General features: G+C 42.0%; 1 protein-coding gene and 1 long non-coding RNA gene across 3 annotated transcripts; one reads left to right on the top strand and one right to left on the bottom strand.

The window, feature by feature from the left end:
* Nucleotides 1-2,696: 2,696 nt before the first annotated feature.
* Nucleotides 2,697-5,356, top strand: LOC136287659 (uncharacterized). Its single transcript, XR_010720239.1, has 3 exons — nucleotides 2,697-2,989; nucleotides 4,306-4,399; nucleotides 5,235-5,356. It is a non-coding gene; the product is annotated as an uncharacterized lncRNA (long non-coding RNA).
* A 34,861-nt stretch (nucleotides 5,357-40,217) lies between these two features.
* Nucleotides 40,218-71,667, bottom strand: EFCAB2 (EF-hand calcium binding domain 2). 2 transcript variants are annotated; one of them, XM_066180411.1, is made up of 8 exons: nucleotides 71,590-71,667; nucleotides 53,324-53,408; nucleotides 47,543-47,615; nucleotides 46,650-46,694; nucleotides 43,416-43,495; nucleotides 41,739-41,781; nucleotides 41,572-41,638; nucleotides 40,218-40,455 (listed from the first exon to the last, which is right to left on the bottom strand). In XM_066180411.1, the coding sequence occupies exons 1-8, from the start codon at nucleotides 71,615-71,617 to the stop codon at nucleotides 40,319-40,321; spliced, it is 558 nt and encodes a 185-aa protein (XP_066036508.1). In that variant the 5' UTR covers nucleotides 71,618-71,667; the 3' UTR covers nucleotides 40,218-40,318. The 2 variants fall into 2 exon arrangements, with proteins under 2 accessions (XP_066036508.1, XP_066036509.1); XM_066180412.1 differs by lacking the exon at nucleotides 46,650-46,694.
* Between the last annotated feature and the right edge of the window lie 422 nt (nucleotides 71,668-72,089).

Raw genomic sequence — 72,089 nt, 5'->3', positions numbered from 1 at the left:
GAGGAGCTTAATGGCTCACTGCCTGTGCTGACCAGAAACAGAGAACCTGGACAAGCCCCATGCAGCTGTTGTCACACTCCCTCCGAAAGGCAGGCACCTGCAGAAAGCTGTTTAGCCGCAGAAAAAGCAGATCAAGGTAAAGCTCTGTATGTTGTACAGCTGCAGAAAAGAAGCTTTCTGTGTTGTACTGCCTGGTAAGGAAACAGACACCAGTACAGTACAAACACCTTGGTCTCAGCAGGGTTAAATCCCATGTTTTCAGCATGTGCAGGGGGAACTCAGATGTGTCTGTAAGACCTATTTATGGATTTCAGGCACCTTTTTCCTTCTTTTAGACTTTCTTCGATTAGATGAAATATAATCCACTATTTGTCACTGCGAGTGGTCACCCATGACCACACATCAGTAGAGTACAAAACACTACATTTAAACTGCTCCTGTCAATACTGCACTTGTCCATCTACTTGCATTGCCACACAAATTCACTGCCTTCATACCAATTGTAAGGGTAGGCATTCTCATTTAAAAGGATAGTCTTTCTATCACCTTAAAAAAAATAACCCAAGAAAATACCGTGAGGAATGCTAACAGAAGTATAAAAATTAAGACTGCAGTTTGTGAAAAGGCTGGCTTTTTCCCATCTAGTTACAAGCATATCTTTTCACCATGCACTCATATGCTGTGGGGCAAAAGGAAAAAAAACCCGCTTGCCTATGGCTATAAGTAGAATCATAGTGTTTATGTATAGTGATGTAATATGAGCAGTTCGTGCCTTGATCAGTCAGCTGGGTGTAGGATTTGGCTCTAAAAACCACAAATAGCTCCAGACTGAAAGAGATCGTAGGTAAAATGAGGTCTGATTTACTGAGCAACATTTAACACATTAAGCTCCCTTTTTACCAGTACCATGAGTTTGGGGAAGGGTTTGATTTTGCCACGTTTGCTCCCTAAGTTCACCAAGAGATGAGGAAAGTAAATGCAGGCATAAGACAGGGTAAGAATGTGGACTTGAGAGGACACGACTGTAAAAGCAAGGGTAACAGGGGTACAAGAGGCTGTACAATATCTTGTGGATGCTCATCATTTCACTGCATGAGCCCCAGAACAAGTTGATTTAATACTGAAGTCCATCCTGCTTTGAAGTGGAGGCTGGACTAACTAACTGTGAGCTTGGTTTGAATTTTCTGTTTGGGCAAAAGAATGATTATGCGGGCTATGAAGGTACAAAAACCTGTTGTAGGTTTATTAGCCCTGTGATTGTTTGGGTGCAGATCTATCTCTCATGCAGCCAATTCAGCAGGCCGAGGTTAGCCCTACAAAGATTTAATTGTGCCATGCCACCCCAGTTCAGACAGCTTGTTCACATTATTGCCACTGCTATTAGTTGAGAGGTGCTCTTTGATAACACCTGGTGCACAGAGTGAGGCCAGCTTTCAGATACCTACACACACACTGCTCAATCCCAACATTCAGAACTCTTGCTTACACATCTGGTGTTAGTTACTCACGTATGAGCAAGCTTGCTAAAGACAACACTGTATTCCCAAGGCCCTAACATCACTTAAAACTGGATTTTCATTATTCTATACCACTAAGTGAAAGACAATACTAAGGCTTTGCTAAACACCTCTGTAGAATCAAGTCCAACATGCAGAAAAATAAATACTGTTTTGACAGTGTTTCCAGCTGTAGTTCTCAATTCCTTTAACCCTGTTAAGAAGCCCTGTTTACAGAACAACCAAACCCATTGTTTGCTGTAAGTTGTAAGAAATTCACAGCAACTCTGAAAAACTAGTCAAGTCAACAGATTTTGGAATAACCTAGCCAACCTGAAAATGGACAAAATCCTTCACAGTAAGCTGCTTTCCTTGAAAAATCAATAACAAGATTAAAATGAAAGTAAAGTGAAGTGTGATCTGTTCTTTTTTACCAGCTTCTGCAGACCCTGTCTGCCAGGCAACACAGCAAGCCATTTCCTTAGGGTTAGAGTTAATTGCTATAATCACAGAGCCAGCAGCAATTCTGTCCAGGTGAGCCATTAGTTAGGGAAAATAAAATTATCAAAAGAGAGCACAAAATGGGGTAGAGAGGTTAAAAAAGCACAGAAGTTTTTTTTTTAAAGGGAAGAGGTATACAGTATGTTTCCTGGTTACAGGAAGAGAAACAGCAGAATGTAGAGAAAGGACAGGGCTGTAAGCCAATTAGCAACTCTATGTTCTGGGTGCTCTAACAAGTCCCAGACTGCCTGAATGGATCCCTCAAGGGACAATGATAAAAGGAAGCACAAAGTCCAATACTGCTTCACCCAAGAGAAGAGTGGCCTTTAACAAACACTGGAACAACTACAGATGCGTTTCACCCTTGTTTTACACCCTGCCATTTCAGAGTCACTACAGCTGACAGGATAAAAACAGCGATGGGGTCTGGTGTGGGATGTACAGTCAACAATGAGCATAATTATTTTCCAGTTAATTGTACGTGCACTCCAATATGTTTCCTGTGGATTTTCTACCTTAATTCCCTTGCTGGTCTCCAGGTCTCTCACAGCATGTCACTGGAGGTCCGACATAAAAAATATTACGACAGAGCATGCAGGTTGCCACAGATGGTTCAAATTAAAGGCAGCCTAACGAGCCATTCCACAGACAAAGAGGCAGCACATCCAGCCCTGCCCGCACTGAGCACGGTGTCTCCAAACACCTCCCTCGGGGACACTGCAGCACTGGCAGCCGGCTCACCAGCACAGCCACCTGGCTGGCACCCATAGCCACAGCTGCAGGGCAGGACTGGAAAGGCCAAGCAAAGCCAGCACATACCTGCTAACCAACTGTCCAGCAACACTGGGGCTGGTTTTGGGGAAATTATTCCTCCGCATTCAAGGATTCATTATTCCTCCGCATTCAGCATCAGAAGCACCTTAAAAGACCCTCTGCTGCCTAAAGGGATATGCAACATTTTTATGAAGCCCAGCAACACGTAGTGGACTCAGGTAGGCATCACAAGACTACATAAAGACAAAAAGTTTTGAGGAACTCTGGAGAACTTGTGCAAAATAGCTACAAGAGTCAAGGCTGTTAGAGTGGCAACATATATTCCAACAGTCGTTAATTAAGGATGATAAATTTCAGTGTTACCCTAAAAAGTTACTATTAATGTAACAGCCAGCAGGAAAGCAGGCATTAAGCAATTTACTCATGATAGAAAGTGTTTTTATTTCTTGGTTTTGCATGGGTTTTTTTCTGAGAGATGAAACTCTGTCAGAAAGAGACAGTGAGAACACTCCATAGAACTGCAATAAAGCATTAAGCCGGTTTCCCCATCACCTAACAAAACTGCAGACCACAGTATCTCAGTCTGCTTTTTGCCTACTGTTCTCAGGGTCTCAACCCAAGGCTCATGAGGGTTACTGACAGGATCTAATAAATACCTCATAAATAGGCTTATGTTTGCATCAGAAGAATGGAAATGAAAAATTTATAGATGCCTCTTTTTTTTCCTTAACGAGTACCATGAAAACAGCAGTTAAAGCAATACAATCCTCAGTGAAGACAAAGAGAATTAAAATCTGAAAACCAATATTTTTGCAGTTTAAAACTTGTTAATAATGACAGTATAAAAGAATGTATAGGGGAAAAAAACAGATAGAACATATTTGAGATATCATGTAAGCCAATACAACTGTTACTTATAAATTCTAGACATGTTCTCAAGACAAACTTTACAAAAAGTAGAAAAACACTTTCACAAACATTTACTCCTCCACTGAAAAGGAAAACACTGAAGAATCTATTCCAATTAATGTTCTAACTAATTAAATGACAAAGGCCTCCTTTTCTGTTCTTTCAGATCCAGTTTAATAGCATTTATATGTTGTCAAGTCTTGCATCATCCATTTGATCTCTGGAAAGGCAGAGGCAGACAGAATACAAAACAAACATTAACAAATACTACATGAATACAGAATGCCTAAAAGCATGCTATTCACACCAGCAAACAGCCAAGGACAATTAAATTATTCAGAGATGTGAACTGTCCAAGGTGGGAAGAAAGAGAATTAATAAGCACACTCTTGAAAAAAATCACATTAAACACACCTAACACCATTAGCAATTTTGTTGTTGTCGTTGTTAAACTAACAGCCAATTTCTGGTACCAGACAAAGAATCAGAAGTCAAGGTCTTTCCAAATAATTTTTTGTTATACCTGGATAATTAGTCACCATATATTCAACTGCCCTATTCCAATTCCTTTAAGGCTGACAGCTTTGAAATGCAAACCACAAGTCCCTTCTCCCTTTCTGTACAGAGTCAGAAAAGCCAACACCCAGTCAGCATAGAACTGCTGGAGAATGGAACATTAACAAGAAAGGGAAAAGTCTATTAGTCAACATCACAAGCAGGTAAGAAACCTGGACACCATTTTATGCAACTAATAAGTTCACCAGATTGCTCTGTAGCTCTTCTCAGCTGTAAAAACAGAAGAGGCAAATATTTCACTCAGATGAGATCTATGTACCTACTTGAGATCTATGTACCTACTTTGGTAATGGGCACATTGATGTGAATATTCGCAATTGTGTGAAATCCTGTGACTTCTGTGAGCATCTTACTGTTACAAACCACCTAACTACTTCTAAAAGCATCTGTCCTCTTCCACCAAGTGATTAAAAAAGGTCTTCACCTATGAAAAATTGCGTGGGCAAATTCCCATTCTACATCGCCAGCAAATATCCAACATTTTAACTGAAAGCCAGCAAGACCTACAGAAACAGCCCGAGGGCAAAGGCTAAGGCAGCAAGAAGCTAAGGGCTCCAGTAATGAAGCAACAATTTAAGAGAGTTGCAGCAGCAGGGCAGAGCGGAGAGCTGGAGACAGCCATCAACACCCCAGCAGGGTGGTGGGACAGGACATCCATCCTCACCTCAGCTACATCCAAACTCCCTGTCAGATTTATGCACATCACGGTGAAGGCAAACTTCGGCTAAGGTGCTTGTTAGTGTAATCCAGTAGCTAACTTTTGTATTGGGGCTAAGTGCTTCTGGCCTGACACAGTGTTACCTTTCTGCTGCTGCATCAGAGGTTATCATTTGACATACTTGCAGGTAAATTCACAGCAGCTTAGAGCCCTGAAACTGGACTAATTGGCTGGAATTAAGAAGAGTGGGGAATTTATAGGGATCTTTATGTACTGGGAGTATATGCTAACTTCAAAAAATTGCCTAATTTTTTTTCTAGGTTGGCCAGAAATTCTACCCTGATCTCAAGAGACCTTTCCATCAAAACTTAAATTACCAAAGTTTCAATGATAAGTTATCCTAGAAAATCACCTCAAAGACCGAAAAAATAAAAAAACCAAATATGTTGAAGAAAAGTGAAAAGCAAGTCTGATTCTTGTCATGAATCAGTGATGTCCAGTGATAACAAGGAAAAGATGAGTCTTCAAATCCATTCTGCACTGAAGGAAAGCCTATCTCACTGCCTTTTGAAGACAGTAATTATGACTCTTTCATAAAGGAAAACAATCCAAGTTTTTCCCCTTTCCAGCCACAGCAACCTCTATTAAAACAGCCACAAACAAAATAAATCAACAAAGCCAAACCATGTTTATTATTTACCTTTAATTAAACACGTGTCTAGTCAAAAACCAGAACAAATAAAACATTTCATTTTATGTTTCTAGGAGTAAAAGACTCATCCTTTACCCTGAAAGCCATTTTAGCCCATTTCAGAAAGCTGTATGTCTAATCAGTGAGAGAACACTGGGAGTTCTGCAGCCATTGCTGTAGAAAGTGTAGGAAAATAAATATATAGGCACATATGAACATAAAGAGAGCAAACTCATATAAAGCTGCACTGAAGCAATGAATCCTATCCCCTCATTTCATATGGAGGTGAGTAAATAATGACACAACAGAGATTTCATTCATGCAGAGGTCTGGGGTATGCCGGGAAGTCTCAATGTGACAATTTGCTGCAGATGCCTGCTTAGAGGAGCCATTTATCAGTGTCACCCATGCGCATTACTACACACAGCTTCCTCAGCAGCATGATTCCACACCAGCTTTCCACACAGCGCACCCCAGTCCTTGGTATTTCAGGCACAGAAATAACCCTTATCTAGGCCTTAGCAGTGTGTGCTTATTGAAACAATTTGTATTACCCAGAGCACATGGGTTTGGAGTAGGAAAGCTACAAAATTTATTTCCTTTGCTGATAAAAAGAACAGCAAATTAAGAGAAGTCAGAACAGTTTCCCTCCTGCTCCCTCTCCTCTTTATAGCCCTGTTCAGCTCATTGCTTATAAACAGCTAACACAAGTACTCCCATCAGTAGTGCTGACTCCTGGAGGATACAGACATCTTGGATGTTTCATCTCTTGTTATACTTAAGTGGAATATTAAACAGGCAAGACAGTAGCAGACCAGGCTAGGAGGAACCAAGTAACTAGGACTGACAAAGAAGGATGGCAATTTAAAGCACTTCAGTCTGTAAAGTGCTTCATTTAGAGCCATCAGTGCCAGTGGATTCAGCCTTCATGTATACCCCCCCACCTTCCTTCAGCTGTCCTCTCACACCTTAAGTCTATTCTATTCTGCTTTTAAAGCATTAACAAGTACTGCTACTTAACAGCATGCCTTAGAGTGTCTAGTATAATAATACTACAGAATTAGTAAGCTTAACATTATAAGCATTCAAATTAATCTGGAAATCAAACATTTTTTCCCTTCACAGACAGGCACAGGGACAGGAAAATCGACACTGAATTCATTCCTATTGCTGATGCACTAAAATATACATCATTTATTTGCTGTGCTGGGTAAAATTGCTAGTGCAATGAACTGAATTCCTATTTCATACAAAATCTCAAATTGACATCATAGAACATAGATGTCTTTGTGACTGGTAAAAAGAGAAACAAATCAATTAGATGTAAGAAAGAAAACCCAGTCACATCTTTAGATCACAGGATACACTAGCACCTTAGCCTTTGGATAAAAAAAATAAATTTCAGAATGAAAAATACCGAAGTGCATTAAACCAAAGACATCTTTGAATTAATGCTTTCTACTCTTCTAGAGTAGCTGCTTGCTAGTTTCTGTTTTAAGAAAGAGAGACAGACTGAGTGACAATAAATTTTAGAGATAGCTTTTTTAAGGAAAAGCAAAACACAACCTTCATATGCATAATTTCTGCAGGACTTTAAAGTGAGCTCAAGCTTTTACAGAACCCTGGTTTATTACCCATTTCTGTTTGCTTCCCTAGGATGCCACCTGTGCCATGGAAGAACTGCTGCTTTGCTGCCTGGACCAACCCCACTTGACTTCTGTCCCCACACCTTGTATTCTTCCTCTCGTATTCCTCCTTGGGCCCTTTCTATGCTCACAGCTGCTCATGTCTTTTAGGACACCAAAATGTATTGGCCAACTTGCCTTCAGTGCCTACCCCATTCCTTGCATCTTTGAAAAATGTTAAAAATTATTGTGAAGACAAACACCGAACAGTTCAACAGTGGGGAAAAACAAAACAAAACAAAAACAAAAACCCCCCCCCAAAAAAAAAAAAAAAAAAAAAAAAAAAAAAGGACAAAGGAGAGACGTGATCAAATACCTGTAACAATTAAGCTCTTGTCAAGAGCTTACACGAAGCAGATCCCAACCATTCATTTAAAAAAAGAAAGCATTGCAATGAGTTGCCTGCCCCATCTCATATTCCTCACCAAACAGCCTCTTTGCCAGAGCACTGAAATCCTTCTCAAAGATCAACTCTATAGAATTTTGCAGAGCCTTGTTTTTAAGGTGATGGAGAAAGCTCCCAAAAGCCAGTTTCTTCTCTTACTCGCCATAACTTCTTTCACCCACCTCTAAATCTAATCTAAAATCCAGAGAATTTTTGTCAAATCCATTATTCAGACATGGATTTGACACACAGGGGAAAAAAAAAAGCCAGTCTTATTAGGCATACTGAAAGTACAGCTCTGGATTTAGGCTTACCACCCATGCTGCAGAGCTGCTTACAAAGCCATCATTAATGGCCTTCCAGCTACCCATCATTTCCCCATGTTCAGTCTGCCCAGACAGCTAGCTATTCCTTTCTAACAAATACCATTTTAATTGCATCTCCCACTCTGTTAGCCTTCTCGACCTCCAGTAAAAGCCATCTATGGTCTAACAATCTCTTAAATCTGACACTCACACCGACCACCACACTTGTATGCCTTCCTGCTAGGTTCACACATATGCAGGCTTACTGTCAAGAATTTCCATTAGAAATCTAACAGCAGATGAGATATCTGACAGCTTTAGGGCTAACGGGGAGAGAAAAGCAAGGAGGGAGTGCAAAGGGAGAGGTAAATACCAAAGAATATGTATGTGTATTGTAAGTGCCCCTGCCACCAAAGACTTGATTGTGCCTTCCTGGTGCCAGGGCTTCTCCAGTCCCAACACCTCCCTCCAAGCAACAAACACCAGCCACACAGCCTCAGCCACTGTTAACTCTTCCTGTGGGAACGTTGCCAGCAATCTCAGCATATTAACCCTGGGAATACTAACATGATTTAGAGGACTTGTTAAATTTTAATGATACCATTAGGAAAGAGGAAAACACAAGAGTCACACTCCCACCTCGGTGCATTTGGCTGCTGGATAGGATATTAATGTTTTTCTTTGCCCATCACTATTAAATGAGCAGTGAAACTAATAGAGAAATGAAGAGTAATGACTTCTATTCTCACAGTTCAGCACCTGCTTAAAGCCAAGGCTGCCTTATTGCCAACTAGGCTTTCTGCTGGAGTCCATCAGGTGGATGGAATAAACGCGTAATTCTTTCAGCATTTGGCACTTAACAGGTCAGAGGTTCATTTAGCCAAGAGGCACAGAAAAATAAAACTGTCCAACTGAAATAGTAGCATGTAATCATCCAGACAATCAGTTAGCCAGCAGAAGTCTGCTCTCCTGAATAACTTCAGCATAATAAAGTCTGAGTTTGGCTTTGGTAAGACGAGAGTTTGCCCAGGTGACTTACAGGAGGTCGAACAGGAACATGCTGAGGCCAGTTCTACCCCACTTTTAACAAAGGCTCCAAGCAACCACCTCCTTCAGCACTGCAGGACTCTCTCTTGTATCTTCTAGTACACCTTGATTAAAGGAGTGGGCAATTCCCACCAGAACAACACAGAGGCCCACAGGAAGTGAGGGTTTGTATTCCTGAATCCTTGTTCATCTTCAGTTGAGGGTAGTAGAGAAAGAGGGAATGAAACACGCACAACTTGGGGAAAATTAAGTCCATCCTGAGACAGTTCTCCTCAGACAGTTCTGAACAAAGTTGAAACCCCCAAACCACTGTGAAACTTCACTTTTTCTTCAGGAAAAGAAAACATTTTCTGTGGTAGATATCAAAGTCTCTTTTCATTTGCTTTTCCCCAAACACTCACATGAGTAGAATTTTGTTCCAGTGAAAATCCATGGAATAGAGAAGCTGTTGTGAATATCCATGTGCAAGTAAATGATCGTGTTGAAGTATATATGATTTAGAGAGCATAGGGAAATATAAGTTAGAGTAGAGGCTTGCTATTAATAGATCATAAGAAATCCACAGGTCAAAACACATTTGTAAGGAACAAATACATATAAAGCAAGTTCCACTTGAAGGTAATTTGGAAGCCAAAACACAGACTGTACTCCCAGCTTCAAATTTTCCTACAGAAAAGGAAGCTAGCTTTCCTAGAGTTAAATAGATGTTTTATATCAGTCATATTGCACTGGATACAGACATGCTACATTCAGCATACACAGTTCCTTTGATACATACCACCAGCAAGAAATTTAAAGTGTTTTCCAGATGCACACTCAATTTGTCTTGGAATAGTTTTTACTAGAATAAAGTAATTTTTCAAAGACATTTGGCACTTTTTTTCCTGAATCACCAAATCTAAAATCATTGAATAAGATCATTGACCGGACACTAACAAAACAGATACCATGTGGCCTGTAAGTTAAGTTCTCCTATTTGGAGGGCAACAAAGTGAGAAGACTCAGCCCTTCTTCCTTTAATAGGAAGGCTTATTATACCTCCCTATTAATTTTAAACATGCAGTACAAAAGCTTTATATTAACAAATGCTTTATCTAGAAGCATCCAGTTCCTTCTGAGAAAAGTCTTTTGTTTCCACGGTGAACTGCAAACCAAATCCAGTTTAACACCCCATTGGTTTCCTCAGGTCTCTTGAGCAGAATTTCCCTGGCAATTTTTTTATTTTTAAACCCAAAAACACTTACTACCAAACAGATTTTCAGACAAAAGCTGAGAAGAGGAAATCAGCCCGAAGTTTCTTCAGAATTAAGTCTTCTCCCTTTCCTCTCAGGAAACAGAAAATGTCTTACAATGTATAAGAAATTCAACCATATACTATGTGATTTAATAATACAGACCGAACAGAAGATCCTAATGATAGTATGCTGGTTTCAGCTGAAGTAGAGTTAATTTTCTTCCCAGTGGCTGCTATGGGGCTATGTGTTGGACAGCATTTTGTGCTGAAGACAAGTGGAGTGAAGGTGTTTGTCTTCCCAAGTCACTGTTAGGTGTGATGGGGCCCAGCTCTCCTGGAGATGGCTGAATACCTCCCTGCCCACAGGAAGTGGTGAATTAATTCCTTGTTTTGCCTTGCTTGTGTGCATGGCTTTTTCTTTCCTATTAAACTGTCTTCATCTCAACCCATGAGTTTTCTCATTTTTAACCTTCTCATTCCCTCCCCAATCCCACTGGTATGGGAGAGAGCGAGCGGCTGCCTGGGGTTAAACCATGAAAGACAATAAAAATAAACACAGTTGAAGACAAAAATAATTTTTAAGAAGTATACCAATGCTGAAACAGTAAGTAGTTTTTAACAGCCTTACTATGCTGTATTTTTTTTAAATAAAATAAATTGAATTCTGACACTAGCAATAAAATCAAGCTGCAATTGAACACACCAATTCCTCAAGACTGATTCTTTTGTATAGCTGGTACCATATTTTCTTTTACTGTCTCTTTTGTAAAGTAATTAAAAAGTAATCCCTGTATTCTGTACTCCAGTTACAATGGAGGCTACGGCTGGATGCATTGTGCTGCTCTCATCAGCGGCTTTCTCAGAGATCACTGGCTCCTTGCATCTGCTGTTGTAATAGCACATCTAGTCACTCCCTGATCAAAAGGATCTGAGTTTAGAAAGAAGCATTATTGAAAGTGTCTGAACTATCTATCATTTTTATAAGAGCTAAGGCAGGGAGCAATCACTGTGTGCTCACACAGGAGACCTGCACTGATGCCAACTTATGACCTTCATATCGCGAGGACACAGGAAAGCCACATAGGAAGCCCACAAGGGGCCAGAACATCTTAGACTCGCTCTGCCTGAGCAGCATACCTGTTGCTTTGAAGTCACACAAGTATCCCCTGGTTAGAGCCATATCATACACAGAGCTGTGGCCTGAATTAAATCCTCCTGATTTTCCTGAAGTCCAAATGCCCTCACTAAGGTCAATTTCATGTAAGTCAATAGACTGACAAGGTTCAGATCCAGACTGAAGCAATAGTCATGTTATACAAGGGAAAGAATTTTCAGATTCTTGTATGTCTTGCAGAGTATTTCAGCCTTCATGACAAGTTTAAAACAGTTCAGTCAACTCTCCTCTGCTTTATGAAGTGTCCTGTGTTGGTCTGATTTTACTTAAAGAAACTTCAAACACTCTCTCATCAAAATACTACTAAGCTATACTGTAAAATTTTCTAAACAGGAGAGTGGAGGGAAAAGAAGCATTAGCATATTCATATCCTGGTTGTAGATGATAAAAGATATTATAACTGTACTAAAAAGTCTGACCTGTACCAAGTCTGACTACATATTTCAAGTTTCAAAGACAAAGACAAACACAATTCTTAGCAGCTTCACTATGCTCATAGTTATGAAAAAGAAATCAAAACAGAAACAAACCTGGTTTAATGTAGGAAGATTGCATTAAAAAAAATTGAAAAGAAAACTGGGCAACACAAGTCATTGGGTTGCTCTAAATTTTCTGCTCTTAGGATACTACTTTATGTGTTTAATTTGAATTAAGCAAGCTGTAATTTGTAACAACACTCTGATACACAATCTGCTTTTCCACAGTTGGGATACTTCTTGAATTGCAGCTTCAACAACAGATACTGTGGGCTAGGGATTATTTATTCAGTGGCAGGAGGGGAAGGTGTGTGCCTGTGTTCCTCCATTTTAGCAACGTTAATGCCTCTCAAGCCACAGATGACACCAGTAAGATGTAAGCCAGCAATTTAACTTAGAACGTCTCTCGTGCTTTTGACACATGGACCTCATGTCACAAAATGCTGCAGTTCTGACTACATTATTATGTAGAGCATGACAGTCAAGTTTACTGTGGTGGCAGGCTGCAGGTTCAGTGCTTGGAAGCACCCCAATTACATGATGTCAAAGGCTATGTGCTGCTGATGTGGCAAAACCACTGTGTCTTTCAGCCCTGCAATGTTCTAATAATCTGCTGATGCCGGCGTGACTCCCATTACATGCCCATGGCCCACACTGGTAATGTGTGACATTTTTTCAAACACTGTCTGGGGAACTCAGATGGACAGTCTTTGTTCCTTTTCCCCTTCCAAAATTATACACCAAAGCCCTATGCTTATTATACAAGATTTCTGTGGGTATTGCAACATTTACTTCTAAGGAAATACAAGACTATCTGAAGATACAAGGTAATTTTGGATATATTTTTATGCAGAATTCATGGCATGCATAAAACACCTTGAAGACGCTTCATCACCCAGCATGAAGAGGCCAGTTAAATACTCAGCATTGACCCTGCATTTCTGAACGTTTGCAGATGCACAGCCAAGTCTTTGAAAAAAAATAAAAATAAAAAAATAATTTAAAAAATTCTCCTCCCTAGAGATTTACTTCATCAATACTTCCCTCTTTGCCTTCAACAGCTCTGTCTGTGGTCTAAAAGTACTTTCTCTTCTGATAGGAAACACTATAGTTTCAATTCACAAAATATAACCATAGGCCGGTTTCTAATTTCCAATGCACTTAGTAATGACAAGCCTTTTTCATCCCATAGAAAAAGCTGCAGAGCTAATGGTTTTGACAGCTTCCTAAAGAGCAGTCTTTACCACACAGCATCTTCACCCTTACCTCAAAGACATTTGCAAGCTCAAAAGAAATAGTTACATTATTTCACATGTTGACACTGCGGATTGCAGCAGCAAGGCTTCCAGCTGCTCCTAGGAAAGGGCTTACATTAATTCATCAGCAGCAAAGGCATATCCGTTTGTCCCCTCTAGACCTCAGCAAGCAGCTGTAATTCCAGTGCAAGTGAAGTAGCCCGGTTTCCCAACTTGCCAGGAAGCATACAATTGTAAGAAGATCCACAGATGAGTTATGCTAAATGTTTGGTATTGTGACCTGTGATGCAACACAAAAGAATGGTTGTTGTTGCCTAAACTTTAATGGAGTTAATCCTCCCAAATGCTGACAAATTACTGCCTCGGGCCATTTAAAATCACATTTCTAATGCAATAATCCTATCTGCATTACAATGAGTTGGGATGAAATGATTAGGTGCCTGAGATTTTTTTGCACAGTGAATTAAGTCACTATACAGACTGGCCATGCTTGTTCACAAATTAAAGGTCTGGACGGCAATGAAATTCCATTATTCTGCCACTTGCTAAGCTTTGAGGAAGGGTTTATTACTGTCCTGTCTCTATTGGGAATGTTTCTAAAGTAGCTACCAGCTAACAGAAATCCATTTTTCATTATATCAGCTTCAGGACTTTCTTCATAATTAATAATTAGGAGTCAAGTCTTTGACCACTAAACACCCCTGAACAAGAAGACTAATTCAACAGTACATAAGCAAAAATCAGATAGTGCCAGTAAATTGGTGAAAAAACCCAAAACAAAACCATACCCTAAATGTAAGACCTTTCCTTTCCTCTTGCGCTGAGAGGGAAGGGACCGCGCTCAGAACTTACCCAGCTCTTATACTCAGAAGCACAGAATTTTAGGTAAGGGAAAGTCCACAGTATAAACCACCTAACAACAACAGTGCTATACATCTCTACCATTCATAGTAGCATCCTCACTTCCTGACCCAATCACAATGTGCCCAAGCAGCAATTCACATCTACACTCCAAATTACCTCGGTGTAAAGGCTGTATTCAGGGTTTTTGGAATCCTGTACTAACAAATTTATAACCATCAGCTTGTGAGCATTCTCATTAGCATTCCATTGATTATTTACACACAATATAATTTGTTACACATCATCATAGCAACTCTTCAATTGTTAGATGGCTGTGAGGTTAGTGTTCATTGAAGACAGGTGATATCACAGGTTTGAATTCAAAGCAAACGGATTTCACACAAGATTTGATAAATAAGGAGTATGATGCTGTAAATTTCTACGCTAGAACTTTGTCTGATGCCCTTCTAAAAATACAGCCTAAGAAAAGGCTTAGCATTAAAAAAAAAAAATCTGTATTGGTAATTTGAGACAATCTTAATCATCATGCAACATAAACCCCACAAACAACAGGCACCAAAAGCTCCAAGATGCCCTCAGTCACAAACTGCAGTGCGCAACTATATCAACCACCTGTGCTAGTCAATTCCCACAGGCCTGCTTTGCTTGGGGGTTACCATAAGATTTAATTCACATAAAATATAACCCCTTCTATGCATGTAATTGCTGAACATCATTAAGTCACATCTGTACCACAAGAGGAAGAAAAAGAAACAATAAGCTTTCACTAGTATTCTTTTTGCTATTGGCAGGGAACTTGGCATTTTAAATGGCTAAAATAAATTAATGTAACTATAATTATATATTATTCACCTTTGTTCCTCACCAAAAGAAAAAAAAAAAAAAAAAAAAAAAACCACACCGAAGTTTCCATCCTGTTGATGTATTAGGAGAGAATGTTTCTATTTAAAATGGAAAGCTAAACACCTCAACACTAACAATGACCTAGTCAGAAGCAGTTTGCTCTAGCTTAAGTGTGGCTTTTCCTCAATCAAATGAAAAGCTTCAGTACATTGCTTCATGCATAAAGCCCAGTCTGTTTATGAAGCGATTAAGTACACTATTACACTTGACAGATATAGACAAACCTTTACATGATTGCACACTGTCAAAAACATCATTGTAGGTTCACATGTGGATAGGTTACTGCAGATTCCAATATCTGCTACTAGATGCACATTAAAACATAGCTACTCTCATATTCTGCTTGTTCTGCAGCGCACACTATCCCAGATCATAAGCATTTCTAAATACAGCATAAATGGGAAACAGGTGCCACAGACTGTACATATAATACCCTAGAAATTTCTAGGCTGTCTTCAAGAGCAACAACAGAAAATATGTATGAGACCTGGCCAACTAAAAGACAACAGACAGATTTTTAGATGCTTCATTTAATAGTTCTGATAAAGGAGTATCACCAATTAGCTGTGTCCTATGGGCACAAGAGTCTTGAATTGTAGGATGCTTTGCAAGTTCTGAGGGAATGTCCAGAATCAGGAACATGATCTCCTCCTTCTTCCACTTGATTCAGTGGCAAGATCCATTCCATACTCAAAAAGCCCCTATTTCCATAGCAGCAATCAAGAGCAGACCTCACAGGACTGAAAAAATGCCAACTACATTAACACAGTGTGGTTAGACTTCAGTCTCAATCCAAACCAAAGCCAGTTTTCCCCAGACACAAACAAGTTTCCACATTTTTGAGAAACCCTGTACATCTCACCCCCAGAAGGGACTCCCAGAGTGTTACTATGGCACACACAGAGGCAGCTCACAGGCCTGACTGAACTAGCAGAGCCCATACCAACACCTTGCTTTCCTCAAAGCAGACACTGATATGGCTGTCCCATTACACCAGGAAAAACAAACTTCTAAGACCACCACAGAATATGCAATCTGAAGAAGTCAATAGCACCAGCCTGGATGTTTGTGATCAACATCATCCAGCCCAGAGCCTCACTCTGCTGGGCAGCACCTGCTGAAGGCAAAAATCACAAGCCCAGAAAGTTCTTAACAGTCACAAGCCAGACAGGATGAGAGAAAGAGATGCTTCTGCAAACAGTCCCAGCCAACAGCACCTACCACAGAAGGGGGTTGTGTGCCAAAGGCTGGAGAACCTCAACGAGATCGAGCCTGCAAGTACTATTAAGCATAGCAAATAGGGCAGAGGATCACCCATGCCCATGAAGACCATCTCACTTGTGCCTCCTCCCTTGCTCCTACATGCACAGATTGGACAGCACTTTTGTCAGCGGCACTCCTACAGAACTGGAAGGTTTGGAAAGGAGGTGTAAGAAGGAAAAAAGAGCATAGATAAGGAGGCTAAAAGGCTACTGATACAAATAAAGACTGGCCTGTGCAACAACATCAGCTAAACAAAGTGAACAGCAGAACAGATCGCAGCAGAAACGCAAGGGTAACTTCTCAGGAAGGCTAAGGATGGGCAACGTCAATCACTATTGCAGTAAGGGAATCCTGTGCAAACATTTACATGACTAAAATCAGTCAATTTCTATGTAACACTGTGCCTTGATGTTGGTTTTATCCTCCTCTCCACCCCTAATCTTAGTTACTCTGTATATCTAAGAGTAAGGTTCCCATATCTGTATCAGTAATTTTCCACTGTACTCACAGCTGGTAATCACTGTCAAATCACACAGCCTGAAATTTGACAAGATTTTGGTGCAGGGCCACTTTAAAGTGAAATCAGCCATGTATTAATGGTTAAATTTACTATTAATTTTGGTGGATCCACCTTTCCCTGTTCATAAATAATTCATTTAAGTCAGCTCTTGAGACAAGGTAACAACCAGCCCTTGAGTCTTTTGTTCATGAGAGCACCAACTCCCTCTCAAAGAGCACATAAATAAATCATAGAGAGTACAACACAACAGCAATACCAGGGACCCTTTCTCAGCAGTCGGCTCTTTTCCACGATACCTCTTTATTGTAACCACTAATGAAAACCTCTTTGAAGTGGAAGAGTAAATATTATCATTTGATAGTACCTGGACCCAACAAGGCAAACAAAATTGCATTGTACTACATTCCAGGAGCTGTAGACCCATTCACAATACAACGCTCACAGGGTTGCTATGGAGGAACCCAATGCTTACTGGTTTAGGTCAGCCAAGGGCTGCTGGTCAGTTGCTTAGGGCTGTCAGCCTTAATCTTATATGCACAACAAACAGGAAAAAAGAAAAAAAAAAAAAGTCAAACAAAACAAAACCAAGGAATTTCAGAGTATGCCTTTAGAGGTACCAAATACCCCAAGAGAGGCAGAAAGCAGGTTTCCAACTGTATTCAGGATGAGTCAGCTCTTAAAACATGAAATACTTGCAAATGTCAGAAATGCTTACACCCTCTTTCAGCACAGGATTATTCAACCCAACGTTCAGAGTCCAGCAGCTTCAAGTATTTTCAAGTCTTATTGGGAATTAAAAAGAATCTGGCACTTCTCTATAAGAGAAGCATCACCAAGTTATCCTTCTGCTAAAGACCCCTGGGAGAACTGGGTTCAATGCCATGGTCTGCCACAGCCTCACTGGCACATCTTTGCGCTCACACAGCATTTCAATGCCTCATGTGAACCCGGAGCTACAGGACGGTTTCTCCCTCAATGGAAGTAGAAACCTCTGGCATCAGACCATACGTACACACCTCACTACTAAGTTGGCTTCCAAGTCTAAGGATGATTTGTAAATCCATCCTGTAGGAATCAAAGACAGCAAAAGGGCAAGGGACCAGTGACTCCGATGTAATATTCCCATCCTTACTTATAACCCCCACTCCCCACTAAGGGAAAAAAAATAATAAATAAACACACCAGCGCTCAGGAAACAGCACAGAACTACTGTCAATACAATGAAAGAGGGAGAAAAGAAGCGCGCTGGAAGGACTGTCACGGACGCCCCTGAAGCCAGGCAGCTCTCCGGAGACAGAGGGACGCTGCTCCACATGAAGCAGGAGGAGGGAACGGAAAAAGGCAACAAGACCAAGAAGAGGGAGAACACCAATAAACCCCAAAGCGCTCGGCGGTGACACCGGCAGAGGGGAGCCCAGGTGGCCGACAGCCCCGGCGGCTGCTGGGGGCCGCTCCGGGCACAGGGACCCCCCCGCCTGCCCCGGCCCCGCGCTCACCTTGCTGCTGACGGGCCCGGGGATGAGGAGCTTCAGCGCCTGCCTCTTCAGCTCCGCCAGGCGGGCGTTGCAGTGCTCGCACCAGACGCCGCGGTCCGAGCCCGGCGAGGAGCCGCCGCCGCTGCCGGAGCCCGGCGAGCCGGTGCCGAAGCCCGGCGAGCCGCCCAGGGAGCCGGGGGAGCTGGTGCCGATGCCGGGCGAGGCGGGTCCCGGCGAGCCGGTGAAGGAGCCCGGCGAAGAGGTGCCGGAGCCGGGGGACGGAGTGCCGGAGGAGCCCAGGGCAGAGCCGGCTCCCTCCGGCGCCGGGCGACCGCCCGCCCGGGACTCCTCGTACGCCTTCCGGTACCAGCTCTCGGGGGAGAAGGGGGCGGCGGGCTTGGTGGGGGAGCAGGGGTCGGTCACCTGGAGCGGGAGAAGGAGCAGCGGGTCAGGCAGGGAGGCCCGGCGGCGCCGGCAAGTTTCGCTCGGACGCTCCGCGCCCGCGGTGGCCCCCGCGCCGCGCCCGCCTCCGCGGGGAGCCCCGAGCCGCCGCCGCCCCGCACCGCGGAAGTTGCGCGGGGCCGGGGAACGATCGCCGGCAGCCGCAGGGAGGGAGGTGGAGAAGCCCCGGCACTGTGGCGACCACCGCTCCGAGCCGCCCCGGCAACTTACCCCGTATTTTCTGCTCCGCGCCGTGACCGCAATCCTCTCCTTATTTCCAGCCACTGAATTCATGGTGGCTTCGCAGGGTGGCGGGAGAATTTCCTACAGGTTTCCCAGTCCGCATCCGAAGGGAAAAGCCGGTCCCGGGAAGTCCCCCGCGGAGCAGGCAGGCTTGCTCCCTCCGCCGCCTCCGACGGGATCGCTCAGCCCCAAAACACCCGTCAGTTCTCGGGAAAACGCTTGGGGCTGGGGTTCTCTCCTGGTCGGTTTTTCTTCATTGTCTCCCCTCTCATTCCCTTACACCCCCTGTTTTCACAGAAACAGCAACATCCAAATCAGGAGCGACCCCCTCGATAGGCAGCACAGCTCTCATCCGCAAGTGAGGTGAAGCATCCACAAGGTAGCCTGGGGAAGGCGAAAGAAGGAGCGGGAGCCGCGCGCTCCCAAAGCAGAGGCGCTTTCTGCCTCCGCTACAGCGGCAACTTGTTCCTTTCACCAAGGTTTGTAACTGAGTTAGAAGAAATCCTCCAAAAATATCGGGATCCAGGCTCTGGGAGGAGCCTCCGCGCCCCTTGCAGCCAATATCCTCCTGCCCATTTGTGCCTGACAGTTTTGCAAGGGAGGGAAGGGAAGACCCGGGCTGCAGAGCCCCGTGCGCTCCCCGGTCAGCGGCGGAGCTGCAGGGCTGGCGGCGCCGGAGGCTGCCAGCAGACTGCCAGAGCCTCACCGCTGCTCTGCGCGATGCCTCGGCTGCCGGGAGGGTCCATTTTATTTTGCAGTATTTCTTGATTGACATCTGTGGTTTCCCCCCGTTCTTGAAAAGGGCGGGTGGGTGCGAGCAGGGGGGAGAACCTTGTTGCTTCCACCGCAGTTATTGGTTAGTTGCCTCTATTCAGGCTTTAATGAACATGATTTCACAAGTGTTCCAAATCCTCCCTAAATAACTAGGAAAGAAAAGCATGCTGTATTTATGACAGTCACTGGCATCCCTTTTCCATGTCGTAATCTTACGTGTATTAATTTAACTTGCAGTCAAGGGCATAATAAATTGTTTTCTTAACAATGAAATTCTACAGACTTGTGTCCCTGTTAATCTTTCCTTGCTAATTACGATTTCCATTTACTGATCATGTGTATCTGTTACGTATCTTTTATTTCAAATCCTGTAGACAGAAAATTCATCTCTAATAAATCTTCCCCCTCGAAACGAGTTGGTAATTTTCTCAGAAATGGAGGCAATAAAGAGCTAAATGCCAGATCCCCTGATAGGATCATAATATGGATAGGTTGATGCAACAGAGAGCAGAACACACAGGGGACTTGCATCCACCTTTCCAACCTCCTATTGTTAACTTCCATATGAATGCACCCTTCCAGCATCCCTAGTGTACCTGGGCCACAACAGCCATGAGGAAACAAAACCAGCCTGCTGAATCGCTGAGCAAGGAATCTCCCAGTGCTTGTATGTCTTTACAGATACTCTACCAGTAGTAAAGATGTGTAAAATGCTCTGCCGTGTTTTTACTTCACTATGTTGTCACTGTGAGAGAGGAATAGCCATTCTTGACATGGTTAGGAAAGGTTTAATCTAAAGCTAACACAAGTGATGCCACCCAAGATGGCCAGGCTGCATCGGTCGTGCCTTATGCATTTACAGACGTGACCCCAAAAAGATGAACAAACGGGCAAACAAAGGAGGTGCACCCCAGCTGCTGTTGCATGTGAATGGGTTTCACATAAATCCGCATGCGGAGATCCCGTGGTTTGTTCCGTAGGCAGACGTGAGAGGGATGACAAGGTAAGGCAGGGAAATACCGTGCGAGCCCACAGCGGCGCAGAGCTGTACAGCCTCCCCTGGCCCCGCGGCGCCGACTGGGGGCTGCTCACACTGCGGAGTTGAACTGCTCGTTCTCTGGGCTCAGTTCTGGTGCCGAGCTGGGGGATTTCCTTTGTTTTTCGGCCAAACCTTGAATTCCCCAGCTGCCAGCTCTGCCTGCCTGACCGCGTCCGCTGCCGGGGACCGTGGCCCCGGGCGCAGCACCGCGCTGCCGCCAGCGCCGCGGGCAGGGGCGCGCTGGCCCCCCTCGACCCGCACGCCCGCACGTCCCGGGCGGGACCGGGACGCCGAGCCGTGCCAGCACCGGCTGCCGCTCTCCGCACAGACCCGGGGGCCGGAGCGCCAGCGCCTGGCAGCGGCTGGCGGGGCAGGGATGCACGGCGGCTCCGCGGTCCCCGGCAGCCGGGCGGGCGGGGGGAGCGCGGAGAGCGGGCACGGTCCCGCAGGAGGCGAGGCGGGCTGAGAGACCGCGGTGCTCCCCGGGCCCGGCGACAGGACCCGAGCTCGGGACGGTGCCGCCCGCCGAGTTCGGAGCCCCCGGCGCGGGGCTGAGGCGGGCGCGGGGCTGAGGCGGGGGCGCGGCCCCGCGGCGTTGGCGGGCGGCGCGCGCCCTCTGCCGGCAGCGCGCGGGACGGAGCGACGGGAGCGCGGCCCGCACCGGGGCCGGGACGGGAGCGGCGCTGCCCCTGCTCCGGGGAACCCCTGCCTGCGGATCCCCGGGGAACCCCTGCCTGCGGATCCCCGGGAACCCCCTGCCTGCAGATCCTCGGGGAAGCCTCTGCCTGTAGATCCTCGGGGAGCCCCCCTGCCTGCGGCTCCTCGGGGAACCCCCTGCCTGCAGATCCTCGGGGAACCCTCTGCCTGCGGATCCTCCGGGCACGGCGGCAAAGGGCTGCGCGTCTCCCCAGGTGGAATTCCTCCCCGGACTCTTAGAGCCCGGCTGGGTGAGGGCTCCAGCATCATCCCAAACGAGATGGGTTCACACTCACGGCTTCGGTAGAGTGCCCGCCAGCAGCGCGGGTGAAGGGTGCTGGAGCAGATGGAGTAGCCCAGCAGGACAAAACGGATGCCTTCCATATGGCAGGATCTTGAGGAGGATTGCTTTCTCCGTCCTTAGCTCATGGCTAAGTTTGGTTTGAGGTGGAGAAGTAAGGTCATGTCTGGTGAGAAGGCAGAACACCTCCAGCGAGGAAACGAGGACCTCAGGACATGGTGAAATTGAGCTTTGAGTCTGAAGAGTCTCAGTAGCAAATTTGCATTTCCTCATGTCTCACGTTTGCGAGAAATGTTAAGAAGGTGCATTTGGAAAGCACCTCTCACGGCTTGCAGGTTTGCAAATTTGTTGGTCTGTAGCTCTGTTGCTGTTGCATCAGCTCTCCTTCCTGCCAGGTGTCAGTATTTACTGGCATTTTGGTTTTCAAGGAAGACTTTATTGAATTGTGAACAATTTTGGAAGCTGAGAGATATTCCAAATTTTCTAGTTTGAGGTATTTTGCTGCTAAAATCTTTCCCATTCTTGTTATTTCATGCTGGACCAAGTATGGGACACAATAGTGTCACTCCAGCAAGAAGCTCTGTTAAGAACCGTTTCTGTAAGTTAACAATTTTCTGTCTGAGAAACATTGAGGTACAGCTTTCTCCCTCTCTTTAGGCTCTCTAATGTGGAAGTAGGTTTGGTTTCCTCTTACAAAAACCTTACACTCCACGTCACTAATGAAAGATGATTAGCAGGATCACCAACATGCCAATGGCAGGCAGCTCCACAGCTCTCAAGTTTACACATTTCTTCTGTCATTGTAGCCCGTAGTCATGGGAATCTACCTTAACCTTAGTCCGGGTAAATCACTTACGCTAGCAGTTCAGAAGTTACACTGATTGTTGTTCTTAATTTGAGACAGAGCTGAAAAAATGGGGCTGTTCTGACATTTATGAGTAAGTGGGCAAGAGCCAAAGCCCTTGAACGCAAGTTTGAGTGTCAGAGGTTTAAGCTAAAGCCGGTCTCAAAGCATTGTGGCTGGATTTTGATCTCAATCTAGGTATGACACATCTGTGGACTGTTATGACCTGCCTTTTAGCAAGTATAAAACCTTCTCCATCATCCTGCAGTGTGTTTGCCATGGTGTACTATTTCTCTGCTGTCTTCAGTGGATTTCTTCTGAGTATTTCTCAGTGTGAGTGCAATTAAATCTGACCTAGAAGTTCAGCTTCATCACTCAAATCTGAGATGCTGGCACAAGCCCAGTTCTACCCACAAACAGCAGTTTATAAGAGCTGGGAATGTTGGCTGCATCAAAGAAGTGCTTTGAGGTATTCACATTTTAATAAATTTCAGGATAAAAAAGGTGACAGCAACTGTAACTTGAAGAGTCATCGCTGCCTGCACAGAAGCTTTGTTTCCAGGTTTGGTGCTAATAAGTCTCACTATCAGGTCTTACTTACAATTTTAAAAAGCTTCCTAGGGGAGATTTGAAATGCATGACAGCTCTGATACTTGCTTAAAGCTGCATATTAATGAGCTGGAGTCCACTGGGGGACAGTGAGGAAATTGAAGGCATTTGTTGTAATACTGACAAAGAATTGATTGTAAAGATAGAAACTGCTAATTATTAAGAGCTACAAATAAAATCACCAGAACTTTCTCAGTTTGACATATTTCATCTCTAAAACCATTTGAGTCCTTGCTCTCTTCCCCTTGCCAAATTATAGGACCTTCCCAGTAAAAAGCTCTGGTACATCAAACACATTAAGTCCCATTATCCTTTTGTATAGCCCCATATAAGCACACATAACCACAGTCCAAGTATTCTGCCAGGTTTATGAATACATGCAGTACAGGAGGAAATTGGCTGTATGGCCCAAAATTGTTCTTCTGGTGCTGTAGGTAATGTTCCTTCCACTTATCTGGGATATGCTATGTGTCTGTAGGGTGTTTTCCTACTTGCTCCTGAGAATTGTTGAGCATGATACCATGTAGAATGAAGGCTGGGCATTTCCTCTGTATGAGCAGTCTGCTGGGGGATTTGCTATACTACAATTTTTAAATCAGTCCCTAGATTTACCTTGTTCTGTCAGGGTAAAAGTAGACTGAAATAAGTAGACTGGAAAATAATTACTTCCCAGTCACTGCTACAATCCCTAGTTCCAGGTGGTGTAGTGTAGACAGGGAACCCTCCAGGTTGTCCTTATTACAGCTTCTGCTTCCTGCTGTTACCAGCAGATCCATCAGTCCATACATTTTCCTACAGCAAACAACAGCAGGATCTTCCTGTCCTCCTGACAGGGCTACATCTCCCTGTTTGCTTGGTGTAGTCCTTTTGCCTCAGGGCCATTGCACAGATGTTAGCCTGTACTCTCCTTGCTCCGCTGAGAGCCTCCTTGAATATCTCCATAAAATAAAAGGAAGCCACTTGTGTTCAAATTTGACAAAGAGGTTCATTCTGTTGCAAACTAGTTGTCTTTAAAACTCACCTGTGCTCTATACCAGAACCAATCTATTTTCCGCGAAGGACTGTCTATTTGGATTCACTTTGAATGGATTTTTTTTCTATATTTCAAATATAAAATATTCCATGGATTTTTTAGAAACTGCTGTCATAGTTTCTGCCACACTGCCCTGCCTTCTTCCATAAATCTTTATGTTCTCAGTAAAAATCAATGTCTGCTTATTAATAAAATATTGATGTGTTTTTTGTAAGTAATAAAGGATACAGTGTCATGCACATACATATACTCATGGAGCAGGGTTGCATGGAGAAGTTTGCAATCATTTTATGCAGTGGGATGCATTGCAATGACAGGCATGCAGCCAATTTTGGTTCAGTTCATAAATTCAAATACTGAAATTTGACAGAATCCCATTTTCTGTTTCTCAGGCACAATAAGCATTCATTGCAATTCCAGAACTAAAGAGAAGCCTGAAAATTTTGGAGTACCTATAAATCTCAAAGCACCAAGTCCTAGCAATGCAGATATTACATAGAACAGCAACAGAACAAAAATCATTGGAGTAACAACAGCCAGTCACAGGCTCTAACAAAAAAAAAGATACAGGCTGCTTCGTGTCTAGAAACCTTGCTTGCCTCTGTGGGCCTCCTGAATTGCCAGGAATTGGCTCTGGAACGCTGCTAGCAATTTTCCCTGAGCAGAGAGACATGGCTGAAGATATTAGAAGGCAAAGCGTTTCTTTTAAATGTTCTTCAAAGAACCTTCTAGCTACCAAGGAGAAACGTGTTTTCCAAAATAATTATTCTCAGTAAACATCTTTAGGCAAAAAAGGGGAGAAGGTGGTATTAATGGTATTAGCAAATAACTGCATTAATAGAAGGACAATAGGCCAGCACGTGCCAAAGTGAGAAAGCAGGCAAAGGTAGCAAGTGCCAAACCAGTGTGTGCCTGCTTCGCCCTAGGAGCCAGGGACACAGTGCAGATGGTGGGGAAGGGGGTAGGTGGCCATAGCACAGCAAAGTGAACAAGCAGCCCTGAGAAACAAGCAGCAAAGCATTTATGTCATCACATTTTTATGCTGCATCCTTTCTTGTTGAAGGAGTAATTTATAGCAGTGCAGATCAGCAACAGAGCTGACATCACAGGCACTACTCTATCGTAGTCTTGAATGCGTAAATGCCTTAAATGAAAGATGATATAGAAGGCAGCAGCAGGCATTTGTTTCCTTGCCCCTCAGCTCACGTGAGGTGAACTATTCAACTCAGTGCTCAAGCAATAGAGAATTACATTCACAATAAGCTGCATCAGGGGTCTCACCACAGTATGTTCCTGAGATTTTTATAACAGTAGGCACTCCAGATCTCAGAGCATCTGTTTCATCTGAAACTCTCTTTCGGCTCCTCTTCAAACATTTCATACACTCCTTTTATCCCCAGTTTAGGGTTAAAAGTGAACCCTAGAGCATGTAGATTTCCAAAAATTTTATTGTTCCATTTTCCTCTTTGCTGTAGATCATTCCACACTGATTATATCCTTTATGAGCAACTGCAGAGGGCTGATGACTGGCTTTTCTGCCTGCCATTTCCCTCAAACTTCTTTGTTACCTGCCTCTAGTTCGCATTGAAAGACACAATTTGGCCCCTGTATCCCCCTCTTCATCAGCTCGTTCGCAGCTGAGGAGGCAGACCCATGGCTAGACCTTGCATATCCTGTGGATGCAGATCAGTGGCCAGGAGAGGTGCAGAGCCTCTCTCTTTGCCCTTCCCTGTCTACTGCAATGAGTTTTTCTTCAGTGTACTCTGCTCTCCTGCTCTGACTGCATGAGTAACCCAGAGGGGAAGTCCAGAAGGATTCATGACTGGACCCGGATGACTTGAGTTTCTGTGTCTGACCACCAAGGGGTGTTCAGACTTGGCAGCACAGCTCTGGGGAGCAGGAGATGAGTAAGGCGTGCCTGTTTGTCAGAGGGTCGCCTTGAAGTCCGTGCTGCAGGTGAGCACAGTTTGCTGTGTACAGGAACTTCTTTCAGGTTTAAACAAAAGAGCAGATTTGTCACTGGGTACAGACATCAGTGTGGGAGAGCTGACTGCAACAGCCTGTCTGTGTGCCCGGGCAGGCTGGGGTAAAGTATTCCTGCCCAAATTCAGGGCAGGAATACTCACAGCTTTATAGAAGTCTCTGTCTGTGGCCCCAAGCTGTGCTCCATGGAAGCAACACAGGCATGGGGCAGCTGTGCTCAGCAGCATGTCCCAACCCCCTGAATTTTGATATGGCTCTTTTCTGATCCACAACTATTCTGTCAGACACCACGAGAGAGGGAAAACAATCCCATGCCTAGGCAGCTAGCAAGACAAACACAGCTTCAGAGATGGACGGGCAGAAACTGATGGGCATTTCTTCCTACTGCTGGAAAGTTTTGGCAGAGTGGAATGCATTACCCCATATCACCAAATTCAGCAGAACTAGGTCTTCTATTCTTTAGATAGAGCTTGTCTGCTCATGAAAGTTTCACCAGTTTAACATAAATGGAAGTTCAAATTCCCTTAATGAAATCAGCATGACTTCCTTGATAGTTATTTGTTTGAATTTAAATCTCCTTTTACTAGCTATATCCTTTTTGTTTGTACCCATGTGAGCAGGTGCAAGTTGAACTGGAGAGCACCAGCTTCATGTTCAGACATAAAGCTGCATCAGTTTCAAAAAGCCGATTTTATCTAACAGCCTGTCATGTTTAACCTCAGCCAACAATTCACCACCCCACAGCCACTCACTCATTCCCCCTAGCAGGATGGGAAAGAAAACTGGAAAGGTAAAAGTGAGAAAACTCATGCGTTGAGATAAGAACAGTTTAACAATTGAAATAAGACAATAACATAAAATTGTAATGAAAAGGAAAATAACAAAGCAAAAAAGCTCTTAATCTGCCTGCACAGCTCCTCACTGCCTTTTTTTCCAGACCCATCATGATGTCTCTTTATGCATAGACAAGGCTCAAGAGTGTTTATAATCACCTACAATTTGATTTGGTTGTTTAGTCCTGTCCATATTAAAGAAATGCTCACCCATGCAATTAGCATTATTGAGCATTTTAACCACTGCTAGCCTCACCTCTGTATTCACTGCATGATGCCTGATCTGCAATAATACAACAACAACAATGCATTGGTTCCAAATGTCCTAGCACAGGCTGGATGAGGGCCTGAAAATGGCTGATGCTGTAGGAGACTCACAGTGACATTCTGTCACCAAGGAGTTTTGGGAAGCAGTCAGGTATGTGATAGAAAAATGTGATGGACCGCAGTGATAGCTGAGGCTGGTCCTATTTGGAAGTATGAACCATTACCCTGGGATGAACATTGCTAAGTGAGGGCACTTGTTGACAATTTTGATGTTTACTGAGAAGCCTTGAGTGCCAGTATGTTCACATAACTGCTTCTCCAATGAGACTACAAATTGAAGCACGCCTTTGGCCCAAAAGAGCTGGAATCTGTGCCCTGGAACTGGCAAATCTCTGTGTTTGTGAATGTGTTCAGGAGCCATTCCATACTGCTGGGAGAAGCCAGGGCTTTGTTGTTCACTAATGGGAACAGAGTGCAGCAGAGGAGGCAGCCTGAGGACAGGAACTGGTGATTTTGTGTTATCTGTGTTTTTGTTGGCAGTGGGAGGATGGTGTTTGCTCCCATGTTATTTACATTTTAGTCTGTGTGAGGATCATATGTTTTCTAGGTGGAAGAGATATTGCAAGCCTGGGATGTGTGCTCCTCTATGTCTACGTACAAATAAATAAATGAACCAGTACCATTGAGTACACTGAAAGATCTCAAGAGAAATGGAGTGTTTCTGTAGCATGCTAAGCCTACTTAAAACAGAAAAAGAAGTGTACCAGTTCTGAAATTTTTCCTAGGAAAAGCTGCTCTCTGCCTCAGAGCAATGATGACAATTGATGTAGAGGATCACCTGCTAGAGGAGTTTGTCTAAGGTTGTATCATTCGGAGACTCTTCATTTTATCTGGACTTCAAGCTGATGTATTTATCACAGAGAAAACATATTTGTTGTTAAAAAGTACACAGAAAGCTCCAAAGGGACAGTAAGAGTATTGTCAAAATTTCTGAAGTTGAAATTCTCCTATTAGATGCCACACAGCACTTGGAGAACCCATGTGGAGATAGAGCCTGTCCTGTCAGTCACCCTCAATTTCACTTGTAATGGTTGATGTCTCATGAAAGTGGTTCTCAGACTTACCTGGAAAGCAAACATATTTTTCTAAGAAATGTAGATGACTGACTTAGCTTTTTTTCTGCATGTCAGGCTTGTCCAGTTGCTCACATTCTTCCACGTGCTTGACAGGAATAAATTTTCATGGACTTCAGAAGGAAGGTTAGAATCTTCTAAGGAAGGTGTTTTAGGAAGGTTCTCAGATGCTAACTTATCAGTGGGGGTCCACATGAGTTGAAGAATCTTTGTTACATGAGTCTCTGAGAGACTAGGCAGAAAAAATTGCTGCCTATAATTCAAGTCCATCTGGAAAAAGAAAGGGCAGCCAGGGCCATATGGCAGCTTCAGGATTATTAATTGCCTTGCAAATAGCAATAAAATGAAGGCTACAATCTTGTATGCTTCTTCAGGGGAAGGTCCTGACAACATTCACGAGTCTGGAAAAGGGTGAGCGGGTGGGTGGGTGTGGGATTTTGGGTGACTTTGTGTTTACCATTTTCTGTGTTTAAAGAAAAGCATGCACATCTCCTCCTAAGCTGAACTGTTTACTGCAAAGGCTGCCTACCTGCCTCAACACTTCCTGCTCTTTTTGTTTATAGCATACTAGGGAAATAAAGCTAGGGTTCATAAGGCCTTAGAGTTGTTTTCAGACTTACTAAGGAGATATTAAAACTTTAAGAAATCATTATAAACACTTATTTTACACATCTCACACGTGTTAACAGTAGTGATCCTCAGTCTTGAATAATGGGCAACTCACCAAGGGCAAATTCCCTTGAGCAAACAGGCCAAGGAGGTGTTTTTTAGTGAATTACATAAATGAAGTTAGTTTGCTAACTAAACCGAACATCCTGCATATTCATGACTGCTTTTCAATATTTAGCCACATAGGATACTGATAACAGCAACCCTTAAAACGCAAAACCCTTACAATAAATGAAGATAATTTCCATACATCACAAGAACTTTTTTTTTTCATGGAGAACAAGACTAGTCCTAAAATTCTTCTGCATGCCCTCTTCAAGCAGGTAAGAAGTTCCTTAAATTTAAACAGGGTCTTCATTCTCTTATTCACAATATCTGCCACACGGCTGGTGCTAGGATGGGGGATCTTAATGAGACCTGTTTGCTGGTGCACTTTGACATCACATCTGTTGTAAGGAAGGTCTCAGGCTACCTCTCTGGCTTCTCAGGCTCGATTTCCCTTCACCAGCTTGAAAATATCAGTAAGGGGAATAAATATGAAGAATTTGTCCTAACAAACTCTGTTTACAAGGAAACAGCTTCCTTTAACCCACGGACTAGATTGGCCATGCAGGAAAGTGGATCATGGAGCCCAAATTAATGAGTAATTGAAAGACTGTTCTGCAAAAATGGAAACTATTTATAATCTGTGAATGTAGCAGTGTGTGGCTGGTCTACAGAGTCCTGTAAGTAGCAGATATCCAAAGTATGTAGTTGATGCCATCAGAACCCCTGTGGAATGAGGTATTCTCTCCAGAAGGAGGAAGATGGCAGTCAAAGTATGCTCTTGCATATAAATTTTTGACCCATCCAGGTACTGCTGAAGAAGGCACAGCTCACTACCCAGACTTCCAGTGTAGGAAATAATGATGTTCTTTGGATGCATCGGTGTGAGGACAGGTTGAAGATGAGAAAGCAGTTTGGCACTGTTGGTTCCCTAGGGGCATGTGTCTGGCACATTCCAAGAATCAAGACAGGGAAAAAGAACTCAAAGGAAATACTACTGGTTGCAGGCTTTTAGAGCAATGAGAGATCTACACAATACCATGAAATTGGGTACATTAAGCATGTTCCCCCGGTTTGCCTTCAGTAAACAGCTCGAGCAAGGCACAGACTTTACAACAACCCATTAGACTAGGCTCCAAGCTAAAGACCTCATAGCTCCTGCAATTTGCACTTTTCACATTGATGTTGGTTAGACATACAACATGCCATGAAATGGTAAAGGTACATGTCCTCTATTCCAAACTATACAGGTCTCTTTAGCAACAGCCCTAGTCTGCATTCAACAGTACAGGTATTAATGGGCCAGAAATTGTACTTAATTTTACAAACCAGACTCAACACACGTAGCTCAGTTATACACACTTTTCAAAGACACCAATTTCTTCTCAGCCTAAAGTGACCCCACTATGTGGGGACATAACCAGTTGACTTCAGATTTGTATGAAAATAGAGTCTGATGGAAACACAGAAGACACGGGGCTTGCTAACTATAATCACATTAACTCTGAGCCCCTTTGACAAAGACCTGGGAGATGGGAATTTGGGACCCCTTCCTGACATCTTCAGAGGCACCTCTGTACATCTGTACAAAGTAAATACCCTCAGTGTGAAGGGCAAAGATGATGCAAAACTTACAATCTCTGTGAGATGAACATTTAGTGGATGGTAAAGCTGGACCTTTATGGAGTGTTGTGGGAAATTAATGATGTTATTTGGAACATCATTGTAGTAATGCAGCAACGAATGTGGAGAGTTTAGTTTATTTTTACAATTCTAAGCAAGAGGATTGTGACTCTCAGCAACCAGGCGTGTCATTAATGTCATTTCTTTGACATGAGGCAGTAATGGGACAGTGCAAGGTTTGCTCCCCAGGTGGGGAACAGCTGTTCAGAGGAACAGTCGCTGAGCAGCAAGGACTGAAGACAGCCATTTCTGAACACATTTATTTAATCCAGCTACTACCTGAAAAATACCTGCCAAACAGACTGTTCTTTAACAAATATTGTAAGGCTTAAAGATTTCATCGACAAAGTTTAGTGCAGAGTTCTATCTTACAGTTTATTTCTAGTTCAGATCATAACAAAAGGAAAGTGAACTTACTGCTCTTGGCTGGATGCACATGAGTGCTGAACAAACAAAAGGTAATGACAATAGTGAAAGGGGAAGAATGTTCCTCTCTTGCCATTTTTAATGTCCTTGTTATGAATTTTTATTGGAAGGTAAGTTACAGAGTTAAATTTTAGCAGTGATGAATGCATTGTTTCTTCTGTTGCTCCCTGAGCTTTATTCATTAATTGATGCAGAACTGGTCTTTTCCCCACCATTATTTACCTGTAGCTTCTGACAGTGTCCCTCACAGACCTCACTGAGTATAGAAATAAGAGTCATACTTGAACAGCACTAATACAAACTTGGCTCTTAATAAGGGACAGTACAATGCATATTAAATACAAGTTAGAAAGGCATTCTGTAATCTTCCAGAGCTACTTACTTTTAGATGGCTTTTTTTTTGGTTTTGAAGCTATTGAGAGAAGTGAGGAAGACAGATTATTTCTTATTTCTTCTTTAAGTGAAAACTGAGAGTGAATTTGTCCAAAAGCTTCTAAAACCAAGGTCTTCATAAACGCAGATATGTGGCAACTGTATAAAAGATAATACAAAGCTTTGCACCAAATAGTTTCCTATAGATGCCAGTAAGAATATTTTGGCTTAAAGATAAAACCTGTTTGAACTACAAGCATCTCTGGGGAAGGAAGTACATGTATTTTTGCCTCTGAAGGTTTTCCAGTTACCATTTCTTCTTTTCTTTTCTGAATTTTATTGAAGGTGCATTTCATTTTACTGAGGTTTCCATGGTTATTGAGCTCCAGAAGATTTCATATTAACCCAGGGAGCCACTTTTTCACTGTGAGTCTCTGAATGCGGGTGTTGTTTCTTTTAGTTTTGTAGGAAGTTAATCTGGCAAGCCCGCATCATCAAATTGGACTTTACGTCCCATCTTCATTTGTGCATTTTTTTTCCCTCTAAATTCACGTTTTTCCTGTGCTCACCCTTCTTAAGCATATAATAGCACAAGGTATGATTGACATTATCTGTCTTGGGGGTGAACATTGCATGTAAAAGGTATTCAACACATCTACTTGTTGGTCACTTTTTCTAACTTTATGTCCCAAATGTCTGCACTTAACTGTTCAGCATTTTGTCTTGTGACTGGATCACTGTAAAGCCTTTGCTCCCCCTGTGAGAACAGGCAGGGTGTGAGGAATGAAGTCCAACTTCTGTGTTATCCTGAAAAAACAGAACAGCCTTTCCCTTCATTTTTAAGTTGTATGCTTCCAGCTGACATTGCCTCCTATGGGAGCAACAGTTTCTGGCCATTGCAGGCCAGCTAGCATGGCTTACATAGGGATGTGTTCTTCCACAGCTAGGGACTAATGTCTGTGGGTATAAAAATTCCTCAGAACATTTAAATGGTCCTTTCTCCTCAGCATCAAGTGCCCAGGTTCTGGAGTAAGGGTGATACACAGACAGTTTATGGAGCTTGGGGCATTCTCTAGTTAAAATTGTGCCATCCTATCCAAAAGAAAGAGTTATCACTATTCCTTTTTGTCACTGGAACTCTTGCTCTCACTGGGTATTGCTACATCATCTCTGCCAAAAAGAACGTACCCTTGGAAATTAGAAAAGTCCCCATGAAGAGATTTATCTCTTAGTTTGGGATGTTTTGGGGGGTTTTTTAAAGCTCTGCAGTGTCTGCTACTGTCTCCAGTATTCACTCAGCTGTTTTGAAGAGAAGTTCTGGTAACAGATCCCCTACTCCAACTAATGCACTAGTTATGCTGGAGAGGTGGTGCATTTTTGAAGAGGAAAACAGAGACATCACCAACAAATACATCTCATGTTGTACTACTTTGCCAAAAGATTTGTGGTTTGAAAGATGGAAAAAGAAGTTTCAGTCCTTTACATAAGAAAATCGAAACGACAATTTCTTCGTGGCTACTCAGTTCTAACCCATCGGAGCCACAAGAGTTTTGGGAGAACATCTTCCTGAAATCCCAATGCACACTGCCAATTGGAAATTAGGAAAAAGGATGAACCTCTTTCTTTACATTGGTGTGTGTAGTAAAGCCAATGCTTACATTCTTTCAGCTGTTTCTTTTACCTCTGTTTCCAGTGCATTTTTACAGATGCTTCCAGGATGTGTACTCTGGTGTGACATCAAAAGAAACCTGTCTTGGCAAAAGAGCAACAGAGAAAACTCATGGCTTTTTAATATAAATTGTAAAAAGCTCTAATTAAATAGCTATGAAAAGAGTAGCTGAGTTTACTCTGTGCATCCTCTGCTTTTTGTTCTTAGACTAGACTGTTGGGGGTTTTCCCCATTTTAGCCTCAGAGGGCAACTGTAATGAAAAAGTGAATAAGAGCAGCATTGCACTGTGCTCCAAATGAGACAAGCAATGAAAACAAACGGCATCCAAACAAATAAATCTGGGGCTTAAGTCAGCCTCTGTACACTGAATAATAGCTATCCTGAGTATCCTGAGCAAATAGACATGTCTTGTAACATTTCCTGACCATCAGCAAACTGTGGGTCTGGTAGAGCTCTTGTGGTTTTCTCTTTCTCTTTCTCTTTCTCTTTCTCTTCTCTCTTTCTCTTTCTCTTTCTCTTTCTCTTTCTTTCTTTCTTTCTTTCTTTCTTTCTTTCTTTCTTTCTTTCTTTCTTTCTTTCTTTCTTTCTTTCTTTCTCCCTTCCTTCCTTCCTTCCTTCCTTCCTTCCTTCCTTCCTTCCTTCCTTCCTTCCTTCCTTCCTTCCTTCCTTCCTTCCTTCCTTCCTTCCTTCCTTCCTTCTTTCCTTCCTTCCTTCCTTCCTTCCTTCCTTTTCTTTCTTTTTCTTTCTTTCTTTTCTTTCTTTTCTTTTTTCTTTCTCTCTCTCTTTCTCTCTTTCCTTCTCTCTTTCTTTCTCTCTTTCTTTCTTTCTTTTTTCTTTCTTTTCCTTCTTTTTTTTCTTTTTTCTTTCTTTCTCTCTTTCCTTCTTTCCTTCTTTCTTTCTTTCTTTCTCTTTCTTTCTTTCTTTCTTTCTTTCTTTCTTTCCTTTTCTTTCTTTTCTTTCTTTTTTCTTATTCTTTCTTTCCCTTCTTTCTTTTCTTTTCTTTTCTTTTCTTTTCTTTTCTTTTCTTTTCTTTTCTTTTCTTTTCTTTTCTTTTCTTTTCTTTTCTTTTCTTTTCTTTTCTTTTCTTTTCTTTTCTTTTTTCTTTTTTTCTTTTCTTTTCTTTTTCTTTTCTTTCTTTTTCTCTCTCTTTCTCTTTCTTTCTTTCTTTCTTTCTTTCTTTCTTTCTTTCTTTCTTTCTTTCTTTCTTTTCTTTTCTTTCCTTCTTTCTTTCCTTCTTTCTCTCCTTCTTTCTTTATCTCCTTCTTTCTCTCCTTGCCTTCTTTCTTGCCTGCTCTTTGTCTAGAATGGATTGAGTCAAGCACCTTGTATTTAGAGTAGTCTTCTTCCCACTCCTAGTTATACAACCTCCTCAGAAATTTCTCCCCTCATGATCTCAATGATAGTAAACCATCATATGTAGTGTAACAATCAATCTCTGCAACTTTGACAAAGCACAAAGAACTAGAGACAGGTTTTCCATTAAATTTGAGGTGAATTTCAGTGTACTTCTGTGTTTGTGGGAGTTCTGAAGAATGGCATTGCTTCTCAAGGCAACAGTTCAAGACCACATGAAAACTGCCCATGGTGGGTTTTTTTAGTTTTTTCTCTGCAATATTGAATGCAACTTCACCATGGAAATAAGTCCTTCAAGTTGCACTACTGAGCTTTTCCTGGCTGTGTTACTATGGATTAAAATTTCAGTCTTTGCTACCAGTTTCCAGATGGACCATAATACAGCCTTCATTGTAAAATCTATTGTAATGTATAAAACTTGAACAACCTACAGATGTGGAAGACTTCAGAGAGCTTCAAATTCTTGCATTATCAGCTCAAAACCACACATCTAGAAACCCTTTAGAACTCCAGTCTGGTTATTTTAATCATTAGGGTGGTGTCTAGGGGAAGACATGGCTGCACAACACAGAGTAAATCTTAGGACCTGTTCTGTATTGTGGATGTTGCTGTCTTGGCAGGAAAGTCACTGCTGTTGACAGGACTTTCCTCTACATGAAACATCTTATTTTGAACTATTTTTTATGCTACCATTTAGGCAGGTATTTGCAACAAGGAAGCCTCTTCTAAAAGGCTTCTAGAAGAAATGGAGTCAAGAAGAAAAGGAATTAGTTTAGTATATGAAAACACAGAAGCAACATGTGTGTGATTTTAAGGCTGGAGTGTATCCAGGATAATAGCAGGAAAAGATAATTTTACATCTCCATGCAAAAGCATGCCCAGTGTCACTTTTTGGGCTCTGAACAACATGGAAAAGTTCTGACTGCTAACTCTTGCTAACTCTTGCTTGCATTACTATGGACAAGAATTAACTACTTACACCCACGGTTTTACAGTTTTGGGTTTCAATGGCATGACTTGCAGCTGGTTGGACATCTCTGCTGGATCTTCAACAGGTAAGTCTTCTTTAAAGAGACTAAAAGGTTTTTACAGTGCCTTGTGAGCCAGTGCATCACTATTTCTGAACCTCTTCTGTAGGCAGAATTCCCTTTGAAGTCAATGGGAGTTCTCTCTGAATAAAAGCTTTAGGATTTGGGCCTCAGGATGCAAATACTGTGATCAATCTTTTCAGCATAGTGAGTAACATTTTCTTGGCTTTCAGAACAACACTAAGCCAAACAGTGGCCCCAGGGATTCAAAACAGGTTAAACGGGAGAATCTGCTTTGTTTCGACCTACATCTTTCTTTAGCTTTTAAATGAGCATAGTCCCCATGCCTAGTACTGACCTGCCAAAAACACCCTCCAAAAATAAGAGCAGATGTTTTCATAGTTTTATGGTCGAACCTAGCATGGCATGAGATACTATGAAAGAAAGTTGTGTTAAATGGAAAACAAACATACTTAATGTGGACTGACCTGTTCAGAAGTTGAGACCTGAACATACAGTCTGGAACAGAAGACTTGAAGGCTGAGAACTTTATTATTATGTTACAGAGAGGTCTGTAGGCACTGATTTCAATCAGACCATCATAGTACAAAACACTGTGCAAACATCAGAATTAATGATACAAAAATTCAGCAATACAAGTAGGCAAGACTGATACTCCCTGTCTGCTATTCTTAACAATTCCTCTGACTTTATACATGGAAAAATCAGATGGCAAGAGACTGTGTGACCTTCCAATACCTCTCACAAAGTCCAGAATGAAACCTGTTTGCCAACCTCCTGTCATTGTCAAGACTACTCTCCCTCTTTCACACATTTCTAACAGTGTATTACTGGACTTAAAAAATCCTAACTTCCCGTGCCCATCTCAGCCTTGGCTGAACACCAGCAACCCCAGCCTTTTTCCCCCATGAAAATGAAGGCTCTTCCTGAAGCCTGTCATGAAGGCTTTGCCTGTGCTAATTTCAGTGGTAACAAGTCTAGATCTGGCAATAAATCTCACCCCGTTATGGGCAGCTGTCAGAGTGCAGCAGTGCATCAGCAGTGTGGGGCAGAGCAAAACTCTCTTGCATTTGCAACTGTATTAACAAAATGGCACAAAAGAGAACCAAGAGAAAAGACCAACTAAAACAATAGAAAAAGGTAGCAAATTCTTATTGCCTGAGCAGAGCTAAGAGCCTGAACATTTTACAGGCTCTTACCTGTGTGATATCATGGGTGGAAGTACACAGATAAACAGCCCAGTTCTTCCCCTGGAGTCCCAGGTCTGATAATTGCCCATTAGCATTTTGGTGGAGGAAGTCCTGCAACTTCTGTCTCTGCCAATAGCCAGTGGAGAGTCTCAAGCAGCTGTAAATATCATGTTGGTATGCATTGCAGTGGGAAAACACTGAAGTCTTCAGGTGTGAATATATATGGGACTATCACTAACAGACAGCAGAGTGTTTTGGAGAAGTAACTTCAAAGCTGCTGAAGGAAACACAAGAAGCAATGTCTTACCTGGAATATGAGCAACTGTACTCCCAAGCACAAGTTCAGCAGCTAGAAGAATTCCTCTATAGTATCAGTAAGACTGAGGTCTCCACTATACACCAGATATGCCCTGACACCACTGAACCTACTTAAAATTTTAAACAAGTAAAGTCTTGTCCAGCCTACAACTCACAGCAGTGATGTAAACAGCCTGCTGATTCAGTTGAATATGTAGATGGTTTTTTCTCTTCTTTTAATTTTGTTTCCTTTTTTTACATCTGGATAATGAGTTCCCGTCCATCTCCCTCCTTAAATTAGGTCAAAGAATCCTCTCACTTGCCCAGTTTCTTCAATGCCTTGGCTCTACTTCCCTGTGTAAAATCCAGGTGCTACACTGGTTCCTCCATGGAGATTTCTCCTTTTGTTCCAGTCCCTTACCTTGGTTCCTGATCTTGAGGGAAGAGGCAAAACAACCAGCAGGGAGAGGCATGTAATAAGAGATAGCTCGAGACCACTCAGCAGTTCAATTTGCTCACCTCAAAGAAGAGGACAAAGTAACATATTTATCCCTTCAAATTTAGAAACGAAGAGGGGTTTTAGTTTGACCAAAATGGTTCCCTAAGTCTCCCTTTCCCCAGGGTATGGGTCCCTGCTAATCCCCAGAGAACACAGAGAAGCAGGGCACTCAGTCCCTCATGCAGCTCACCACCACCATGGGGAAATGAGTGGCCATGGCCCAGCCAGTCATGAAAAGCACAGGCAAGGGAACAGTCATGTGTGGCCACTGCTCAGCCACTTCCGGGCTGACCCATGGGGCAGCTGTTTCACAAGCCTGTCAGATCACTCTATTTGATCCTAGCTGGCAGAGTGCTCTCAGGTTTTACGATCCTACAGAATCTTATAAAATTTGCTTGCTTATGCCCAAAGAGAAGATTGCAACGTGCTTTTGTCTGTCCTGTTTGCACGTATCTTTCTTGGGGACGAGTATAAGAAGATGGAACTGGAAGAGCTGCTGTACAATAAATTCAGACACAATCACAACCACACTTTTTACTTGCCAGAATACCCTCTTTCCTTGCATTTGAGGACTGCAAAATAAAAAATTCTATATATTATAAAAGAATGCATGTTAAGATCCTGTCTGCACTATGTATTATAATGGTGCAGATAGGATCTGCATGGTTAGATAGGATCTGATGTACATGGACATCCTGATTTGACACAGCAAGAGCTGAGGTGGCCTCTGGGGAAACACCACTAGAAACAAATTGTGCTCCCTCTGGAGCACTGGGAGCTGTGAAATGATATCCTGAAATAAGCATCTTCCTCTTGATATCCAAGATGATGTTGACAAGGACTACAAGACTGCATATGAATGAAACTTGTACTCACACCACCTGTGTCAGAAAACCAGTATAACACACTTCCACATCAAATGGAAGAAGGATTCATCTAGAGAAAATAATTTCAGCTTTGAAAGAGAGAGTGAAGAAGGCAAATAAATTATATTTTCTTAATAGGCCTTTGTTGCTCTTGCTTTAATCTTCAAAAACTTGCATCTTCCCCCACTATAACACTAATGATAGCTTTTGTTTTTCCTTCTTACTGGCAATGAAGTGGAACACACAGTAAATGTGTTAACCAGAGTACATTGCTGAGTCTTAGGAGCAATTTCCCAGATGCAGCTTAGAACAGTGAATTTTGTCTACCTGCATTAACTTTTCATTGTCTAGCTGTTTACACAAGTATCAGTGAAAGACAACTTGGGTTAGAGAAGTAAAAAGTGAATAAAAAAAGTAGTCTCTTTCATACTGCTACCATCACCCCATTTAGATCATGCTAATCTCATCTTTGTGAAGCACAGCAAGATACCTGTAGCTGTGCATGAAAAGAGTTTTCTGAGCTACCAGCCCAAAGGAAACAAATGGGTAGGGTAAAAGACCTGATATGAAGAGTGGTCCTAGGCTCTGTTCTCTGGCTCATGTTCTCTTCCACTAGAAGGCATGACAGGGAGTAGGGCACTCTGCCTCTCTGTGTCAGTCTTCCCCAGATTTCATCAGCTGATGAAGGCTGTGGATGACAGAGAGTTGGAATATGCAGTTGGGACAAAGGAGAGGTAGAACATAGTACAGGAGGAAAGCAAACTTGATAGAGAGTAGTAAAACAGAAATGGGGTTGAGTAAAAAGTGCAAGATGCTACTCTTGAGGAGGACCTCATCAGCTGCTGGTTACTTTTAGAAGATGATGTAGGGCAAGAACTTTAGGGGAAAGAACTTGAACTCAAGTTAAAGAACAGCACTAAAGTAACAAAATTATCAAACTACAAAGGAGAAGACTGTGAGGTCTGTGGTGGTCTGCTAGCTAGAAGAGCTGAGACATCCATTCTACACTAATATCTTTCAAAAAATGGTGCTTCATCAGTTTATGACAATCAAATTCTCATCCTGTGATCCTAAGTTTTGAAGAGTTGAAATTACTGACTTTCAAACTGGTTACAAAAGGAGAACTGTTCATTGCCTGTAGTAACCAAAATGTTCTCAAGGATTAAGCTGACTATGGAAATGGTTGGAGTGTTCCCTGCATGTTTAAAATGAAAGCAAAATACCATGTCAGTGGTCTAGCGTTATAAACTAACTGGAATTAACTGGTCCAGTTCAACTGTCTGTGGTAAACAAAACACAGATACTTGAAAAACACTAGAAATTATAGACAGTTTTATGATCTATTATATAATTTCAAAAGGTGTAACCTACCTGGTTCCTTATTAGTTAAACACAAACAAGGATTACAGTTAAATATGAAAGCTTCATCTTACCAGTATTAGTCATCTTAAGATACTCACCTGCTTATTACATGTTTTCACAGATCTCATTTTCTGTTAGTTTTTCAAAAGCAATCATAAAGTGATTTCTTGACTTCATTAACATTATTTTTCCTGCAATTTTGCAACAAAATTCCATTATTTCTTTTCCAGACCTTACACAGTGTTTCTGTCAAGAGCTCTTTTTCCAGGTGTGAATGTATTTTTATATGCATATATATATATATATACACACAGACACACAGAACCCAAGAAAACATAGCTACACAGATTTTATTTCAATTATAAGCACCAAGTCACAAGCTGAGCTTTGACTTTAAAATACATATTTCAACTACCTGTCAAGCCATGGTGCTGTTACCAAAAGGCATCTCAGACATTAAAGGGGAAGGTCTTAGTTTCATCTACTACCAGCTTTTTACGGTAGTCTCTGTAGTGAAGAGTATCTGTTTCTGGATCTAGAGCAATGGCAAGCATGTCCTCCATTTCCTCTTGATTAAAGGGCTCACCTGAAAGACAGCAGAGAATAACACCTTGTCCTGTCAAAGACTGGCAAATTCCACTGCTTTTCCCTTGCAAGGATCTCTTTTTGATTCTCACACAGAGTAGAAAAGGAACAAAACTATGGATCTTATTCCTTCCCTTTTGCCAGTATAAGTCCTGCACACCAAGTGAGCCAGTCTAAAAGAAAGGAGACAGAGGATCTGGATCTGTCTGATATTCTAGTTCACAGACACCAAAACAGCCTGTTCCTCTCTGCCGTGGATTTTGAAACAACCATTTTTTCAGAGGTTTTTCTCGTGTGTACATTAGAAATGTTATCTCTTATTTGGCTATCCTTGCCCTTGTATTCACATCATTAAAGACTTCTGGTTTTTCTCTTCAAAGCTGTTGATGGCCTACTTCATCCCTCAGAAAACTAGGTTACCATCTGAGGCTAGGCCTTGCCTCAGAAAAGCCTGCACAAAGCCTGCACACCCTTTTGAACATGAGGCAGGTGGGCATGAGTCAGCCACGCAAGAAAAGCAGGCTCTTCAAGAGATATTGAGGATTACAGAATGTACAACTTAAATCTTGCCTTCGAATCGCTTTGTTTGCATGCGGTTCTAGAATTCAGATCAAGATAATGTAAGAATGAATGAGCACTGAACCCACTGAAACATCCGGAAATCTAAGCTGCAATTTTACGGGACAGCAGAAGAGTCACATACCTAGTGAGCACAGGGGTGTGCACAGAATCACAAAATACCCAGACATGATTGAATTATGAATAAGAATAAAAATCTCCATTTTATAATGTCTGCAAGCAGGCAGATAAATGCTCTTTCCCTGCATCATTGACCAGTGAAATGTCCTAGTCTGCAGCCACTCATCACAGCAACAGCATTGTCTGAAGACAGTGTATCTACTTTCTGCAGGTTTTGGCCTGCAGGATAAGGACCTCAAGGTGCATCATTGACCAGTGAAATGTCCTAGTCTGCAGCCACTCATCACAGCAACAGCATTGTCTGAAGACAGTGTATCTACTTTCTGCAGGTTTTGGCCTGCAGGATAAGGACCTCAAGGTGCCATATACATATGTAATGCTTTTTATTTAAATACTGATATTACAGAAGTCATGTTACCTTCTTCAGTCAAATGTTTGACCAGGTCCTCTTTGGTAATGTATCCACGTTTATTCTCATCCAAAGCCTTTAAAGAAAAAGAATAAAACTTGTGGGTTTAAGATTATTGTATCAAAAAGCAGCAACTTCTTCCCAGCAATTAGGTACTTCAATATTTCCTTACAGACCTCAAATGCATGTAGAATAACATCTTCTGGAATTGGCCGGAATCTGAAACCATGGAATCAGAAAAGTTAAGTTACTGTTCACCAGTGTTCTGAAAAAACTAAATATGACTACTAAAGGAAAAGGAAAGTTTATTTTCTATAAGAATTCACTAAGTTTTGTCTATCAAACATTAATTGCAGCCTGACCTTTTGGAACTGTCCAAATATTTAACTCTTACATCTTTTGTTGTACTACTGTTTAATTTCCATTGTGCTGAGGAGCCAGATTAATGTCTTCTGCATGTCTGGGCTGGCTTGGTGGGTTAGTAGGAATCAGCAGCAGATGAATCATTCTACATAGCCAATGCACTGAACAGAAATGGACAAACCAAGAAAACAAAGTTTTGTCCAGGTAGGCTGGTAGCTAGGCAACAGATCACCTAGTGGGACTTGGGCAGTCTAATGAGCTGATGAGCAAAGGAGGCTGGTAGCTATAAAAGAAAAGGTCTGTCACTAACAATTTCAGAGAGAGGGGAGAACTGGGCACGTGTGTGCATGCATATGCATGCTTGATTTCAGAGCTGGAAAGAAAGCTCAGCACAGCAATGGAGAGCTTCCATATCCCAGCAGGCTCTCACCAAACACCCGGAATACTAAAGAGAAGGAGCTGAATCCAGGGAGGTTCTAACTGCTTGACTGCTTTGTCTGGACCCGCCTCAGTCTTTTACTATCTAAAAATCAAACGTGCTAAGAAGAAGCCTCGGATTTTGTGATCCAAATCTCATGTGCCCTTGCTTAAGTGAACTATGGACACAGTGCCCCAAAACATGAAGTGGGTCTTGACAAGCCTGCACTAGCCTGGGGAAAGCGTGCAGAGGATATTTGTGTGTGTGTGTGTTTGCAAGAAGGGGCTGTGGAGGAGGAGGGGGACAGCCCAGAGCAGCAAGGCATCATTCTGTGGAAAGGTGAACACCAGTGTGGAGCCACAGCTACTTCACAGGTAGAATACCCTCCTACCAAAGGCCGTCTGTGTGCAAAATAACTTCTCAGATTGGACAAGACTGAGCTTCTCAAAAGCCTTGACTACCATATTTAAAATGAAATATAAACTCCTTGTAACTAATCTTGCTTTAGTGCAAAATGTCAAAATAGCACAAGTCCCTGAGTATGTTCAAAGAATCCTATGCACCTTTGTGACTACTTTTAGATCAGCAGTCTTTTAGAGTGCTAATTGTATACTTTCAGCTGTACCTGGAAGTCATTTTGAGAAATTAATATGAAGCTTGTTTCCACAGCTTATTTAGAAGACACTGTAACACTGTGCTCCTCAGTAACTGTAACTCATATGCTCTGAGAAAGCAATAGTTATGACCTTAATTTGCATACAAAATATTTCAGAGATACACAAAGCACGTTGAATTGCAATTCTGATTCCAATTAAAAACACAAAAGCTGCATATTATCACAATTATGATTATAAGCTGGTATTATTTATATCATCAGTACAACATAATTTAATGTAGATGAAGTAATTTTGAAACAAAATCTATGTAGCTAATGTAAAATGAGTTTAAATGACAAAGAAGATATATACTCCTTCCAGTTACCTAAAATTTCTGTAGATATGTTTACTTATGACAGAATCAACCCTGTCAGTCTGGAATAAACTATAGACACATAAAATTCACTTTCCATTACCTTCTATCAAGTAGAACTTTTGTGACCACTGGAAGAAATTTTTCCAGATGAACAAATCCACCCGGTTCTTCTACTTCCATCTAAAAATAAAACTTAAGTGTGGCAGGGTATATGACTCATTAGCAAAATAATCCAAAAACCAGAAAATTGGGGTTGAACCTTGCATTAAAATTACAGCATTAGACTTTGAGTATTTATATCACATATATATAACATCTGAGTGAAAGGCTTGTGATCAAATAGAAAGAGATTCGAGGAAGAGATAATATCCCAGGGAAATACAGGTCTGCTATTATAGACACTTGCAGCAACTCAATATTGCCCTCTTGTGCTTCAAAACCATTCATGGAAGGGAACCCAACACCAAGGAACTGATACTATCTGCCACAATAACTCAGCACAGGTTTAAACATTCAGGCTAAAGTCATACTAGTAAAGTCTATCAGGATCTGGAGCATTCCCAAGCAGTGTAATGTGAACGCTCATTACAGCAAACCATGAGCATGTTCTCTTGGCACGATTTTGAACTGTGCCACCCAACATTTCCTGCAGCAGATCCTGGCTTGGACCTTAAGGACTTTTCCCCAGCAGGATGCTTTGTGCAGCCACTCTGCATAAAACATTTACCAGGGTAAGTTTGAGCCGCTGTGTGCCAGCTGGTTTCAACACCCAAAGATGTTTCTGGGCATATTTAATTGGCTAGCTTGGATATAGCTCCAAGTCAAGTGCACCTTCATGATGTAATTTGTTGCTTTCATATTTCATAGTCAGAGAGAGTTGTCAGGGGAAGGACCAGAGAGGGAGGCAGACTGAGACAGGGCAGACCAAAACAGCCATAAGGCAGCCTATAAATGCTACTCAAAAAAGGCTTCCCTTTGCCTCCCAATAAATTAACAAATTAGTCCCAAAACACTGGGGACTTCTAGCAGCATTCTCACTGCATTGCTATACTTCCACAGGAGATAAGCAACACGGTAAAAACTGCTTTCTGTCACTGGGGTGCATCCCTTCCCTGAAAATTTTATGTTTTGCTCCCAAAAGGAGCCCTGTTAATTAAGCTAGCCTGTTCCCCTCCATGTTGAAACTGGATGCGTGCCTTGAGGTCTCACATGGCAGCAGCAACACCTTGCTAGGCCCCCTGAGACACAGCTCAGATTGAAAGAAAACTCAAACAGGCACTGATTTGAAATCTTCTAACTGAGCCAGGAAAAACTTAGTAAGGAATCTTCCTCCTGGGAGCTGGGTCAGAGCTGGGGCAGTTCCCGATACATCCAGTTGCTTAAATGGAAAGCGGCAACTGCTGCTGCATGCTCTTTTCCAGGGTTCTGGAAGGGGGTTGGGTGCTAAGGGAAGACAACCATCAAATCATGCTGCTTTAGAGTGGAAACTGGCTTGAAAAACACATTTTCTCTTCTATTTGGTGAACCTAGAAGAAAGGATTTTTAGCAAGGAAATGGAGATGTTGCGTGCTTCATTTTAAACCAAATGAAACCTTCTACCATTACAGAATCACTTGTTTTGCTGCTTGGTTGATTGAAAGATAAGATAAGATAAGATAAGATAAGATAAGATAAGGTAACAAAATACCTGGCAAAACCTAGTCCTGGGAGATGATCATCAACCTCAGCTTCCTCTGACATGGAACAAACAGCTTCCATTTCAGTCTCTACAGATCCAGCAACATCCTGAGCAGTTAAAATTAATCCTATTTCTAACACTTCTTACTCTTCCTCATGCTCGCTCCTGTTACACACCTCATTTCTCACTGATGTTTTTCTATATTTCCTCCTGTTTTCACAGTAACAGTTTTGACTTGTTCAAACTCTGTGAGTTTCACTCTATTTCTTTCCTTTGCGTACATCCACAGATCCCCAAACAACTGCATGGTAGCACCTATTATGTTTTGTATCTCTGTTTTCCCAGCCATAACATTGGGGTACTTGTAACACAAAGAAACAAAACCATCTTCCAGAGTTACCAAGCAGAGCACTGTACTGAACTCCAGGCATTGTAGTAACCCTTAGATTAGTTTTCACCATCTCTAGATTTAGCATTTAATCTTATCATTGTAAGTAGGCCTAGAGATATGATATTAAGTACAGAATTGAGTATAAGGCAATATAAAAACATTATATGATCATTTATAGAGATAATATAATTATATGAATGCTGATTTTGCAGATATGAATAACATGATGTCAGCATGTGCTAGTTTAGCAATAAGGCTAATAGGAAGATGAGACGACACAGACACATGTAGTGAGAAACAAAAATTAATCACATATGGCTAACAAACACAATTTTTTACCTTATCTAGATTAAGATAAAATGGTATTACCACAGCCAATTATAGTGGCTTCTTATCTAAATTAAGATATGTTTGCATTTATCATAATATATGAAGGGTTCCACTAGAAGACAGTGTTCTTCTGGTACTAAACCTATGCCAAAGCTTCATTTACAGGCACCATGAAACATTCTTAGCTATTTATTTTCCAGTGCAGTGTTCTTTAAGGTTAACCATTACTCTTGAATGTATTCTTTCTTCTTGCAGTATTTGTACTTTAATATTCTTGCAATCAGCATTTTCATACATGTTACACTGTTGTATCTAAATAAACTTCTACTTCACGGCTACATTGCATTGTACTTTTTATGTATTACTTATGTCACATTTTCACTAGTATTGAAAATTGGGAGGGAAAAAAAAATAAAGGCCAATCTCTTCTAGAGGAAGAGACAGGCCTTGAATTCTCCTGGTTCCCCTGGACTTCAACGGGGCTGTCAAAGCATCCCTTTTTCACAAAGCTGTATCTTCAGTGAGGAGTTGCACTGTTCATTTGCTGTAAAGAAAAGTCACTGTGGGACACTAAAAACATCATCTATATTAAGCACCATAATTTCTCTTTCCACTTTGTCTTGTTTGTCAGTGGGAGCTGGGACAATCTGGTTCTGAGAGTACAGAACCAGAGCAGACAGATTGCAGTATAGTGTTAAAAGAGCTTTCTCTTCTGCTGGTTCTTTGCACTTCCTCATCTGAAGCAGCTGCATCATTTTCACAAGACTTAGTGCAAGATTCTCACACTAAATTCTGATCTACCAGAGACCAGACAAGCCTAGTGAGAAGAGACTACTACTGCAACCATCCAAATTTTTTTGGAGCAGGAAGAAAACAGCAGGAGACAACAATTGCCAGTATCCTGACATACACATAAAAAGGAGAAAACACCTTACCCCACCCCTCAGCTCCAGCATTGTCCAATCCTTAAAGCAGCATGCCTGTTTGCAAAAAGAATGTGAAGTCTTTTTCCAACTTCTTTGTCCCATTTATTAACCATATCATGCCAAGGCACCAGCACACCACTTTTCTATTACAAGCATGATGAAAGGACACAAAAATTAGTGTAGGAAAAGACTGTGGAGAAATGTGATTAATTTCCTTACCCTACCACTGCCTATCACTGGGAGAATGAGAGGACCACTAGGTTTTGTGATGTTTTATGTCCTGAAGCCTGATTTACAAGCTTAAGTAATCAAGTAAGAAAAGATTCTTACCTATAATTCAGAAATCTCATACCTGAGAAAGACCTCATGAAGGACAGAACGTTGAAAGATCTGGCTAGAAGACAGCAATAACAGGACCTAGTTCAAAAAATGGCAGGCTTTCCCTCTGGGTATTTTTGGAATGCGATATATAATTTTAACACCTGCTCAAGAACTCATTTTTACTACTTAACCCTGCAATGTGTTTCTATGGAATGCCCACAAGAGTGAGATGGTTAGAGTTTGGATATCTGTCTGAGGTTTAGGACATTCTTTTTCATCAGTCAAAACCAATTTTCCCTCCATTTTTTTACAAATGTCCCTCCACCTTGGCACAGTGTCACAGTTCCCCTTCCGGTAAAAGAGAGTCAAAACCTCCTCATTTTAACCCATCAGTTGTTACCTCATCAGCCTAAAGGTTTGCTTCAGGGCAACCTTTGAGACTGTCTGTCTGCTGGAAACACTTCCATGACACTTCCAACATCTTGGAAAAGAGTTTAAGTTTCCCATTCAGGAAGGCAGAAGGGCCAAACTTGTGCAAGTTGAAGACTGAAAAAAATACAACAGATCTAAAGATCATTTACCTTATCAATCAGTTCCTGTACTTCTGCCTCATTTGGGAAGCAACCCAGTGACCTGACAATGCAACCAATCTCCCTGAAAGAGAAGGGAAGGGAAAGGAAGGGAAGGGAAGGGAAGGGAAGGGAAGGGAAGGGAAGGGAAGGGAAGGGAAGGGAAGGGAAGGGAAGGGAAGGGAAGGGAAGGGAAGGGAAGGGAAGGGAAGGGAAGGGAAGGGAAGGGAAGGGAAGGGAAGGGAAGGGAAGGGAAGGGAAGGGAAGGGAAGGGAAGGGAAGGGAAGGGAAGGGAAGGGAAGGGAAGGGAAGGGAAGGGAAGGGAAGGGAAGGGAAGGGAAGGGAAGGGAAGGGAAGGGAAGGGAAGGGAAGGGAAGGGAAGGGAAGGGAAGGGAAGGGAAGGGAAGGGAAGGGAAGGGAGCTTTGTTAATAAGCCTGCAATACCAGACTGTGGAGAAAGAATACAGATACCAATTCAGAGCTTGCATATAGGAGTGTGCACATAAAAGCACATGAGAAAATCTATTTTAAAATAGATTTTTAAGAATTTTAAGATGATGTCTCAGTAAGCAATGTCTACTTTTTCAGACATTAAATATTCTGAAGCTCCTTGAAATTGTTCTTGCAATTTTCCCCTAAAATTCTTTACTATTGTGTTGCACTGTACTGTGTGCAAGTTACTTTTACATTGCCGTTCTCCAGCTGTTATGCTTATTTTCAGAAAAGTCTATATTTATAGTAGTTAACAAATCACTTGGAAATCTACTGAGATGCAAGGTAACAAATAAAATGCATGCTTCCATTACATGCTATAAAGTTATAATTCTAACTGCATTAAAGAACAATTAAAAAAGGTCAGGAAGAAGGCAGCCTAGCTATGTCCCTGCTGTGCTCTCAAAGAGTCAAACAGAGCAACAAAGTGGCTTATCACCACTCTGTTTATGCTGTAAATATATTCATGGCTTGCATTTACTGCTGAACCTGGTGCAGCTGAGGCTCTAAATAAAATTCTGACCAAACTGGCAATGCCTCAAAGTAGTCTAAGATTAACAACATCACAGACTAGAAACAAAAGTATTGTAAGGCTGTAGTAAAGCTTTAATGAGACTTATGGTGAGATTAAAACCAAAATAACAGAAGCATTAATATAGCTTGTGACTTACAATTCAATTCAACAACACAGAAATTTAAGCCCATTTGAATATGTATTCATAGTGCTGGTGGTTCCCATAATCCAAACCTCTGTGGTTCCTTTGTCTTGACCAGTGGTGATTTTTTTTCATTTCGTGCAAAAATCAGATTGCCTAACAAAAATGATAGATACAAGGAGGAATGATCTTTGTAAAATCTTCTTCTAACAGTAAGGCCCTGAATGCAGCACAGCAAGCATAGGCAAAATTATATGTATAAGTCTATGGCCTGCTCAGACTGATCCCAAGGAGTTCCCATTCTGACTGGAAACATTTGAGAAGCACTACAGTAGACAGGAGAGAGAAAGGCTGGCTGCACAAAACTAGTTACAGAGCAAAACCCAATCCCACACATCCACGTGTTCTGAAATGAAACCATCTACTCTAGTGACCCTGCCCCTGTGGGTGTGAATGGCCAATGGCCTCAGGGAGGTCAGTCATTTAGACCCAGTCCTTGTCCATGCATCCTACTTCTAGTATGTACAGTATTCCATTTGTTGTTCTCACTCCTGCACTCCCTCATATTTTCCAACTACTTGTAACTATTCCCTGTCTCCACCAGAGCAACATCCAACACAAATCCTGCCTCCTTGTTGTCCCACACTATTTCTGCTGTCACAGACTGCCAGGGATGGGAATGCTGCCATCACCCTCCTGCCTCACTTCACTCACACCCAGCAGAACTGTGATGTGGCTGAGGTAAGTCAGACCCTAGAAAAGTCTGCAAAATCTGGCACTGCTGGATGCTGTATCTGGCAGTCTACATGCGAGCCAGCATGAGGATGTTGCTTGAAGTGCTTGTGGTAAAAAAGTCAGGGCCCATTTGGTAATAACATGGAGTTTAAAGGACCTGATAGGAAACCATTTTGCTCCCAGGCCCTTCTTCTCACTTAGTTCAGCAGCTGCAGTTTCTGCTCTGTAGTTTCTAGAATACAAAAATTATGGTTAAAATCAAGTTTATGATCATACAAGTTTTGTAACACAAATGCAATGAAAATTTTGGGTTGTGGTTCTCACCTTACATATAATGCTTTCAGTGACAAGATTTGCAATATCACAGAAGTCCTTGACTGAGGGACATGAAACAATAGCATCTTCCTCGTGCTTAATTTCTTACTAATTTGTACTAGGAATCATGGAACACCAATGTTGACCTGTCAAACCAGTATCGTTTTCCATTCTTCACATGTCTCACATATTTCAGGCGACAATACTGATACAGCTACAATTGTGGTTAAGAATTGTGCTGTGCTGCCACCTTCTGATACAAGATAATCAGCCATTAATAATCCCATTTGTGATACACCTCTGCAATACGAACCTAGGAATAATTAAACAATAAGTTTTTGTTCATTGTCTGTATCTGTACTACAAAAAAAAAAAAGTGAAATTGTGTATTTACTACATTAAACAGACTTTTAGCTGTGCCCTCTCTGAATGAATACATTCTTAGAAGAGTCTACTAGTATCATTTCATTGTTGTAACATTCTCCCAAGCTGTATATCCATATAAAACGGAGTGAGAAGTGGGGAAAATTCTACAGCTGTTTAGCCAAGACTGCAAATGAAAATGACAAACAAACAAGCAGTGAGAATGCTATGATGCAGTGAGGGCTGGGGGGTGGTAGTGGTGGGGGCTCTGCCCTGGGCTAGGCAGCCAGGACCCATCCTACTGCCCAGCCAGGAGCAGGGCACCAGGGGGCACCGGGACAGCCCCAGCCCCAGGCATCAGGCACATCCCTGGGCACAGACCAAGAGATTTAAGAGATCAGTCTCCCCTACAGAGCCCAACAGACAAGGGAACAGCAACTATACTGAGTATAGAGACATATCCTGATACTCTCCCCATTAAGTATAGCTGAAAAGCCATTGCTTCTATGAAATCCCTGCAATTTCTTAAATTTAGAGGCATTAGTAAGAGTGCATTGCTACAACCATCACATCAATATTTTGCACCTCCCTTTCCTCTCTGTAATGTAGATAAGCCGTTCAGAACATTTAAGTTTGTTTTTCAATTTGTCTTCATGAAAAATGTCTAATGACAATAATTTCACCAGTTCTCATACTCCATTGTAGTGTTTCTACTCAATAACTGATTCATAATTAAAAGGATATTCTTTTGAAATAAGTAATTGTAAATACGAAAAACTTCTCCAGTAAACTTTCATGACAACAGCTTATAACCTCAAAACCTGCTCCCTGAAACATAAACATGTGTTTTATGCATTTTATAACATAAGTCATGTGTATGAATGCTTGTGTTGAAACTAAGTAGTACTGTCAAATATTCAAACTTTTAAAATACCAGAATTAAAGGCATTTAGGAATTTTTACATTTGACATCCTTTGGCTCTGTATCTTGTAGCCAGTTATGCCCTGATCTGTCTAAAATGATTTTATCTTCCACTGAACTTCTACCTCCTTGCCCAGACATATATTTTGTCTGTTTTTCCATTGATGCCTCAAGAGGCTACTAGAACAGAGGCTAGACAGTGATAGAGGAATAAAGTAGGTATTTATTAAAAAGGCCTTCAAAGGATACACCTTGGGCAGTATAAGAGCCTGGCCGAGGCTACACCCAAGATGGGCAACAATTCCCAAGTTTTCACACTTCTATAAGTTTTGGTCCATTTACATATTGGGGTCAATTGTCCAATTAGAGCTTCAGGTTATGAATTCCCAGCCTCCCAGTTTGCTCTCTTCAATTCCCTTTATACTTTTTGGGCTTGAAGCTGCAATGGTGTCCTTGGTTCTCAGGCTGGAAAAGAATTGTTTTGTCTAACTAATCTGTGAGGAGAACTTCCTAACACTTTATATGAAGTTCAGAGTTATATACTAATGCAGTACAGAATCTGGATAATATGAAAGCCAAAACTTAAGGCATCACCATAACATTGCATGCTAAAGGTACAGTGCATGCAGTTCTCCCTTCAGACTCCCATGTGTGCACCACTTCCCCAGTTCTGGTCATTCCACTTCAAAAAGGAGAAATCTGAACAAAAAGAAGCACAAAAAAGAATGGCCAGAACTATAAAATAACATCTCCAAAGTGATTAAACACATCCAGACTCTTCAGCCTTAAACTACTGTGGATAGTAGACGAATGTGAAAACCAGGCATGAATTCATTAATGAAAGATTAATATAGAAAAATTGCTTACTATTTATCATAGCATAAAAAAGAAACCAGAGGCCACTCAAATCATAATGTAGTAGATGTAAAAAACCAACAAGAGTATTTCTGCATATTTGTTCAAGTCCTCTAATACCTGCCTCAGGAAACTACTTGGTAGCTCAGATGAGGGTACTGGGCTAAATACCACCTGGTGCAAATTTATGTTGATTTTTACATTAGTATTGTTATCATTACGACTCTTCATAACCAAATAATAGGCAAGTTTCTTCCAAGTCTCCTAAAAACACCGCACTGCCAGAGCAGCATCCATCTCCAACATTACCCCAGAGGAAAGATGCATTGTCATTGAGTGCAGGTAACTGACACACACTGGCAGGGACACCCCTTGACATGCTGGGATGTCCTGAAAGCCAGGGGCTTCATACAGGATTCAGGAACCTGTAGTGCCAAATGAGCTATCAGAGCAAGGATTTATTTGCTAGCAATAACTGTGGCCTTAGGCCTCTTGTCTATCTGCAGCTTCCTCTTGCCCCTTTACTCCCCCAGTCCCAGCATCCCTTCCTCAAGTAAATTTCAGTCTTCAACCACTGAACAATGCAAAATGTCTATTAAATGAGCAAAGACACACTTATCCAATCAGGGCCAAAAGGACTGCTTCAATTACATCTTCTGGTAAAGTAGATGCCAGTTTAGGGAGGCAGAACCTGTGAACCCATAAAGAAGGGAGACCACACTGGAGCAGTGTTTTGGTAGAACTTGTGGCCCTGCAAGGGACCCACATTGTAACAGCCTGATCCTGAAGGACTGTGTCCCATGGAAGGGACCCAGGCTGAAACAGTTTATGATGAACTGCAGCCCATGGGACGAACCCATGGGAAGAACCTATGGGAAGAAGTTAATGGAGAACTGTGACATGGAGAGACCCCATGCAGGAGCAGGGGAAGAGTCCTTCCCCTGAGCAGGAAGGAGTGGCAGAGACTACTTGTGATGAACCAACTGTAACCCTTATTCCCCATCTCCCTGTGCTGCTGGCAGGGTGGACATAGAGAATGGGAATGAAGTTTAGCCCAGGAAGGAAGGAAGGAGGCTGGAGGGAAGGTGTTTTTTAAGATTTGGCTTTAGTTGTCATTATTCCTACTCTGATTTGATTGGTAATAAATTAAATTTTCCCAAAGTCGAGTCAGATTTGCCCATGATGGTAATTAGTAAGTGATTTTTCCCTGCCCTTATCTTGATCTATGAGCCTTTTGTTATATTTCCTCTCCCACATTCCACTGAAGAGAGGAGTTATGGAGCGGCTTCGGTGAGCATCTGCAATCCATCCAAGGTCAACCCACTACAAAGATACTTGTCCAAACAGGGCCAAAATAACTGTTTCTATGACATTTTCTGTAAAGCAGATGTCAGTTTAGGGAGCTGTTTATCTCTAATGAGATTCTGTAATATTTTTGTGAATGTATTTACAAACCTGACATCCACAGTTTTATTGGATTCGCGGTCAAACACCTCAAAAGCTTCTGTAATCTTTTTCTCAATTTCAGTTACTAGGCCATCTGCAAAAAGAAACATAAGAAAAAGAATGATTCACTGAGCTGTTACAACTAATATATTTCCAATTTGAGACTTACGACAGCAGAAGCACCAAAACTGATAACGGGCAGACAGGAAAGGTACTTTGAAAAAGCAGAAGTTATGAAAAACCCCCACTCCAAATGCAGGATCTGTCATTTATATTAGTAATATTGCCTTGCTATGGCTCTGCAGCTACATCAAGTGTGATGGCAATGGTATGCCTCAGCTGCAGGAACACACAGCTGCCCAGGTGTGGACCCTGCCCAGAGTGTGCCCCAGCTTGCTCTGGACCACAAGCCTGAAGCCTTCCTGGATGCCACTGTGGCTGTGGAAGGAGGAAGGGAAACATTGGCCAATGCTTGCCCTGAGATAGGAATGAGTCACTTCATCCAGGTTCCTGCATCCAGGGAAACATAAGTGCTCTCATGTCCACTCAGTTAGCCATAATGCATGAAAAGCTGAGAACCAGGGATAGAGAGATAAGATGCATAAGATGCACAGTGAATATGGCTCATGGTAAATAATTCATAGTAAGAGTTTGGAAAGGAAGACAATCTCTGCAAAGGAGAAGGAGTAATTTGCTGCATTTGCTTTTTATATCTCAATCTCAAAGAATGGGGAAAGAAGAACCACAAATTATCACTGATATATCTCACATAAGCCAGAAATTGCATTCTTGGGGCAAGCTAAGAACCAGGAAATAAATTCTGAAGCAAAAAAAAAAATACGGAGGGGAAAGGGTCTATCTCAAAAGGAAAACTCCATGGCAATAAAGCCATGGTAAAAAAATTAGTGAATTGGCAGCCCATTAATTAATTTGACTCCAAATGACAGAATACAGGAAGCAAAGTGACATGGAGTTGACTTCTTGGTCCCTGTAGCTAAATACAGCCCCAAACTCTGTTTTGCAAACCAGCTCCCAGGAGGCAGCATTTTTTAAGCTAGCCCCCAAGCCTCCACAGAGATTCCACAGGGAAAATCTGAATGACAGCCAAATTGAGATTGGTATGAGGGACACTTGTTCTCTCATTTTCATACTTGTCTTCTGTATTTTCAATACAATAAGTAAAGCAAAGCTCTCCTCTAGTAGACAATACATTTCCTTCTTTAGCTGATGTGGTGTTAGGTGCTGTTGAGCAGCTCAAGCCAACATTAAGCCACCAGATCTGTTTTCTACAGGAATAACAAATCCATACCTGGTTTTCTACAATCCCAATACTTTGGGAACCCCTGGGGCTTAGTGCGCAATCATTTTTTCATTTACTTTTTTGCCCTCATGACAGAAATGTCACTATGCTGACAAAGGGTATCAGAACTGAACATAGCTGAATGATACATTGGCTTAGTAATCTCCCCTCTCTTTATCTCGACCCATGAGCTTTTTTATTGCGGTTTCTCCCCCTGTGCAGTTGAGGAGGGCAGAGAGAGGCTGCCTGGGTGCAGGCAGCTGGCCAAGGCCAGCCCATCACAGGCTACAAGCCCCTCAATACAGCAGCACATTGACCCAGATATAAGGAACCGCTTCTGCAAGAAGAGAGGTGCATCTCCTCATAAAGCTACAGCTGCCTGCTGCTTTCCATCTGTGCTTGGTGCTGAAGTCCCCAGAGGATACACAAAGAGAAGATAGGTAAGAACATATCCTGTATTCCTCTCCCTGACTTTATTCCCCTGAGGGAAGCATGGCAGGTATGTGTGTGATGGATTGGAGACTGGAGCTCACTGAGGAAGAGGAGCCCTGTGCAGTCCCAAGGCACAGGACAAACAGTATTTATTTCACAGTCTGACAATAATGCCTACCTTTTCTCTGCCTATGTGCCAGTAAAATCCACATTTAATTATTTTTTTAAAACCCCCATAGTTAAATCTAAGGGACCTGATTCCTTGTAGAAAAGTCCATAAAAACTCTCACAATACTAAATTTGATGGGTTTTCTTTTTTCTGGTTATTTCAAAGAGTCTTGGATCTTGTCTCCCATGTAGACTTGACATCAGGCACTTCAATTGTACACTACAACTTGCAATAGAGAAATGTTGATGGAATATTTATAGCTGTATATTCTTGGCATGATGTATGAGTCTTCTGTAGAAATGAAAATTAGCCAAGAGAGGCAGGGAGAGATTTTAAGTGCTGGAACTCTGTAGGCATCCAGCCTTTCCAAGCTTTTTTCCATGAAGACAGTATACATTAATCTTATCTTTTGAAAAGGCCGGATAAAGAAAGGTACTGAAATGAGATGAACTTGATTTAACCCAGGTACCAGATAATTTATATCACTTCCAAGAACTGAGAGGAAGTTGTGACTAAGAGCCATATTCCTAAAAGAAAACATAATACACTGTTGTCCTCTCAAAGAGTCTCTGTGAGATGAGTGAACACCTAATAGCTATTGGCTAACTTTGCTGTCTTCTCTCCAGGAATGAAAACCAAAGATGCTCAACATAGTTCACAATGGCAAAGCTGTTTATCTGAAAAACTCTACAATTCACTCTAAACCTCTCTTTGTAAGAGAAAAGTACATGGATTCCAACTCTAGAACAAGAAATTGGTAAAGTTTTGCAAAGATCCCTTCAAGAAGGGCACCAAGAGATCAAACACGCAGTTAATTCAGTGGATGTGAAGCTCTAATGTACTGAAATAGTTCTGTACAAGGAGACTCTCCACAACAGGTAGACCAATGCAAATTTCATGTTGCACCATGGACAATGTTCTAGCAGTTTTTCAGGACAGAAATGTCAACACCCTGACAGAATAAGATTTCACTCATTTATTCTACTAAGTAGAAAAAATATACACAGTGTCAAGGATAGAATTATCTCACTTCATGTAATCATTTAAACATTGAAACACACCATGCCAAAAAGGATTCCAACAGCAACATCTATTTATTCCCTCAAAGAAATCCTGTAGGTATGATGCATTATTTCCATTTTTATGCTGTTAAAATGCTTGAGATACTTGCCAATGTTGTCCCATCCTAATTTATTTTCCTATCACATATGCAATAAGAAGAAAAAATGTCTTAAAATCTATTTGTCAGATGCACTAACTGAAAATGTATTCACTATCAAGTTTTCTTTCCTGTACTATCCTTTGCTATTTTCCCACTCTGTTTAGTGTGAACTAGATAAAAGTTCTCGATACTGCCAGTTAAGACTGACAGAGAGCTGGGACTCCCAAGTCAATTCTGACGGTTCTTTCAGAATGAATTGCTCCTCTTCAGCTTGTCCAGACTGCTCCCAGGCACTCTGAGGCCCATTTGAAGCCAGCCCTTAAGCAGAACACTTGCTTTAGTGGTGACATTTCTTCTTCAAAGACCACACTTTCAGTCTTTGTAGGGAACAGAAACCATTAGCTAGATGTGGCTCTGCCAGGCTCTCGAGTAATGAGAATTTTAAAAAGGGATTTATAGTTGATACAATTTGCTAGATTCTACCATTCACTTAAAGCATGAGCTTGCTTTCTTTCCTTCCTTGGGGCCAGTTGCTCCGATGGTTCAGAAAGCCAACCCTTTCTTTCACTAAAGAGAAAGAAGAGATATCATAAGAGGTAGTTCAGTATTAAACAACCACCTCAAATGCTGGGGAGCAGCATCTGTCTGTTGTTTACGGGAAAAGATTTAGTTCCAATGCATCCTGATGAAACTATTTACACTATGCAATACTTTTAAACTCTTTTTATGCTACTTAAAAGGGTGAAATTAAGGGTTGATCTGTAGAAGTGCCAGTGGACTTGATTTTATTACTTAGTGTTACTGCTCACACACCTGAAACATTATTCTTTATAATCTAAGTGCATTTTAATAAATATTCTCAATTTTATATTTAAGCTCCTATATGCATGTGGATATCTTATTCATTATTAATTACTAATTACTCCATCCTCCTTCCATGGCACTATGCTATAGCTACAGTCAGGTGTGAGGAAACCCCTGAGGTCTCTACAGACAGGAACCCTCACTCTTGTTGGGGTGCCTTGTGGAACTTGTCAGTCTGAAGGGACAAGGGACACAAGCAGGTTACCCAAACTCAGTGACAGTTTCAGAGTAACTTACATGTTGCTATTCCAGTTTTATTTAAAGCACTGTTATCAACAGCTGTTTTGTAGATTTCCCCATCCAGTAACTAGGGCTTATCAGCTGGAAGTATAAAATTTTATCAGTGGCTTTATACTCCAGCACCATTCCTTCTCTTTTCCACTAGCCATTATTTCAACCAAAAAAGTAGGCAGCAGCCTTGGTCCAGCTGAACTGGGAATGAGATAGAAAGACTGCCACGAAAAAAAAGGAACATTTTTAAGAAGGTAATGGACATGAGAGAGGATGTGACTGTGCAGGCAGACACATTAAAAAATGTGCACCTTTAAATCATCTGCAATCTGCACTCAGCTTCTGTCAGCATTCTATTTCTGCTCACAGATCCAACTTATTGTTTTTAACCACCCTTTCCACTCTACTTCAACACTTCCATAAGGCTGCTATGACCACTCTTGGCATGCTTTTAGGATAAAAGAGACAAACTAAAAAGCAAAAGAGATTTGCCTTTGATGTTTGCAGACACTATTTCACATGACCTTTCCCAGATTCCTTCCCAAAACCACAAATGGAAATGGGGGATAAGAATTGGGAAAACAAAAACCAAACCAAAACAACAATAACACACAAAACAAAAACAACCAAAAACAACAAACAAACAAACACCTCCAAAACTGACAGTAATTCTAATCAGAAGAAAGGCACAATGTATATTTGCTCAAATATAAAGAAAAAAACAGTAAGAGACTTCACAATGCAAACTCTGAGGAGGTTATTGGTGAGCTCTTATGAGATCTAATCAGGTTTTTAACCAAGTTCTAACTGGACCATCACCTAGGTCAAGATATTAAAAAGCTGTCACAATACTCAGCATCACCTGTACAGGTGAATTCTCAAACATTCTCAAATAGGCTCATCAGTTCTATCAAGACATTGTGTTTCCAGAATAAAAAGGGAAAGTCAGTGGGGTCTCATAACATGATATCTTGTGGATAGCAACATTGCCACAAACATTTGGGTTGCAATCATATTCAGTGCGAGGAGCTTGGCTGACGTGAAAATAACACAAAGATCTTGACTCACTCCAAAGAAGAAACCTTACAGCATTTAACTAATGCTATTTTAAGGAAATAATTGAGGAATAGGAATATGGCAAAAACCATCCTGAAGCCACCTGAATCAGACTTATTGGCAAGATCCTTCTGCTCTGTAGAGGAAAAAGCATGTGTTAATTTTTTTCTAGTGACCTTCTCAATTCCTTCTCAGAGGAAGCTAAATGTACAGTCAGCCTAGTATGCTGAACCAGCAACTGTAACATCAAGGTAAGTGAAATATTGTCTTCTCTACTCTGTACCTGCAGTAGAATGTATGATACTAATATATTAGGTATCAGAGAAGAAAGGAACAATAGGATTGAGCTGTTAGCTTGCAGATTATAAAATGCTGTTTCATTGTCTCTTGTGATACATAATTAAATAATTAAGATATGCTATCATTGAAGAGACTGCATGCTAAAAAGACAAATCAAGAAGATTTTGAAAAAAAACAAGAGGTTTATGGAGCTTGATTCCTCCAAAGAAGGGTTAAACCTATTCCTGAATGGCAATCTAAAGAAAACGAATTGATGCAAAGTATTGATGGCACCAATGGGAAATGTGTCACCTGAGTTTAGACATTCCAATTATGTGAAGAGATAAAACATACAGCTTTGTGAAATTTCATATACATCACTTCCCAAGAACTGACCAAGCTGATGCCTTCACTGGCTGTAAAACCTACTCCAGCTTGGGGATGCAAGTTATGGCCTGCAAACTCAGGAGAGGGATAATGTTTTCTCTCCAACATAAGAAGCATCCCATGTTATCACAGATCATACTCAGGCAATCTGAATTTTAGTCTGTGTGGAGAAAAAAAAAAAAAAACAAAACAAAACCACCAAACCAAAAAACCAAGCTTAACTAGTTTACGTAGCAGTCACTTTCAAGCATTCCTAAAGGAGCAAAAATGAAATCTCAAGAACAGCAAAAGCTTTTTCTTTCATGTTTTTGAGACTTGTTGAGAACTAGCTAGGTCATTGCTCCCCTTTGCTTGTGTTTGTCACAGCATACACCATGTGGTATCCAGATGAGAAGCAAAGCCCATCACGAATGTGAATCGACAAAACCAAAATCCTGCACTCATCACTGTGAATGTGAGCAACCTTGGACCAAGAGCATCACCTCACACTGTTGTCACACCTCTTCTCCTAATGGCAGTACAAGTGAGAGCTGAAAAGTTACCTGGTTGTTTCCACCACAGTAACTGCCTTATGGAAAACGAACAGAGAAAAAAAATAAAGAGACTACATTTAAAAATAGACAGAACAGAGCCTTCAGAGTGGAGCAATCAGAATGATCTTTGCACAGCCCCATGGCACCTAGTGTGAACAATCATTAAAAAAACCTCCAACAGCAAACAGACTCTTAGAAGAATCAGGTAAATAATTTGATGTCTGTTATTAAAATACAGGCTGTCAGTTTGATGAAGGCTGCAGAAAAAGTTAACTGTAAAAGCTACTTCATATTCTGACAGAAAAATATTAAACACAATTTTTCCTTTTTGTCTTCTTTACGTAAGATAATTGTAACATGGGCAAAATAGTGATGTAAAAAGAAAGCACTATCTTGACTCCAGTTTTGGCTACAAAAATGAAAAGATTTTATAGAATTCTGATAGCAATAAAAAAATTAAGAGTTCAGATCAAGCACAATGGAAATATCTTGTTTACTTCCTTTAGAAGTAGACAAATTCATTAAAGACTTCTAAAAATTATACAGCAACTGTGCATTTCAATCTCCAAGTTGAAAAATGTAATAATACATCAATTTGCAAAATATATCTATTTATGCTTGTCAGTTGGCAGCAACTACTGAAGTTACAAGTTGCCAATAACTTTACCAAATGGAACAAGATATCCTGAATATTATCCTGGGTTTTGACTGTTCAATGGATGGCATTTTAAATGCCATGGCATTCTAATCTACCACAGATTCAGATGTTTCGATACATTTGGGAACCAAAACTAACAAAATTAATGGGGCAATTAACAACTCATTTAACTGCTGAGAAACAAAGTGTAGAAACTATTGCTCCCTTGTTAAGCAGTCAAGCTCCTCGTTGCTCAAAAAAAATCTTAAACTACTTGATACTGTAACACAGAACAAAACAGGACATGAAAAATGCCACATCAAGCATGGAAAGAAGCCATAAATAGGAAGTGTCTTCCATCACCTGGAATTTCCAAAGATGTTTAAACCCATAGTTCACACTACCTCTAAACACAGTTCATAGCAAAATGTCATTGATTTGAAAGGGAATATCCATCATTGACAAAGTTATTGTCCCAATTATCTCTTCCCAAAGGTGCTGAAGTCAGGCACCATCCTGTCTACTGCCCAGGCATGATTCTTCATCAGCAGGAAAAATATTTCTTTCCCTCATAGTACACATTCTTGTTGGTTATCAAGCCCACTTTAATGATGTCACTTCTGGCTGCTCCTGCAAGGTGCCATTATTTTCCCTGGTCTGTGCTGGGCAGACTGGGCCCACAGAGATCACTCTGTATCCTCAGTCCTTCATAATTCACACCTGTCTGCCCTGAGTCATTCTGATATAACACCTTGAACAGCTGCTCTATTAAACTTGACTCTCACATCCTGACCAGCACCCTGTTTGCTTCCTCTCTCCACAGCCTGCATTTCTTAATTCTGTGTTTCTTGAAGCCAGGGAATGGGGATGTCAAAGTATGTCAGCATGAAGCCCCAGTGGTACTACAACCACTACCTTTCTACAGGTAAAGCATTTGCCTATGAGAATGGAGAAGGGCAAAATATGAGGGATACCCTCGCTACCTCTGCAAATTCCTCAAGTGATTCTAGCTCCAAAACAAAATTTTCTGAATGGTGGAGGGGACCAACAAACCCTTATTTTCTGCATCTTTGGCTCTCTTCATCTGCCTGACCTACAGGCAATGGGAAGAAAATCCTTTCTTTCTGCTGCTCAAAGAGTTCCTGAGCACCTTGTTGGTGAGGGTAAGCTCAATCTACACAGTTCTGGGACATACTGAGGCAGAAGACTACCAGAAAAAAACATTCCCCTGTAGGCAGCTTGTCTGAGTGATGCACCACAGGCATAGATCAATCCATGCACCTCATGTATCCCAGGAAAAGCTCAGCAAAATATCCCCTGATGTTTTATTGTACACAATCTGTGTAGATATGCTATATCTGCAAATATATCTTCAGATACTGAAAAACCATTCTTCGTAAGCATCAGCAGAGGAGCCTATAATCCTGGGAAATTATGAAGGAATACTACCTGCCTATACTAAGATGGAGTTCAGTCTTCTCAAACCTGAAGCACTGAGGTTTGATTTCAGTTTCTTTTTTCTTTTTTTCTTGTTTAATTTTTTCTTTTTTTCTTTTCTTTTTTTTTTGTTTCTTTTTTTGGGGGGGGGGGGGCGGGGAGTGGGTTGCAGTATTTGTTTGGGGTTCTTTTGGTTTGGTTTTGTTTGGTTGGATGATACAGGAGGAGTCCTTCCTACATTCACTTCACAGAATGAATTTGTGATTTGATCTACATCTGACAAAGAGGAGACATGGAGGTGCAATGGTTGGCTTATTGGTATGACCATTCATCTGGGATACAGCGTGCATCATGTTCCAGGTCAAAGCAATTAAGATGACACAGTCTCTGGCAGGGATTCCTGAACTGCCACAAGCCCAGGCAGTAGGCCATAGCAGCAGCTAGCTGAGATGGGCAAGCCAAGGCCTTGGAAGTGTGTAGGCTGGGGCCAGAACTTGGCTACAGCTCCAGATTCTCCTGCTGATTAAGTGTTCTGGACCTACCAGCATGCCCAGGAAAAAAAAAAAAAACAGAAAAGTTGGCCCATTGGCAGTTAAAATTGCAAGACATTCTGATACATTTTCTAAGGAGTAATTTTTAGGCCATTCTAGAGCATTCCTTTTACATCTACAAGGAAAATATTCCAGTGGAGGTCATCATCCACTACCTTGCTGGTGACAGTGGGCAGAAACCCTTCCACCAGAAAATGCAATGCAAGTTGGGCTCCTGCACACACAGGCAGGTATTCTGCTCTCTGTTTTGACCAGCCAGGATGACACTGGGCAGGGAGGTTATTGTGATTACCTCCTTTAAGTAGCAAGGAAGTGTGCAAGCAAATACCCAGCCCTTCTCCAGCTCCAACTTACTGTTACTCTGCTCCTGCTCCAAAGTGCCACAAACCTGAGCTCCCCCTGTCATCCCCCATGGCCCCTTGCTAGGGTACCACAGCTTGTGCCCAGTGAAAGCACCTTGCTGTGTGGCTTCATAGCTCAGTCTTGCACCTTTCCCTGTAGCTACAGCTTAAACACTTTTATCACCATGAGTACAAAATCTTTCTGAGCTCTGAAATACTCAACATCGAGATCTAATGCCCTAACCTGATCTTCTTAAGCACCTTATGCCTTGTGTCCTGACCCACTGTCACCTCATCCCTGTTGTAAATAGTGCAGGGTCATGCTGGATGACTATAACTTGTGAACTATATGTGAACTATAACATACATCTTATTGTCTATACCGTCTGGAGAATACATAACATTGGGAAATTGAAGGAATGCATGTAGTGGCTGCTCTGTGTATGCTCAAACCTCAGACAAAAAAATAGGGATAATCTCCTAGAGCTTGAATGAAACTGGAATCATCATTACTTACAGCAGAAACACTTGGCAGTCCTCCTGAGCATCTTTCATAATACAACAGCACCTACCCTGGGCCTGGGGGTCTCTCTCTTCCCAGATTTCACACAAGTCTGCTTGCTCACACCTTCTGCATTTGTTGTTGCAGAGTCCTTGCAGAAAAGCCAGTTTCTTCTTTTTTCACCTTAGTATTTGGTCAAATGTTGAAACAAATTTTTTTCCTCAAGTCCATTTAGCCTTTTGGGACTTCTTGGAAGGAAGATAGGACAGGCTTCAACACTCTGGGATGGGAAAGTTACAGTGTTATTACAGGACAGAAAAAGCTATTGACTCCTGGATTACAGCGACACACATTTTCTTTTGACAAGGTGTCAAACATTTTATGACAGAAGTAGCTGTAACATTTTTAAAGCAACAATAGAGGCATAGCATGAAATGTTCCACTGCAGCTCTCAGGACCTGGCCCTGCCTATCTTCCCAAGCACTCAGTCATAGCCACACTGCTAGTTTCACAGGCCTCACAGCTGTTGCAGATTATGACTTTGGAAGCAGCACGCAATAAGGACTCTTAAGAAGAATGGCGTATCCAAATTGGACCTAATTGGTGGCAATTATGACCTGAATTTCAGCCAGCAAAGCACAGCATCGTTTTGCAGCCAGTCAACTAGTGGCTAAATCTGACTTCACAAAGCCTGGAGTCACTTGCACAGGTCCAGCTCTAACAGCAAAGCTCTCCTGCTACATGGTGTCCACAGACAGGTTGCCAAACACTTGCTATTGCATGCAGCCAACACTGAGGGCAGTGAAACAACATGCTTTGTCACACTATCTTGCAGAATGATGGGGAAAATCCTTTCCTTTTAATACAAAAAGATCTTCTATTGAAGAGATGTGGAGCAGATGATGTGGAGATGTGCCTCCAGTCATCCAAAGAAAGCAAGGAAGTCCAATCTATGCATAGACCTGGATTGCTTTCTGCACACCTGTGATTCATAGGTAATATGCAATGATTATCTTTACTTCATGATGTTATCCTTCCTTCAGTGAAGTGAAAGAAATGTCAGCGCTTTACATTAGTTAGCCTGCAAAGAATAACAGTGGTACCTTTTTAAGGTCAATACCAGCTGCATGCAGTGTCCCTTTTCACAAGGCAGAGATAAACTCAGCATAAAGCTCCATTAAGAATGTCTTGCACATCCCTGAAAACACAACTCTGGCAGTTGCACCAACCAGAACTCCTGTGGCAGCTCAGAGCTGGCAAAAACAGTAATCTCATTGCAATTTGTTCTGTATCCCTCATCTCAACTGCACCTGGGATATAATGAAAGCGTTCTGTCTAGCCCATGCTTATATTCTCTTTCATCCCCAACAGCAACCTGCCCTGTGAGGATATATAGCTCTCCTGGTGCTGCTGAGTCTTGCTGTATCTCCAGCTGCAGCTGAAAAAGAACAGCTTACCCAGGCTGTGACATGGGCAGAAGGCAGGCCTGCTGCTGTGCTGTGGGGTCGCAGAAGGCATCTGTCATCTGTCTCCATTTCCCCTGCACTCTCCACAGTGCTGGCCCCGCAGGCAGATGGCAGAGCTGCACAGGACAACTCTGACACCCACATATGCACCACACCAAGTTCCACCAAAATGCGGCAATGCACACGCTGCTATGTGACCCACAAAAGCAGCTCGCTCTGCCAAGGATGTGGGACAGTCCCAACTGCCATGTCACTTGTCGCTGACAATGTACACCTGATTGCATGTGTGGCAGCAGCAAATGTCTCGTAAATTGAATATTCCTTCTGAACTGCCTCTGCACGCTGATTGCTCAGGTGGTCCAGAATCAGGCACCAGAATCAACTGGATATGAGAGCTCTGAGTAGTAATTTATTTTAAACATAAGATATTATGAAGTTTAACTGCAGTACCACAGTACTGCTGCTAGAACAGAGCAGTATGTAAATGTTCTTTTTTTGAATCTGCAACATAATGGCAGAATGAGGGGTTTAAATAAGACTTAATACAGGCTGCTATTATGTAATATATCAGAACCCCTCCAATTTGGTGTCTTAAATGGGTTTAAAAAAATAGTTTCTAGACTGGTTGCAATTCTATCTGCAGTACTTTGTCTTTGCCCAAGCAAGGCTGTTAGATGGAAACAAAATGACGAGGGATTACAGGGGTTTGCTGCTGCAGCTGCTTGGTTTTTAAGGCGCTGCCTTGAAAGTATCGCTTACAGTGCTAAATCACTTTCTTTACACACCATGAATGAATACAAACCTCCAATTTTCTTTTTGTTTACCTAAGAGCAATATTCTGAATTTGAACAGCATTTCAGCTGACAACTGACATAAACATTTAACATCAATGGGGTATAAGACATTTCTGGCATTCATCATTTCAGGCAGGCTAAGCTAAAGGAAAAAGTTAGCCAACTTGGAAAAGAAGTATACGAGCTGTTCAGAAATGAACTTCAGAATTCATTTCTAATTTTCCTGAACATCAGCAATAACGATCCAGAACCTCCTGTGAGCTTACACCAGTGACACAATAATCTTTACCATTTTTAAGATGGTGCTTGGAAAGCTTTTGAAGGTTATGATTCTATACAGCCCTAGGCTGGACTCGAGAAAATCCCTTCCAATCTCACATTCATGAGGCTGTCACATCCTACCCACACCCATGCAACACTGAACAGCAAAGACAATACATTTCCAAAAAGCTGGGAGTCTGTATTTTCTTAAAGATGGGCATTGACAATTTAAGGCCGTTTACAAAAACATTGCTGAGACCCATCAGGTAGCATGTAGTCCTGAGGTTGGTTTGGGACCTCCAGCCCCTCCCTGTGCCAACAGAGCTTTTCCCTTCCCATGGGGTATCTGCAGGCGCCACTTCTCTGGCCACCTCTGCAGCACTCCAAGCCCCGTCACTGATTCCATTCGCTTCCCACGTCACTGCCATGCTGAGAACAAGGCCCACCTCTGCACAGCCTGAGCTGGGACATCACTGCTGCAGCTGCTGCTTCCCTCAGGATACCTCACAGGATGTGCAGGAGCTATTTTAAGCTTCTTCTACCACCTCAGATATTATCTCAAGGCAGAAGAGAGCAGCACAGCTGGAGCCCATGGTAGGATTTGGCCAGGGCAGAGCAGTGGTGTGACCAACAGCTCTGTCTGCATGGCCACCTCCCAGCTGGGGGCTAAACACTGGCTGTGACAACGTGTTCATGCCACATTTCTGTTATCCAAAAGACCATTTTGCTTCCACAATCTTTTGCCCAACACATTTTATTGCCAATGGCAACAATGCAGTGTCTGTTCACACAAAATACAGGTACTGCTAAACTGAAAAAAAAACCTCCCAACCCCTCAGATCTCAGAGTAATTAGTATGTAGACATGGAAAGTCTTAATAACATGTTAACTATTGTTGGAATGATAATTTGTGGGAGTTCTCGAGCTCACTTGGCATTGTTGAAAAGGTAAAAAAGTTTAAAACCTTTCTTTGCACACCATCCAATTTTTTTATGCAACAAATCAGCCAGAAGTAGAGCCAAACTGAAAAATTTCTGCCATTTTATGCACCATGGAAACGAGAAACCTGTCAATCTTCAATTACCTATTCTACATCCATTTGAGATCAATTTCTGCTGTGGGAGTACAGCCAACAGGATCAGATCTACAACCTGTGCTTGTCAGGGAGACAGACATAATTTATTTTTTGTTTTACTCTTAAATAAGCACAAGTATTAAAACATAAATCAGATTGAAGTCAGGGTGCATGTTAAACTGCATTACAGTCTAATAAAGACTATAAACTTTTCTCCTCAAGTAATTTCTTACATCAATGTCAACAAGAGGATACAAAAATATTCAAAGTGTTCATCTATAAATTCCACTGTGATAAAACTGCGCACTGATTTTCTAAGTGATCTCATATATTCAGATTTTCTTTTAGAGCTGAAATACTGCTTGCCTGAGCTCTATGAAAGCTACTTAGTTTTAACAGCTCATACTAATTTTGTATTTTTCCCCCATATATTAAACACCGCCACTTTTTAAATTAGAGATAATTTGTCTGATGGATTAATTTAGCCTGAAGGTTCATTGTGTTTAATTCAGAGCTTTTGTACCTTTCAAATGCTGGTGCTCATTTCTGGAACTCTCAAAAATACATTTGAAAATCCTCAGTATGACAAATTCTTAAAAGAACTCACGTGCTTCAACATCATGTGCACCATGCTATCCCTTTCAGTAGGATTCCCCAAAGTCGTGCACAGCTTAAATGCTTTTCTGTGTCAGGTTTGAAACTCTCATGTTAATTAAGTGTGCTCCAAGCAGAATTAATGGTTATGACTGCCTGCAGTGCTCACTGCAGCTACAAGGCTCTCTCAGCTTTGATTCAAACCATTAAAACAGAATGAGCAGTGAGAGCACATTTTCAGTATCTCTAGCAATACAAAAGGCAGGCAAAGCCAGGTGAGGTGATGTGGACAGGGAAAGTTTAGATCCTCCTTCCAGGCATGGGAAGATTCAGCAGGGCAGGTGATACAGGCTTAACTCTGCTTCTTTGAAAGAGGCTAGGGGCATAACAAGTTCTCCCCAACTGTTATCTCCAGTATCTCTGATTTCACCAGCATGCCAGGCAGCAAACTGGGGCAGGCAAAGAGCAGACACATATGTATGACTGAAAACACACTGCCACTGTATTTACATACTGAAACAGGAGTGAAAACTCTTGCCCAAGATCCACATGACGGTGTGTCTTCAACCATGACATGAAGAGGTTTTGTGAGGGCTGATTACAAATTGCTACTCGGAGCAACTACTAATCATTTACCAGAGAAAAACATTGTTGCCAAACAGTTAATCTCCATAGGTCTTCACAGCAGAATCCAACAACTTTCTGGAGACACCTGTTATCCACAACTAGTTATTTGGTTCCACACAGGTGTAAGTGGGTGAAGTAACAGCTCAGACTATTCAATGTACTTCCCTTTGGATTAAAATTCATGACTTCTTAATTGCATTTTAAATATGCACTATCTGGCACAAAGAATATGGTCTTTGAGAAACTCTAATACTGATCAATTACATAACATTTTCATAATAATACAGGAACAGAGTGTTTTCTCCATTATGTACTTTCATGGGATTCCTTAAATCCCAGATGGAGAATAATTTGTCTTCGGTCTAGTTCTACTTGAGGCACTACCAGTCTGACATTTTGCTTTCAGGTTCTAGCAACATCAGTACTGAGATCAGAGGTATTAAAACTTAGAAAATCTGACATGTTATGTCAAATTACAAAGACAGTATCTGAGAGCAAATGGAAGAACAGACAGTCTGAACTAAGTAGCAGAAAAGGGGAAAGAAACAGAATGATAGGAGGGAAGATAGGGACAAATGTACAAAAGTGAAAGATTAAACAAATATTCCAGTGTAATCAGATGGGTGTGAAGAAAAAACATTAAACATCATTGAAAGCACAAATGTAGGGATATAAATTCAGACATAAAACATGTAGCTACATACATTACGGGCATGGTCCCAGTAACATTTATGCATATACAATATTTTATTCCCAACATTTGCATAAGCTACTCATGTGAGTAACATGGACAAGAAGTAGCAGGATTTGGCCTTTCACTGTTTTTCCTTGTGTACATCATGTATATCTGTAAAACATTTAAACAGGCATTTCAACTTTGAAGAAGACAGAATTTGGAAATAATGGGACCTAAGGGAAACCTTTCCAGGAAAGCTGGTGGAATTGCAGCCCTGCAAAGCACTGAGAGGAATACCCTAAGGACTAATTATTTGACAATACAACTAATGCTATTACTTTGAAGCATAATAAAGTTAAAGCTGCAGCTTGTGCAGATGTGGAGTACTTGCTGGAGGAAAGCACAATCGATGTGTGAATCCAGAATCGGGGAATCCTAATTAACCCTCTCACTGCTATCAGCAGGAAGGGTAATAGCAACTCTGAAGTTCTGTAAGTGACTTAATCCTGAGGGATTGCTTCTGTTAATGAGACACTGACTGTTAGCTCTCCTCAGCCTGTTTACAGTAATGAGGCACCTTTAAAGGGCAATAAGCAATTGGTTTGCCTAATAACAGGCTGGGATTCTCCTGAGTAATGGAAGTTACTGTCCATGTGACACAAGTTATTGTCCTCATTCTACAGATAAGAAACTGAAGTCCAGTATGTCACTTTCCATGATCCACTGGTCGGGCCAGGGATGGAGTTTATGGGTCAAGGTCCTTCACGATGACACTAAATTCTCCTCTAGAAGGTGACATCTGATGCTCTGCTGGGAATAGTGTTTTATAGGATGGTAAAAAAACATGAAGCATTAAAAAAAAAACCCCAAGAGAGTCTGTCTTTGGTAACATAATAATTAAACTTCTTTCAAAGTATTCTCATTTTGAAACTACCAAAGAAAGAAAAAGGCATTAAAAGTCTTTAATCAAGCAATCAAAAAGCCATGACCTTCCTTCTCCAAGCGTTTCTGGCTGTGGCTTGACAAAATGGCACAAAATCTCAATATTAAATATATGGATACCCAAAATATATGGAGCCAGGCTTCCCAATACTACTTCCCTCATCTCAGATGGTTTGACAGACTTCTAAGATATTATCCTATCATTTCTATCTGCCTCTGCCATTACTATGCCTCAGCTTCATTTGCATCACTAGAAAGATGCAAAAGATAGGCTTCCACAAGACTAAAGAAAAGTTAAAACCAATATAAGAAAAAAACACTTTAAGAGCAGTCCTCAAGGAAGCTACATGTCTTATTGTTTAATTTCTTCAAGATGTCTATGTTGCAAAGTGCAGCTAGAAATACTTCTACCAAAATAAAATCAGTCATTTAGCACCATCCACAGCAACTATTTACACGGGACTTTTCTGTGGCATGCACTGTTTCCTAAGAAATATTAAATAATCTATTGATTACATTACTTCAATTACAATGTTAAGACTTTGCAAACTATTGCAACACACAGAAGTTTAGTTACAGAAAGGATGGATTTCACAAGTCACAAAGTTGTGGGCTTTACAGAAAATATGTTTTCCTTCAAATGATACTTGAATATCCTTGCAGAAGGAATTACCTTTAGCCTATAAAATAGAATTTCTGGCAACGCTCCCTGAAGTAGAACACAGTGGCCTCTAAAACTAAGCCATGGTACTATCAGCAGCACAGATTACTTTCTTCTGGCAGAGAGAGCCCAATGCATCCAGCAACGACTGCGAGGGGCCACAACCAGCCAGCAGCAGGTTCAGCCATCCCAGCTGCCCTGGCAGTCACCCCATGCCATGACAAGGGGGTCAGCCTTGTCACCATCCAGCCTGGGCACACCCTGTGTGGTGGCAACACCACCATAAGGCTGCCAGCACCAACAGGCAGCCGGTGGCATTCCCTGTGGCAGGGAGTGCTGCAGAGCAGCCCCCTGCCCTGAGGTGGAGGCAGTGGTGTGGCCACCCTGAATGGGACGGGAAGTCAGGGGGCGTATTTCTGTTTGTGTCAATATGCACGTGTGTGTGCTTTCATATCCATGTACCTACACACACACACATCCATGCACATGTGCACACACAGATATGTGCACACACAGATATATGCACACACATACCTAAAACCACAGATTGAGCTGAGTAGGAAGGGATGACAAGGATCATTGAGTCCAACTCCTGGCCTTGCACAGGATGACACCAAGGGCCTGAGAGCGTTGTTAAAGCACTTATTGAACTCCGTCAGGCTCGTACTGAGACCACTTCCCCGGGGAGCCATTCCAGTGCCCAGCCACCCTCTGGGTAAAGAACCTTTTCCTGATACCAAACCTCAATCTGCCCTGGCACAACTTCAGGCCGTTCCCTCGGGTCCTGTCACCGGGCACCAGAGGAAAGTGATCAGTGTCTGCCTCTCCTCTTCCCCTGGTAGACCGCAATACACAGACACAGACACACACACACACACACACACAGAGACACGTGTCTGTGTATATGTGTACGTGTACGTGTACGTGTACGTGTACGTGTACGTGTACGTATACGTATACGTGTATGTGTATGTGTATGTGTATGTGTATGTATATGTATATGTATATGTATATGTATATGTATATGTATATGTATATGTATATGTATATGTATATGTATATGTATATGTATATGTATATGTATGTATGCACTTGCGTATGCACATACGAGCGTCCATGTCCCCCGGTGCGTGTCCGTGCGCCACGCCCGCACCAGCCCCGGCCAAGGCTGCCCGCGCAGCCGCCGCCCCTCCCGCCGCCCGAGGCCTGAGGCGGGCGGGCCTCACTCGGCGGCGCCGGCCCCCGGCCCGTCCGCGCACTCCGCCGGGCGGGCGCCCCGGCCCTGGCCCCGGCCTTACCCTCGCCCTTCTCCTCCTCCTCCGCCATGGCCGCAGCGCCGTGCTGTCGCCATGGCGACGCGGGCCTGCTCGGGCCCTGTCCTCACACCCGCGGGCGTCGGGCGTCGCTCCCCGCTGTGCTGACGGGGAGGAAAACGCGGCCGAGCCCCTTGTAGGGCCCCCACTGCAGCCCATCGCCCTTGCGGGCAGCGATCGAACGAACCCCTTCAACCTGCCGCTTCAAAGGACTCCATTTCTCTCAAAAATACAGCTTTACCCAGCGATCGCAGAGACCTCCGTGTGTCTGAGCTTTAGAAAGTGAAAGAACATTTTATTCTAAATGCCATCACGCCAAAACAGCTAAAATATTCTGTCGTAGTGATATTAAATAAAACTCTGCGGTTTAAATTTAGCTTTGTGTTTTAGCAGACAGGCTTGCGATGCCTGGTTCTTCTGACTCTAAAACAACTGTGAAAACGTACAAATATTAATATTCTGGCAAGATGCAACCATATATTCCT

Source organism: Chamaea fasciata, unplaced genomic scaffold (assembly GCF_029207755.1).
Source record: "Chamaea fasciata isolate MVZ Bird 193981 ecotype frontalis unplaced genomic scaffold, bChaFas1.0.hap1 SCAF_3, whole genome shotgun sequence".
Classification (NCBI taxonomy): Eukaryota; Metazoa; Chordata; class Aves; order Passeriformes; family Sylviidae; genus Chamaea; species Chamaea fasciata.
This window is presented reverse-complemented; position numbering and strand designations above follow the sequence as displayed.

Bases quoted from the DNA above. Each gene is read 5' to 3' on its own strand.
- EFCAB2 (XM_066180411.1), bottom strand. From the start codon at position 71,617: ATGGCGGAGGAGGAGGAGAAGGGCGAGG. The intron at 53,409-71,589 runs GTAAGGCCGGGG...TTCTTTTTGCAG, and splicing joins GGAGGAGGAGAAGGGCGAGG to ATGGCCTAGTAACTGAAATT. The intron at 41,639-41,738 runs GTCTGTAAGGAA...TTTTCTTTAAAG, and splicing joins TTATTCTACATGCATTTGAG to GCTTTGGATGAGAATAAACG.